General features: G+C 40.1%; 1 protein-coding gene across 1 annotated transcript; it reads right to left on the bottom strand.

Annotated features, from left to right (window-relative positions):
* Positions 1–13557: 13557 nt before the first annotated feature.
* Positions 13558–59008, bottom strand: GARS1 (glycyl-tRNA synthetase 1). The gene is made up of 17 exons (XM_041727903.1): positions 58732–59008; positions 47914–48015; positions 47063–47165; positions 45930–46071; positions 44129–44217; positions 43197–43273; positions 39400–39545; positions 36926–37075; positions 32773–32935; positions 30933–31097; positions 26687–26794; positions 25720–25865; positions 20915–21000; positions 18533–18642; positions 16079–16172; positions 15188–15378; positions 13558–13833 (listed from the first exon to the last, which is right to left on the bottom strand). The coding sequence occupies exons 1-17, from the start codon at positions 58957–58959 to the stop codon at positions 13684–13686; spliced, it is 2250 nt and encodes a 749-aa protein (XP_041583837.1). The 5' UTR covers positions 58960–59008; the 3' UTR covers positions 13558–13683.
* Positions 59009–62688: the final 3680 nt, after the last annotated feature.

Here is a 62688-nt window from a genome sequence, read left to right as displayed (position 1 = left end):
CAGGCAGGCGCTCGTGCCATCTTTCACTGCGGGCAGCTGGGTGCCACTCGGCAGGGCTGAGCGGTGCACCTGAGGGTCACGCTGCCCGGCCCCCCACTTTTCTTCTGTGGGCAGGAAGGCAGTGGGGCTCCCTGACTTTGTGCTTTCTTGAGACACGGAACTGACTCTCGTGTGTCTTGTAAAGCCTCCCTGTGCACTCAGAGGCGGCATTCTGGCTGCTTCCATTGGCATCATGGGGGATCTTGCAGAGCAAGGAGCTCAGGGCTCACCAGAGCAGGTCTGGGGCTTCGGCACCAGTCCCCCCCACCGGTCACTGCTCCTCGCATGCGGCTCCTCACCCCACGGCCCTGTTTCCCGCCCTGCAGAGCTTCAGAGTCCCTAACCTTTGCTCAGCAGGCACTTTGGCCCGGTCCCTCTCTAGTGCAGAGAAGGCCCCCCTTGGTCCTGTGCAGACTGACCATACACACCCCCCCCCCCAATCCTAGGGCCCTCGGTCATGCCTCCACCCCAGGCTCGGGCTCTGAAATGCCGCCAGAGCCATTAGGCCCTCTCGGGGGGCCGCACTGGTTAACCTCATTAGGCACCTGCTCCTCCCGGCCGCGCCAGCCCTGGCGAGCATCTGCTTCGGCGTGGGCAGTCCCTCGCTGAGCTGGCTGTCCTGGAAGGTGGCCTCATTGGCAGACGCTCCTCCTTAGTAGGCAAGCTCTGGCACCCAGACCCCTTGGGGGTGGGGGAGAGCCCTGGACCCTCCTGTTTAACCCTTTCACGGCCCAGATTTACAAAGCTGAGGAAGGCCTGAGACCACAAGAGGATTCCTCGCCCCAGCCTTCTTTTTTCTTTTCTTTCTTTTTTTTTAAAGATCTTATTTATTTATTCATGAGAGACAGAGAGAGAAGCAGAGACACAGGCAGAGGGAGAAGCAGGCTCCACGCAGGGAGCCCGATGCGGGACCTTTGGCACTGGGCCGAAGGCAGGCGCTAAACCCCTGAGCCACCCGCGGATCCCCTCGCCCCAGCCTTCTGGCCCCACTCCCAGCAGGGCCCGGACGCCCTGACCTGTCAGCCCAGTGCGCAGGGGATGAGCCGCGGCAGGTGCCGAGCATCTGTGGGGTGGGAAGTGGAAGGTGAGAAGGACGCGCGGCCCTGCTGGAGGGTCTGTGGTGCAGGCGCCACCCGAGGCCTGACGCCACGGGACCCCCGGTTTCCTGAGGAGGAGGCGGGCTAGCAGCAGAGAGGAACGTGGACGGAGAGAGGAATCCGGGGCTCCCGGACCCCGAGCACCGTGTGAGGACGTAGGTAGCAGAGACCCGCTCGGAGGCTCACAGACACGCAGGCAAGGGCTCCAAGGGCCGCAGCGGAGGCCCAGGGGACCGAGAGCCTGCTGGGCCCTGCAGAGGTGCCCCGTTCACCAGGGCCCATCGTGGGTGGAGGGGGCGCACAGGCAGGGAGGCAACTGGATGGGAAGGGGGGCTGTCCCACACCAGGTTGGCCCCGTCACAGGCCTAGGGCTGACGCGGGGCGTCCCGGAGTGGGGGGGCTGTGAGGCACACGGTTAAGGGGGGGCCTTTCCTAGAAGGACACTTCCGCCAGGGTCAGGGAGACGTCTGTGGAAAGGATGGTGTCTGCAGCCAGGGAGCCTGGCCAGGGGCCTGCTGCCCTGAGAACACGCCTGCGGGGCTGCTCTGCAAGAGCAGATTTGGGGACCTTCATCTCCAGACTGGGTGGGATCTAGGGATCTGCATGTTAACAAGCCCCTCAGTTGCTTCCGTTGCTGTCTGGTGTGGGAGCCACTGAACAAGGGGACATCTCGTCTCTTCTTTCCAACACACACGTACTACTCTAGGAAGGGAAGGGGAGTGACCTGACCTGCCTTTCTGGAAACCTGTAATGGAAGGCCTCAAGGCGGTGGCCTCGGGTTTGAGTTTCCCCCAGATTTTGTTAGTAGGGATTTCTTCTTCTTCTCCTTCTTCTTCTTCTTCTTCTTCTTCTTCTTCTTCTTCTTCTTCTTCTTCTTCTTCTTCTTCTTCCTTCTTCTTCTTCTTCTTCCTTCTTTCTTCTTCTTCTTCTTCTTCCTTCTTCTTCTTCTTCTTCTTCTTCTTCTTCTTCCTTCTTCTTCTTCTTCTTCTTCTTCCTTCTTCTTCTTCTTCTTCTTCTTCTTCTTCTTCTTCTTCTTCTTCTTCTTCTTCTTCTTCTTCTTCTTCTTCTTCTTCTTCTTCTTCTTCTTCTTCTTCTTCTTCTTCTTCTTCTTCTTCTTCTTCTTCTTCTTCCTTCTTCTTCTTCTTCTTCTTTTTCCTTCTTCTTCCTCTTCTTCTTCCTTCTTCTTCTTCTTCCTTCTTCTTCCTCTTCTTCTTTCTTCTCCTTCTCTTCCTTCCTTCCTTCCTTCCTTCTTCCTTCCTTCCTTCCTTCCTTCCTTCCTTCCTTCCTTCCTTCCTTCCTTCCTCCTTCCTTCCTTCCTTCCTTCCTTCCTTCCTTCCTTCCTTCTTCCTTTCTTCTTCGATTTTATATATTTATTTGAGAGAGAGAGCAAGAGAGATGGAGTACACAAGCAGGCGAAGGGCAGAGGCCCAGCCTGAGGGCATCTCTCCACATGTAAGCAGAAAATTGGAAGATGAGGGCCTTTACATCCTTCTAAGGCTCCCCTGCAGGTGTCCACCTGTTAATCTCACACCGCCATGGGGCCCATGCCTTGATGGGCCCTGACTTCCTACCGGGTGGAGCTAAGGAACCAGACCCGTGGCCTGGCTCTCCAGGGTTGTGCCCACGGTCCTGTCCCCAGGGGAGTGGAAGCACTCTCCCAACCGCATGTCCTGGCTTAGACAATTGACTTTAGGATCACCCTACTTAAACCTCACATTTGCCTAAGGACGAAGCAAGAGCCAAAAATGCTGCTTGGGTAAATGACTGATGAAAGCCAGGGCCACAGAAACTCCAGAATGTTAACTACTGCACTTTGCAAAGAGAGCCCAAGCAGGGGGACCTTCCGAGGCAAAGTTTCTCATCCAGTCTTGATAACTGCTGCTTGGACAAATGAGTGAGCAGGAAGGGGCATCCATCCCTCTGCTTCTGCTGTGAAAACAAGAAAGTAATTAACTGTGCTTCCTAATTAGTTCTGCGGGGCACCAAGCGAAGCCTCCTCTGGCTCCCGAGGCCCAACCCCACTCACTAAACAATCCAGCATCACAGATCCCCATGGAGGCACCTCTGCCCAAGAAGATAGAGAAATTCAAAGACTCTTGTCCTTTCTTCTTTCCTCCCCCAGTTCTGGTCTCCAGGTCCTCTGGAAAAGGCTGGTGGTGGACCCGTGAGCAACCCTGCAGCTGCCCCCTCTCTTTATTCTTCCAGCTTGGCCCAAATACCTTGTCCTTCTGGGGCTTTCCAAAGTGTGCATGATGGAGTCGGTGCCTCTAGTCCCTGTGCTGATGAACCCCCTCAGCCCTGTGTCTCCAAATCCATGTCAGTTCTCGATTTGAACCAGATTCCAGGCTAACCTACACCCCACACCCTCAATGTGCCACACCTAAATGTTAAGGTCTTTATGACATGGGATCATTGCGCATGAAGGTCAAGAAAGAATTCTTTTTTTTTTTTTTTTTTTAAGAAAGAATTCTTGAGATGTTTCCAAAAGGTGCTTTTATTAAAGCATGGGGACAAGGTGGTGGGCAGGAAGAGCTACATTTGTGAGTATGAGGAGTGATGGATTCTGTTCTCTGTAGTTAGTGGGGGTTAGGGATAAGTCTCTAAGGAATTTGTGCACATTGAAAGTGAGGTTTAGGGCATCTTGGAGATCCTGCTCTTGTCAAGAGAAGGTTACCCTGTCTCTTCTAGTAAAACACCTGTCACAAGAGCCTTTAAGAATGTCATGTTCTACATGTCTCAGTGGTGCATCCGTGGGCCGCATGTTGTATATGATTTATTCTTAGTTGTACTTTTCCTGCCTTTGTTTCCCTCAATGTTTACCATTGAAGGAATGAGGGGAAAAAAGGGTCCTTCCTTGGAAATGTGATGCATTCTTTCCCCTACCTAGAAAAATACAAATATATAAAACATACTATGCATTAAATAGTGCAGAAGATTTCTATGGAAATACTCAAAAGAACCACAGACCCAAATTTAAAAGCACATGACCTCAAGATAAAATAAAAGTGCTCTGAGGTAGCTGATGAGTTTCCTCCATTGGTGGTGCTCAGGCCTGCCTGTGTGTTAGAGGCGCTGGGGCATCGTGCGTCACACGGGTTTGTGAGCCCTCTCCAGACCTCCTGAAACACAATCCCGGGGTGTGTGAGTTCGCACTTTTAACAAGCACTCCAGGAGTGCTTCTCACATAGAAGGGCCCCGGGAGCCACCAGTACCCTCCTTCCTTTCCTGGCACACAAGGCCCTTGGCTCCCCGTGTCTCCTGCAGTGTGCATCCCTCCCCCGCAGAGCACAGCTCTCTACCATTCCCCACACCACCTATCGTCCATAGGCTGGGTCTCCAGCCAGAGCCTTGCCAGCCCCAGCCCTGAATTGCCAGTATCCAGGAAATGTCAGGGTGCCCAGAGAGGTTTCATGTGAACAAAGGGTTCCAAAAACACGAATCTGAAAACCACTGAATTTACACAATCTTAGTCTCTTGGGCTCTCTCCTCTTGGCAGTACCCAGGATAGGAAGGAGCTTTCTAAGTGAGATTGCTAGAGGCAGCTTCTACCCAAGCACGATGGAATGAATCAAAGACAGTACACAAATGAGTGCAAACAGTAGGGCCAGATGTGCCAGGGCACTGAATTTGGAATTAGGGGGTAGACATTCCAGAATAAGCCAACTTTTACACCAAAATACTAAAGGAGAAAGGAAAGAAGTGAACACTACCATGTGCCTCTGCATGGCAGACAGGACTAAATGTTTTTTCATGTACTTTCTCATTTAATCCTCTTAAAAATCTTGCAATGTAGGGATGCCTGGGTGGCTCAGTGGTTGAGCATCTGCCTTCAGCCCAGGGCATGATCCTGGAGTCCTGGAATCGAGTCCTGCATGGGGCTCCCTGTGAGGAGCCTGCTTCTCCCTCTGCCTGTGTCTCTGCCTCTCTCTCTGTGTCTCTCATGAATGAATAAATAAAATCTTAAAAACAAAAATCTTGCAATATAGAAAAACTCAGCTTATAAAGAAAAAAAAATGCTAGCTACTCTGAGATACCAGTTCTTTTCAGGACGTCTAACCCAGACCCGGGAACTCTTGTCTCTAAAGGGCCTTGAAGTCTCAGAGTTTCTCTGCCTCGAACCTCTTCTCAGAGTCTACGCATTTTATAAGAAATTTAAAATTTACTGCTTTCATTTTAGTTATAAAATGCTAGTGATACTCTTAAAAATTTAGTAATTGTCTTAAAAATATTTCACCTTAAAACACCCTTTTCATAGTGTCAATGGAAAGATAGTTTGATAATACAAAGCATTAGCTGAAGTTCCTCTAACATATCCCACGGGGTTTTGAGATTGGGGTTTTGAGATTGGGGTTTTGAGATTTTGTGTCCACTACCGGTTAATACGATATACTACATTTGTTAACCTGCCTTCGTACTATCTACTCGATGACTGCCGGACTTTTAGACTTGGGGACCTGCATGTTGAGCCAAGAGTTGAGTTATGGATGTGCCTTAGGGGGTAGACATTCCAAAACAAGCCAGCTTTTACACTAAAATACTAAATGTGGGAACTACCCTAGAGAACATTTTTTTTTTAACTTCAATTAGCCAACATATAGTGCATCATTAGTTTCAGATGTACAAGTCAATAATCCATCAGTTGTGTGAGAATATTCATTCTTAAGTCAAATATTTATTGAACACCTACTGAGTGCTAGGCACTCCTCCGGGCATAATGGGCATATAGCCGTGAATAAAACAGACCCAAATCCCAGACCTCATGGAACCTACATTCTGACAGGGAGGGTGAAAATTAGACAAGATAAAGAAGGAAAACATGTTTTCATTACAAAATGTTAACCATGGGTGCCTGGGTGGTTTAGTTGGTTAAGTGTCTGCCTTCATCTCAGGCCCAGGGTCCTAGGATCGAGCCCCGTTTGGGGATCCCTGCTCAGTGGGAAATCTGTTTCTCTTTCATCCCTGCCCCTCCCTCCCTGCTTGTGCTCTCTCTTGCTATGTCTGTCAAATAAATAAATAAAATCTTAAAAAAAAAAAAGTGTTAACCTTTAAAGAGGACAAAATAAACGAGGAATGGGATATAAAGTGCATATGTGTCTGAAAGCGAGGGGAGGAGGGTTTGGCTGGAGGTTGAAACTGGGTTTGGCTGGGGAGGCCCCATTAGGGTGAGAGCGGAGGGAGTACCTGTGAGCATCTGGGGCGTGGCAGGAAGTGTTACAGATGGAAAAGCCAGTGCCAAGGTCCTGCTTCTGTGTGTGCATGCATGCGTGTGTATGTGTGTGTAGGAGGTTGGGGGGAAACCACTGAATCTGGATTTGAAGGACGAATGCGATCACTTCAGCCCCGATGTCAAAAATAGACTATGAGACCGAGTTCAGTTAAGAGTCTTGCAATAAACCAGCAGGGAGATGATGGCCACACCAGGGTGATGGACCAATTCTGAATACCCAGTGAGGATGGATTTGATGGCCTGGATGTGGCATATAAGAGAAAGAGCAGTCATGATGGGCATCGAGGAGCTGTTACTAACTGACAGGTCAGGTTTGCAAGCTTGTTTCAGAATTCCTTTCAGAAAAATGAAAGGTCTGGTCTCGATTTTTAAAAGAATGTTAATAATTTTTTTTTAAGCTTGTCGGTTTCTTTTTCCTTTCCCACAATTTCACTGTGCTTAATCTCACTATCAATTAACTTGCACTCAGATGCAGAACAGTAGGTTTTGATGAACTAAAAAAGGTTTTAATTAGCCTAAGTTGTTTTAGTTAGCATAATCGCTTTTGCGTTGATTGTTGGTGATTGAGTCTTAAGACTTAAAAAATGCAGACATTGTCTGGAAAAATTCTACACAGGCTCACTTCTGTACCAAGTCCAGAACATTACATGAGGGGGCAGAGAGCTTTGGCTCCCAAAGAGAGAAGGGCTCTCTCTTTTTAGCCTCATGTTCATGAAACTTCCATTAGGTTCAGGCTCAGGCTCTGGCTTGGGACAGACATGGAGGGTTACAGCAGGGCCATCACAGCTAGATTCTGGAAGGGTTGGGACTGGAATGCACATTATATCTAGTACGGCCCTACCCACCCATATCCTGAAAGCTCTTGGCTCCATGAGATCACCCACGGACACTGAAATCCCACTGCATACTTACTTGCCCCTCTTCCCCGCCCCACTTAAATAATTGTCTCACTGGTATGGGTTCTTTTTTTTTTTTTTTTTAAAGATTTTATTTATTTATTCATGAGAGACACAGAGAGAAAGAGAGGCAGAGACACAGGCAGAGGGAGAAGCAGGCTCCATGCAGGGAGCTCGACATGGGACTCGATCCCAGGTCTCCAGGATCATACCTCAGGCTGCAGGCAGTGCTAAGCTGCTGCGCCACCAGGGCCGCCCCTGTATGGGTTCTTAATAAATTCGTATTTTCAAGGGGAAGTGCTTTTGGGGGAGTAATGGATCCAGCATTTCATAGTAAGAAAGTTCACAACAGTAGGATAGTAGTGAAAACACCAAAAGGAACCACAATCTCTGCTGAGGGATACCCCCCCAGCTCATCTTGACTACATTGCCCTGCCCCAACACATACATTACAGAGTCTGGGCTCCCACAGAGTAGATGGATTTGCTAATTCAAACAGACTCCTTTCTCTTTGAAATCCAATTGCACATGATGAGGACTGATGCCTCTCAAGTCAGTGTCCAGGGCTATAGGTCTGCAATCTCCTCTCTCTCTGCCTAGTTTGGATTGGCCTTAGATTTAAAAATCAAGGCAGAAATGGCTCACTCGTTAGCTTTTTCTCACTTAACACAAGTGCCAGCCACCCCACTGGGCTCTATCTGCCTAGAGCTCTGCTGACAGAGAGCTTCTTTCTTTTTGAATGAGGATGTTGAGTTTCTCTAATAGTCAAGGCTTATTGGCTTTAGGTTATACAAATTGCTCAAGGTGACACTACCTGTATGTAGTATCAGAGCTCAATTCACATGTGGACACAAGAATTCAGGCCAAGGACAGAAACTTTCCTCTCAATCAGCTCGCATGGCAAACTTCAAGGAGTGAGGGAAATAGACATATACTCAGCTATTTCATGGGCACATTTGCTAAAATGGAACCCATTCTGTTCAACCAGCTTTCAGAAAAGGAAATAAGCCTCAAGGACGGGAGCGAAAGGACCAACTGACAACTCAGCTCTCCCCTCTCCAAGCAAAGGCCCTCCCTCATCGTTCCCCTTATCATACTTCCCTTAGCACCCATCATAGCACCATACACCATAGAGCTGTGTACAGGTTTGTGCCCTAACTGCCTGGGCCGCTGACTTGGTTCTTGGACACAAGCCCTAACCTGGGCAAAAGAATCTGAAATGGTTTCACAAATGATACCTAAATGGTTTTGGTAAATCTAGGTATCAAGGCAAACATGCTCTGAAAGAACCTCCCCATGCTGAGTAGAAACTGTGTGTCCTTCATGGTACATACTCCCAAATGGGCTAATTTCAAACAGCGGACGAGATAAAAGCAGGAAGATGAGCAAGTGCCGAAGTGCCAGAGCAGAGAGAACAAAGCGGGGAGTGGAAACGGGAGTGGAGAGGAAAGGGGGAGGACAGAAGAGGAAGATTAGCTAGCTAGGGAACTAAGCAGTCAGTGGTTGAGGACAGAAACTGAGGTGGAGACAGAACGTAGTTCCGTAGCACACAGGGAGCGTACTAATAGTCTTCTTACCCCTTCTCTCCTCTGTCAGCAATATCTTCCTTAAGGAGAGATCTACAGTTTTTCTTGAGTTAAGTCATGACTGATAAAACTAGACTTCTTAACCGGGCTGAGAATCAGCTCTTACAAACGCCAAAAGATTGGACAAGGAGGAAAGGTCTTGAGTTGTAGGGCAAAGTTATATACAAATAAGCGTTTCCAATAGCAAGAAACTATTTACACCTTGTAATATGGGGCTGAGTCCAACTCTGGTTTAGTTAGGATAGTGACCAGCATGGGAAGTAAGTTAGTAGGCTTCTCCAGGAGCTCCATCCCTTACAGACCTACGAACAGATCCAGTTAGCCACAAAACCAACTTCTCGATTCCAAGACAGTGATCAAGCTGGCTCTAGGTCGAGCTCAGCCATGTTGATTCCAAGAGCTCAAGCTTTTCCGACCCTCGAGAAGGGAAGTTCCCACTGCTGTCAGAGAGCATGCAGATATCCCCATCCAGTGAGGCTGAATATCCTGAGACACTTTTCTAAAGGTAAGATTTTCTCAGACACTTCAAGACACTCTTTCTCAAGTTCTCTTCATCTCTAGTCACAAAAGGTAGAAACTAGCAAAACACAGATGGCAGCATAATGTGTTTGACTTTGAACGTGGTTCAAAACTGGTTCTGCCCTCTACTACCTGAGTGAACCTGAAAACGTTTAGCTTTCTTTTACTTTTATGGAAAAGGACAATAATAATACTTAAGTTACTGGAAGGGTTAAAAGACATAACCCATAGGAACCCTCTTTGGACATGGCTTGTCACATGGTAGGCACCCTACAAACGTGCCCTTCCCTCTGTAAACACTGTTACAATTTCACTTAAGTCTCTGGACAGAACCAGAGCTGGCCGGGCAAATGGGTCAGTTGAGAGGAATTCATCCCCCAACACAAGGTAAGAGAAACAGAAATAAGTTGTAGAGATGCTCAGGGTTTGTGAGAGCACATTTAGAGATCTCTCAGTGGAGTACCACAAAATCAATGCCTGCTAAATTCACCTTTTTCTGGAAACTTTGAGATTGGCTTTACCCCTATTGTCAGAAGAAACCCTTTATTCAGGAGGCCCTTCCCCAATTTGGGCGGAAGTGGGGAGCAGTCCTCAGTCTCTTTATGGCTTGGGCTAAAGCATCCGTTACAGTAGTGGTTCTCCTAGCGTGCTTTCAAAATAATACCGATGCACAGGGCCCATCTTGGAGAAACTCATTAAACTGGTTTGAAGGGGACATAGACATGGGTATTTTTTTTTAAAGCTCAAGTGATTCTAATGTGCAGCCAGGGTTAGTATCATTTACTGTGGCAACAGGTTTCCAAAGATGTGTCCTTGGGGCACCTAGGTGGCTCAGTGGTTGAGCATCTGCCTTTGGCTCAGGTTGTGATCCCAGGGTCGAGTCCCACATTGGACTCCCCGCGGGGAGCCTGCTTCTCCCTCTGCCTATGTCTCTGCCTTTCTCTCTGTGTCTCTCATGAATAAATAAATAAAATCTTAAAAAAAAAAAAAAAGATATGTCCTTTAACATGCTAAGAAGATACACCATCTCGCTGGGAGAATAGCATGTCACCAACACAGGAGAGCTCCTGGACAAGAGGACAGGGTCATGGGCTGCTTCCTTCCAGCAACTCCTGTCAAAGCTCCCAAATTCTATCCCAATTTCCAAAAAAGACTTTAATTCCATCTGCAAGATTTTAACACAATTACTGCTTAGAGGCAGCCTGATAACCAAGAATTACTGAAGAGGCAACAAGAGTTGAATTCTGAAGCACAGCAAAATTGTTCATTCATTCACTTATTGAATCAACTAAATTTCTTTGTGGTGTTGGCCAAATGCCAAAATAAAACCTGCCTTAAACAGACTATCAGCAAAGATGCTGGTGCAAATTTCTTGAACATGAGCAATGCTATCAAAAACCTCTCCATCCTAGCCTCAGCCCAAATATACAGATTAATAGTTCTCTTTGGTGACAAAGGGTTAAATGCAACTATATCCAGAGATAATTTGTATTTATTTCCAGGGCACCTAGTTCTCTTATGAAAGATTCCATTAGCTGAAACAGTTGCTACCATTACCCTATGTTTATATTGATTAAGGAAAAAGCAAAGGAAGGTCTAAAATGAGTGCATTTCAAGTGATTTATTGAACAAAATAATTTTGCAAGCTGTTGTCACAGAGATCATCTAACATCTCTAGTACCATCTCATGCAATTAGTAAGATCATTTCTATATTTATATGACTTGGCAATGAATTCCATTTCTGGAACATTCACCTATGTTCAGGATTTTACTGTTATGAGCTGTTAGGCAGTATTAAGTATTTTTCTGGACTCCTGCAGAAGTCAGGCACAGACCACTTCTCTGGACATACCTCCTTACTGTATTTGAATGCCCTGAATTCCAACCTAAGTTTTAAAGAAACTACTGTGTTCCTATGCACATTCCACAGAAACCAGTTTGAATCTGACCCTTCACCATCACTATTTTTGGAGAGTGATAAACAGGGGTAACATCTCGGAGACAGTGCTATTTATCTAGCTCTTATAGAACTAGCCCACAGTCTGATACATACAAATACATAAATACTATAAAGGCCTCATAGAGCATCAAGCCAGAAAGACCTTGGCTTCAAATATATATTGAGCTTGAACAGAAGAGAGGTGTATGTGTGAGCATGCACACACATGCACAAAACTCTTCATTCATAAGATAGTTCTTCAACTGCTTATGCTCAGCATCAAGCACATGTGGCACAAACAGAACCAGTGAGCTCTGCTTCTGGCCCCCATTCCCCACTCAGGTAATCAATCACTCTAGGAACAGCAGGTGTTCTCTCAGGAGAAATCATGCACTGGTCCTAGGGGAAGAATAGAGAAGAGGAAGGGAGGGCTCCCAGAATTAATATGTAGCACTGAACTCATGACAGATGTATTTGCCAATGAAAAGTGAAGACAGCTTTAGTTATAATCCCTTTATGATCCAAAGTAGGCAGTCACACTATGTATTAAATGTGTATCTTTACCGGTGCCTGGGTGGCTCAGATGATTAAGCCTTTGGCCCAGGTCATGATCCCAGGATCCTAGGATCAAGTCCTGCATCAGACTTCCTGTTCAGTAGGAAGCCTGCTTCTCCCTCGCCTGCTTGTCATTCCCCCTGTTTGTACTCTCTCTCTCTCATGCTATCTCAAATAAATTAAGTTTTAAAAAATGTATCTTTACTATTAATGAGCTCATAACAATGTGAGGTGGTGGTGACTGATTGGCTATGGAGGTACTGGCTGTAAAACGAAGTAAATGAGAATAAGCAAAGCCCAGCCCCAATGTGAGAATGCTAGACTATGCAAGTCAGGAGCTTTAAGAAATCTGAGGTGAGGGCACCTGGGTGGCTCAGTCAGTTAAGCATCTGCCTTCAACTCAGGTCGTGATCGGGCATCTTAGGATCAGCAGGGAGTCTGCTTGTCTCTCTTCCCTGCTGCTCTTGCTCTCTCTCTCTCTCTCTCAAATAAAATCTTAAAAAAAAAAAAAAAAAAAAAAGAACGAGGTGAAAGGAATCCCTAGAAAATGAACACTCAGTGTACTCAAAATCTAGTTCCTTATCAGTAAAAGGACCAGACAGAAGAGAAATAAGCTTCAGTAAAAAGCTTTCTTCCCCCAGAGATTCATTAAAAAATTCAAGACTCATCCAAAGTCTATGTATTGAATAACTACTATGTTAAGTACTGTGGCAGACACTATCAGAGAGGAGATAAAAATGAAGGGAATTCCTGGGAGATCCACTATTTCAATTGTTCTTCATTCCCAAGACAAAAGAAACATTCTGGAGACTACCCTGCCCCTACCCTACGCTGTCTGAGAGGAGGCTGAGACACTAGACAAAGTCTTAACTCTAGAGAGTTGTTCAAATTTGCACATCCCTGAATGTTTTCCTAACAAGTAAATATATGTGTTTGAGTGTTCTATACAAAAACATAATAGAAGTAAAGTCCCTCAAATCTGAGCCCAAAACTTCTAGGCTAGAATCATGACACTGTGATGGTTGAGAATTACTAAGTCAGACAAGATGGGTGGCAAGTTCAACAACTGCCAGAGCTACTTGCAACGCCAAGACAAGCATGCCCTAGGATAGCAGGCTTCTGCCAATGCGCTCCCCCTCTTGGAGACTCAGAAGAGCAAAGTCCTCTGTTCACATAACATCACGGCTGCCAGCCCTAAGCCCCCACTGCAGCATGCTTCCTCCTCTTCCTCCTCCACTGTTCCTGCACCTCCCATCCCTACCTCAGCTTTTCCTAGAAGTGGTTCCAGCTGCTGAGAGAATGCTGTCTCTTTAACACAATGCATCACTTTCTCAGAAAAAGAGAAAGAATAGAAAAGGCAAATCTAGAGAGACAGAGAGTAGGTAAGTGGTTGTTTGGGGCTGGGGTTGGAATGGACAGTGATGCTAAGTGCACATGTGACTTCTTTCTGGAGTAATGGAAATGTTCTAAAATTGGATTGCAGTGATGGCTACACAATTCTGTAAATACATTAACCATCACTGAATCAGACACTTAAAACTATTGAGTTTTATGGTATGTAAATTTTACCCCAATTACAGCTGTTGATGAAAAAAATGTATTAACTGCGTTTAACATTAAGCCATGAGTATGTCTACCCAAAGGTGGAAAAATACAGCTTTGCTGAAAATGCAGAAACATGAGCAAATGAATTACAAGTTTTTCAGAATTCCTTCAACTTTAATTATGGGGGTCAAATTAGGCAACCACTGAGGATAAAATGCAGTCCTCAGGAGTAATTGCAATGCTGTTTGTAAAGTGGACATGATAAGAGCTACTTTGTCATCAGGGCAAGTGGTCTTCAGATGTCGTCAAATTCGTTATTCCTCGATTGCCAGTCTCTTGCCCTTCAAAGACAGGATACCTGGCCTCTACATCGGCCCATGTGATGCTGCCATTGGCCAGATCACAGACCACACTGGGCAGTTCAGAGACCTGGGGGAAAGGAAAGAGAATTGCAAGAATCAACAAACTTAATTAGACTGCCAAAAAGAAGAGTCACTCTGAACTCAGGAGACCTTCTAGAGAGCCAAATCAGTGTGTAAATGATGACAAGATCCCTCTGTAAACTGGTCCCCACAGAATGTTTCCCATCATTCCTACTGAAGCCTCCTTACTTACTTATACTCACCTCTTTCCCAGTCCTGCGGTCATGCTTTACCTCCAGCCCAAAATATCTACCAGCTGCCCTGGATAACTTAATTCTCCCGCAAAGCCCCTCCTAGTTATTCTAAATCTCTGTCACCTGAAGCTACTTCATGTGTGTTAAACTTTAACTCTTAGAAGAGGAGCTGGTCAAGTAACATGAGTGAGGGAAAGCTGGCAAACTGGAGAGCCCTGAGCAAGGGGGCCAGCTGTTCCTTAGCCATAACCAAATACTGGTTACTACACAGCAGCAATTCTTAAACTTGTATCATAATCATCCAGAGGTCTTGCTGAAACAGTCATGTCATGCCCACCCTCATGGGTCTCTAACCTCCCACCCACCTCTGTTTCTCATTCAGTAGGTGAAGATTTTGCTTGTTGACAAAACCCCAGGTGATATGAATGCTGCTGGTTCAGGGACCACACTCTGAGAATCACTATCAAGTGGGTATGTAGGTTCAGAGTAGCCAGATCTGGGTTTGTAAAAAGAAAAACCAGAAATCTTTGACTTCCAAATTAGAATATAGACTCCTTTGGGAAAAAAAGCATTCTTTCACTTCTGTTTTCCTATTATTAACTCTCTGTAGAAAGCTGAGCACATAACAGGCACTCTAAAACCTCTGCTCAAAATTAATAAATTAGTCAGGCAGTTGTCAATTAAAGTGGGTGTTCTTTCCTTTCCCATCTCCATTAACCCTTCCCATTAAGTAAAATTACTGAAACATTATTGGCTATTTTGAATGGATTAATAGGAAAAGCTTATACATACATATGTATACATTTGTATAGAAATATAAAGATAAATATGTCTAAGCCCACCAAAGCCTGCCAATAAAACTATGGCAGCAACCACTCGGGATTGTATTTCTCTTACCCAAGTAAACAAACAGCTATATAAAAGCAAACTGCTGGAGAATGAGCCCAGAGTGAGCCAAATGGTTATAAAACATTAGATAACTGTTAACGGGTATTTTCGTAATTAAACCAAGGGGATTTGGGAATCTGTGCTCTGATATCAGCCTATGATTAAAATTCAAAAGGGGAAAAAAAGGGAGGGTGCATACAAACAACAAAATCCGGGTCAAGTCAGAAGGAACCAGTAGACATTTCTAAGACTAAAAATGCTAAAGAAAACGCCAACCACCTCTGCTCTAATTTGCCGCATAGAGTCTCGGTCCCGCAGGGTTGCTGTGTGAGGGGTCTTGTTCACTGTATCGAAGTCAATGGTGATGCCAAAAGCCACGCCAATCTCATCAGTCCTGGCATAGCGTCTTCCAATAGACCCAGAGGAGTCGTCTACTTTATGAGAGACGCCGTTCCTGGTCAGGGCTTCCGCTATCCAAAACAAATTAAGTAAATTTAAAATAAAAAATGGAGAAAGTCCCAATGTCATTTAAATATTGTCACACAAGCTCAGGAAATTTGTAAAAGGGACTGAGACAAGAGAGCAATAAGTAACAACTGCAAAAGAAAGAAATACCCCCAAAGTTTACTAAGTGCCTTGCTGGAGTCCAACCCTTCACTCCTACTACCATCTCACATAGGAGAATGAGTATCACACCAAGAGTCAAGGCCGGAAGGCCCTGTCCAGACTCCCTCGCCTCTACTTGCATGACTCCAAGCAACTCAATGAACATCTCCCATTTCCCGATTCTGAAATAAGTGGGCCCCACCACACGACCACTAGGAGCCTGTTCAGTGCTGTGGGAACAGTGGATGTAGATCTACCAGGGTTGTTAACACTCTACTAGGATTCCCCCAATGAGGGGAGCAGTGCCAAGGTCAAGAGGAGAAGTGAGGATACTTCAAATCTGACCCTTGGTTCCTATCTTTGACTAATTCAAATGCCAGGAGAAAACATTCTGAACAAGCATACTCTCTCTTTTAGAAGTAAGAGCAGAGGCTAAAATCACTTAGATTTATTCTTTATTTAATATGTATTTCTATTGAAAAAAAAGATACATTTCCTAAAATTCAGATTCAGTCTACTTGACAGTGTTCCCCTGGAGATTATTACCCAATTGGATTTGCTTACATAATTCCTTGACAAATGGCATGAACTCCTGGTTTTGACTCAGTGGCAGGACCGAACACTTGAATGGAGCTACTACAGCAGGGAAACTGAAGAACTGCATGTTTTTAAAAAGAAAGAAATCCAAAGGTGTTAGTTTATAAACATCTAAACATTATGTCCAAACTGTATTATCAAAATACCAAAACACATGATATGAAAAGCAGAGTAACAAAAGAGAAGAAACAAGATAATCAGGACCAGAAGGATCTGGTTTTCAGCTCTAAATTCAAACTGCCTTAGTGAACTCTGGATCTTAGTCTCTCCATCTAAAAGCAGGTACCTACCATCTGCTCTTACTTCACACGTCTGCTGTAAAAAGCTGAATGATGTGAAAGCATTCAGAAAGCTACCATATAAGATGGTCATTTTCTGGTACCACTTTAAGCCTTACGTCTTTCTATGGAGACTGCTAAAGACCCTCTCTCCAAATCACCAAATAATAGGTGGCAATGCCAAAAAACAAAATCCCATTCTGTCCTTTAAGAAATTCAGCATAGCTGAAGGATCTGTGAGTCTTAGTGACCAGGTAAAATAGAAAAACTTAAATAATTTGCAAATGCATATCCAAATAGTATGAAACAAAAAGAGATGCTTTATATACCTGCATTGAAAAGTACAACCCATCTAAACTGCTCCTGAAATAGGTTTCAGAGTTACTCAGAAATAAAAAATCAAAGGTACTCTGTGGAAGGCAAACTAGTCTTCCACTTGGAGTTAGAAATAAAAGTTGAAGCCAGTTTTTAAATAATATTTGTATAAAAGGTCCACAGGAAGGCAAGAATATAGAACTCAGAATGACAAAGTCCCATAAAAATCACTGACATGGGTTCTAGCTGAGTCCCTCAAAAGCCTCATTAGCCTTAAATGCCAAGCAATGGTGACTACCCACTGTGAGTAAGCCCTAGAGTCCATGGCTTCCTGAATCATACAACATTCAGAATTCCACTCCTCTCTTCTATTTGGTGAGAGAGAAGCGAGGACCTACCTTTATAGAAAAATAAATTTTTTTAAATCTCACTGACAATGTTTTTATACCAAATTTATAGGAAAATGGATTAAGGGACTAGGTAATAAAAATTTAGAAGCATTTTTTGGCTTCCAAGAGCCTAATCAAATTTCTCTTCATGAGGGTAATCTCTATACGATTCATAAAACACTGTCACTAATTTATTCTTGATTAGGCCTTATAAAATCTCTATTAACATTCCAGTTATATCAATATTGTTAGATTCAAAGAAACAGCTAAAAGATTTTTAAAAGACCTTTTTATTAGAAAAATAAATAGAAAAGGCTCGAAGCAAACTTGGTATCTAAAAAGAATACTTTCAGTATGCTGCCATTCCTCAGGAATAACCATGCCTATATTTATTTACATGTTTGGTGTCTAGACCAGGTTCTTACTGTCTGTTGAATGAATGAGGAGCTTATTCCTTAAATGTCAGGAAATAAAGATGCAATTAGGGTAGAGAATAAAACAGTAAGTTTATTAGCTACATTATTACCAAGAGTATATCAGATTTTTTAAAATACTGGCACCAAGAACGTATCAGTCTATTCTTCAAGGTTAAATGTCCTAGAAAGATCTACAGAGTTGATGTCTCACATCATATACACTCATCTGTAGAATGGTTGTGCAGATAAGAATGTTTCATTCACTTAATTTGGCGTATACAACCTCTCCACTCTAGCCAGTCTTCTGATTTTCCTGGAAATCTGTGCCTATAAATTAAAGGAGTATAATTTCTGCAGGCAGTGGCAAAGTGTGAAAGGTAGAATAAGGCACAGTGAAGAGATAAAGTGGAAGGCAAGGAGCAGTGAGTCAGACGCATCAGAGCCAAAAAAAAAACAGCTTGTGGGAGTTAATGAAGACTTCTTAGAAACATTTATCTTTAGCAGTGCTTGAATGCTAGGAAAGGCTATACTCCAAGTACTACTGCCCAATTTACTATCTGTCGATCTCTCACTTGGAATTCTTATAAGAAAAAAATATAGATCCTTGGGCTCAGTCCTGTGAATCAGTATCTTTGGACCAAAACGTTTACCCCTAAAGTCCTCGAATTTTATGTAGTCTGAGAAAGTTCCCTTTAATGCTTCCTCTTCCTCCCAATTTTCTGAAAACATGAGTATATCCAGAAAGTGCCAGTATCTTTCATTGAGGCAATACAGATAGTAGTATGTTCTGTCTCAGATAAAGAGCACCAGGCAACTGCATCTAGAATAATCTACATATCCCAAAGCTCAAATGAGCTAACATAAGAATGTAAACAGCAAAGGAGAGAGGAGTGTTCACACCAGTAGCGCGTAGTAACTAACCAATCACTAACCAATCATTTCAGAGCCTTACTAATAATGTACTTCAGTAAATTTCATTCCCTGACACTATGAGAGAATAGCACAATATCCAAGACAACTTACTGTTCTCTGCTCATCTCCCTCACGCACATGGAATGTATGTTCAAATACCGTATACATGATCCTGCCCAGTCCAAAGGAGGGTTCAATTACATTCGGAACAACCTCTTCCACTGAAAAAAAGATAGAAATCCAATTAACACGTTCTCTCAAACTCTACATAATGCATTGTGGGTCCTCTTTCAACAACTTATTAACACTAAAAATATTTCTACTCTTTTTTTTTTTTTAAGATTTTATTTATTTATTCATGAGAGAGAGAGGCAGAGACACAGCCAGAGGGAGAAGCAGGCTCCATGCAGGGAGCCCAACGTGGGACTCAATCCCGGGTCTCCAGGGTCAGGCCCTGGGCTGAAGGTAGCGCTAAACTGCTGAGCCACCCAGGCTGCCCCAAAGATCTCTGCTCTGCATGGACTTGATTGATCCTGTACATCAGGACAAAGAAGTGAGAACATTCCTTAAAACTATCTGATAGGAAACATGATGCCTTTAAAGAGAAAGTTGGAGTGAAAAGATTTTTCATCAAATGTTTGTTTATACAACATAAAAATGAAACAAGGTAGCAGAGCATTCCTTCCATAGTAGACCACATAATGTTATGTATACCAAGTATACCACAGTAGGTAAGCTGTGAGCAGCAACAGCCAGTCCATCATCTGCCTTGCCTTGCAGAAAGCATTAAACCTCTCAAGATTTTATAACACTTTGCTAGAACCAAAAATCTACCACCACAGCTGGCCAAATTAACAAAAACAATTCCTATACACAATAAATATCACATGCTTTGTGTTTAACTTTTTATCTTGCTATCCTGATGAGAACTCTTTAAGAGAGCCAAATTACTGCCATTGTACTTCCAAGGTTCTGGGGTCAAGAGGCCCTCAGAGAGGAGTTTGCTCGGGGATCTGCACTCAATCAAAGAAATTTACCAGAGGCCTCACAGAGGAGAGGCTCCACCTCTGGTACACACAGGAAATGTATTAATTATTACTTATTATTTGGAAAGGAAGGAGTGCTAAGCACTAGGTCTAAGGTAACTAAAATGATTTAACTTTGGACAGTTTGTTTCAAGGGAAATGAGATAAGTAGAATAAAAAATTCACATATGTGGAAGAAAAGAGCGGCCGTTTCCTTTGTCTGTGATATAGAGTAAGAATAACATCTTAAAAATAGGGATCCCTGGGTGGCTCAGCGGTTTAGAGCCTGCCTTTGGCCCAGGGCGCGATCCTGGAGACCCAGGGTTGAGTCCCACGTCAGGCTCCCTGCATGGAGCCTGCTTCTCCCTCTGCCTGTGTCTCTCTCTGCCTCTCTCTCTCTATCATGAATAAATAAATAAAATCTTTTAAAAAAGGAAAAAAAAAATCTTTTTTTTTTTTTTGGAAAAAAAAAATCTTAAAAAATACAACCAAGGCATCCTCTGCCCATCCTTTTGGGTCACCCAAGCAACGGTGAAGTACAGTTCTGAACCAGCTGTCAGGATGGTGGTTAAAAGCCCCAGAGAGGGGCATTGGAGTGGCTCAGTGGTTGAGCGTCTACCTTTGGCTCAGGTCATGATCCCAGGGTCCTGGGATTGAGTCCTGCATCAGGATCCCTGCAGGGAGCCTGCTTCTCCCTCTGCATATGTCTCTGCATCTCTTTCTGTGTCTCTCATGAATAAATAAATAAAATCTTAAAAAAAAAAAAAAGCCCCAGAGCAAGAAGGATCCCCTTGCTTACTCTGATCACTGCTCAAATTGTTTTTTACAGCTCCCTGAAGCCTGGCTATAGGGCAGACCAAAAACAAACAGAAAAGTAGGCATGGTCTCTCCATGAGCAGTAGCTTCTCAAATACCCACCTACTACCCCCAGTTTCCAGAAGCTTCCAGCCAGTCACAGTTAACCATAAGCATCCTCTGTATATTCCCTGAAACACTCATGTTCCAATTCATGTAATTTGTTCTTCAAAAAATAATCACCTCCTTATCTTTTAAAAAAAGCATGAAAGATCACTAATCTAAATGACTTTTTAACAGATTAATTTGCCACAAAAGACAGAAGGGGTGAGTTCTCTCCTTTGCTTAAAAAACAAAAGGACATTTCCTTAAAATGGAAAGAAAAAAAAAAAAGATGGTTTTAATTACAGAGATATTCTTCATATGTACTTAGGGCCACAGGAAATATAAAGATGGCATTATGAACTGTCTTTCAGTATTAAATACAATTAAGTTTTTAAAAAGGCAGAAGATAATGCCTTAAACATATTCATAAAATTTAGAGTTGTGGCACTGAAGATTTATTTTTCTTCTTCAAATTTTCTGTAAAATGGTTATGTCATTAAAAAAAAAAAAAAACTTTAAGGAGTAATGACCTTTTGTGTTAGTTTCTTAATTATTTTTACAAACTTACCATGTAGTGTTTTCTGGAATCTCTTCACGCTGACCATGTCTTTTGTTAACTGAAATGTTTTCCCCTCAGTTTCAACAGTGAATTCCCTACAAAGAAAAACACATATCAGTGAAACATGCATCCCTATGCCTTAATTTATTTATTTATTTTTTTAAAATAGTTTGTTTTTATTTTTTTTTTTTATTTATGATAGTCACAGAGAAAGAGAGAGAGAGAGAGAGAGGCAGAGACATAGGCAGAGGGAGAAGCAGGCTCCATGCACTGGAAGCCCGACGTGGGATTCGATCCCGCGTCTCCAGGATCGCGCCCTGGGCCAAAGGCAGGCGCCAAACCGCTGCGCCACCCAGGGATCCCCCTATGCCTTAATTTAAAGGATTTTTTTTACCAAATGCTAAACTGTTTTCATTTTAAGTGTAATACAGCTTGGTCAATATTTTTATCCGGATAAAAATAGCTGAAGTCAAATTTAAATTATTTGGAACACCAAATTAAGTATTATAAGGAACACTAAATTAAATATTATTTTAACAATGACATCAAACAGTATTCTGGGAAGCACCCAAAAATGTGACTAGTTTTATAAAGTTCCACAAGTGTCTCAATGATTAATTCCTTTGGTTTTGAGATCAAAGTACAGTCGAAACCACTTTTTAAAAAAATTCAGTTTTAGAATAATTAACATAAATTTGTCAGAAACCGGTCTGCTGGCAAAAGGATCACCGTTTTCATTACTGTTCTAACAAATGTAAAAATGACCAGCTTGTCATCTTATAGAAAGTAATCTTAAAATCCCCAGACTAATTCAATGTAATTTGACACCTACATTGATAAAGAGCAGCTTGCAGAAGTTTAATGATTTGGGTTGATATGTCAATATAAAACATTATCCCTCTGAAAATCACGGACTATATTATGCTCATACCCTGAGATATGCCCATTTCATTTGTAAGATTCACTTTTATCAAGTGCTTCATGTAATACCTGTATTTCAGTTTAGGAAGTATTTCCTTACGTTTTGATCTGTTTGGATTTGTCTTGGCTCACAAGCAGCTCAGTACCAGGAAAAGAGAGCCCTCGTGTGGTTGTCTTTAAGCTGTGTAGCTGGTACACTGCACTGCATTTTGCTAGTTTCTAGCACTGATAAGCTTGTGCATCATGAATGGTTCTCACTGATTCTGTCTATTTTTACTATTTTGTCTGAGGTTGTAAAGGCATTAAAATTTACATAAACATTTTCATATATATTCTGTGAGTACAGTTTTAGAGTAGGTAATAGTCATAAAAAAGCTAAAATCAGTGAAGAGACGTTATTTGAGAATAAAGGTTTTTGACAGATAATGATATCTAACTAGTGCTCTAACTTGCCCATTTTAATGAGATTTGATGTTGTTTTTAGCATAAATAGATGTTAATTCTGGGAGACCAGAATGCTTTAAAATTTTCCTACTTAAATGGTTGATTGTATCTTCAACTTGTTACAAACTTTCATATCACAGAAGTTCTTCTGACAAATGTATGTGCACATGCAACCATCACGCTCCATTTCAATCTTCTTCATTCCCAAACAGACGTGCTTTCTTCCACTATAACCGAAACTCATCTTTCCTAGTTTTACATATAATCTTTTCTGTCAGACTTCTTTCATTTTGGCCAGATATGAAGTACTTCATGGTTAGCAGGCCATATGCAGTCTCTCCCATGTTGTCTTTTTAAATAACACTTTGAAAACGCAAACCTCAGTTAGAGGGCTATTCAAAAATACAACATAAAAGACTTTATACGTGCACTTAAAAAACTATACTCTTCGGCTATTAGATATTTTTTAAATAGCAATTAAGTTGGTTATAAATTTATACCTTCAAACTCCTATCATTTTGTTTTGTCGGCTTACTCTACCAATTACTGAGAAGGGTGTAGACATCTCTGACTACAATTGTGGATTTGTTTATATTTCCTTCCAGTTCTGTCAAGTTTGCTTTATAGACTGAGGCTGTTTTTAGTTGCATAGTTAGAATATGCCTTCTTGATGAACTGATTTTTTTAAAAGACTTTTATTTGAGAGAGAGAGCGAGCAAACGAGCAAGCACACAAGAGGGGCAGAGGGAGAGGTAGAAGCAGACTTCCCACGGAGCAAGGAAGCTGAGCCAATGTGGGGCTCAATCCCAGGACTCCGGGATCATGACCCAAGCAGAAGGCAGATGCTTAACTGAGCCACCCGGGTGCTCCTGAGCTGATCCCTTTAACATTAGGAAATGCAACCCTTGTCCCTAGCAATTTCCCTTGTTCTGAAGTTGACTTTGATATTAATACAGCCACTCCTATTAATTAATGTAACACTCATCACTCATTTGTATGGGAAATATTTTTTGATTCTTTTACACTTAAACCTCTTTGTGTATTACAATTACAGTCAATTTCCTGTAAACAGCACTTAATTTGGTCTTGATTTTTTTAACTAGTCTGACAATTGATGGCTATTAATTCAAGTGTTTAAATAATTGTATTTAGGGCAGCCCCAGCGGCACCGCCTGCAGCCCAGGGTGTGATCCTGGAGACCCTGGATCCAGTCCCACATCAGGCTCTCTGTATGATGCCTGCTTCTCCCTCTGCCTATGTCTCTGCCTCTCTCTCTCTCTCTCTCTGTCTCTATGAATAAATAAATAAAATCTTTAAAATAAATAAATAAATTAAATAAATAAATAAATAAATAAATGCATTTAATATAATTATTGACACTACTGAGTTTAAATCTCCATCTCAGGAGTTACTTTCTATTTGTCTCATCTTTTCTTTGTGTTTTCCTTTCTCCTGTCTTCGTCTGCAGTTATTTTTTTATTATTCTATTTTATCTTCCTTATTGGTTTACTAGTTATAGCCCTTTGGTTTCCTTGTTTTTTCCAGGTAATTGCTCTGGAGTTTACTGTATGTACTTTTTCAAACTTATCATAGTTTATCCCCCCCCCCCCCCCCCCCGCAAAGAGTATCATGCCACTTCACATATAACGTATGCACCTTAGAACAGTATGCTCTCTCAATTCTTTGCTCTCATTCTCTGAGCTGCTGATGGTGTATGTTTTACTTCTAGAAGTTTCACAATACATTGTTAGTTGTTTTTGCTTTCGACAGTCTACCATCTCTTAAAGAAATTAAGAGATGTCATTTTAAAGAAATTAAAGAATATGTTATTTATATTCACCCACATATTTATCATTTCTTTGAGTAGCTAGATTTCCACATTTCTGCCTGAAGAACTTCTAACAATTCACCTAGTATAGGTCTGCTGGCAATGTATTCTCTCAGCTTTTATTTTATGAAAGTATTTTGCATGGTAGAGTTATTTTTGGTTGCTATGCACTTTAAAAGATCTCAATCTATTGTACCATGGCTTGCACGTTTTTTGACAAGAACTCTAATCATTATTCTTATCTTTGCTCCTTTTTATGTAATGAGTCCTTGTTCCCCTGGCTACTTTAAAAACTTTTCATTATTGGTTTTCAGCAATTCTTTTTAAAGATTTTATTTATTTATTCATTAGAGACAGAGAGAGAGAGAGAGACAGAGACAGAGACACAGGCAGAGACACAGGCAGAGGGAGAAGCAGGCTCCAAGCAAGGAGCCCAACGTGGGAGTTGATTCCAGGACTCCAGGATGAGGCCCAGGATTGAAGGCAGGTGCTAAACCGCTGAGCTACCCAGGGATCCTGGTTTTCAGCAATCTGATTCTAATGTACCTTTCAGGTGGTTTTCTTTGTGTTTATTCTGTTTGAGGTTGAACTTCTTGAATTGGCTTACAGGTGTTATTACATTCAGAAAATTTTGACCTATTCTATGTATCTTTGGATATTTTCTCCATATGTCCTCTGTGACTCCCAATTACACATGTTAGATTGCCTTATATTGATCCAAAGGACATTTTTTTCCCACTCCCTTTTTTTCTATGCTTCCCTTTGGATAGTTTCTATTGCTATGTCTTCAAATTCAATGATCTTCCTTCTGCAATGTTTAATCTGCTGTTATCCCAGTTGGTGCATTTTCATTTGCAATACTGCCTCTAAATTTCTGCTGGTTCTTTTTTTTTTTATATGTTTTAATTTGTTACTTCATATGTTCATGTTTTCCCTTACATCCTTAACCATATGAAGTACATTTATTACTGTTTTAACATGCTTGTGTGTTTATTCCATCACGTTCGTCACTTCCTGTTTCTTTTAACTGACCTCCTCAATACGGGTCAAATTTTTGTGCTTTTTCATATGTTTAGATTTTTTTAAGTAGGCTCCATGCCCAGCATGGAATCCAACATGGGGCTTGAACTCATGACCCTGAGATCAAGAGTCAGACACTTAACTGAGACACCCAGGCACCCCTGTTGAGAATTTTACTGTTTGTCAGACAGTAAATTTTACACTGTTTAGTGCTGGATTTTGTCATATTCTTTTATAAGAATACAATATATCTCTATTGTTTTTATAGTCACGCTTAAAATAATTAGAGACTACTCCAAAGCTCAAAAGAAGAACAACGACTGAAGAGACATGTCATTTTTAATTATTCTTCAGTCACTTCCTTAGACAAGTACTCTCCTCTAAGAAAGTTATCACAGAAAAAAAAATATTATGGTTCATTTCAAATCTATTTCCAGGCTGTAATGCCAAAATTTCAGCAAACTGCTGAGATTTAAATATAGCCAAGAGATAATACTTACCTGGAAAAAATTTCTAAAGAAACTGATCTCACCCTTTCCAAACCCGCACAGAGGATGTATCTAAGTGGAGCCCACATAAAAGCACAAATTTTAAATCTTACCCTTTTTCATTCAGTAGTTTCTCCATTTCTGTAATGTAACACTCATCACAAACAGCCAGGTACTCCAGCACCAGCTTTGCATCCTTCTTATACGCCTTACCAATTGCTCCCTTACTGGGTTCAAACTGAACAACATTGACAGTTTTGTATGAAGTAGTCAAGGAACCCAAAAATAGAGAATTGTCATGGTATTTTAGGAAACGATCTTGAGAACAATCCATCATCGAGTTAAAATGACTAGTTCTCTACTGGCATCCTAGATACTGTTTATAATGACTTCAAATGTAAGATTAAATAACTACTGACAAAATCATTCAGACAAACCTCACTCAAAATAAGTAAATGCTGTCAACAAAGACTTCTACAAAGTTACAGTGAGATAAAAGGGATATTATATCTAATCAGCAACATAACCCGAGACACAGCATAATTACCTCTGCTAACTATTGCTGATTTCTGAAATGTCCCAAACACAACAGGATCTACTTTCTGTCACTGGCCTAACCCTAAGATGAGCCTACAACATCACTGCCTGGTAAAGAATGGAAACTTCTACTTTGCTGATTTACAGATCAAGTGAGCTAAATTATTATGTCATCTACCATAGAATGGCACTTATCTTTTAGTAGAGAAAGGATTCACCAGGTGCCCTTTATTTAAAGAACATGTATGTAGGTAGGTACAGGTGTGGAGAAATGCATTGTGGAAATAGTTAAGAATAACTGGCCAACACTCAGAAAGATGTTCAGGGCACTCTTCTGAACATGCTTCTTTTAAAAACTGAATATTGAGTGAGTGTGCCAGATTACAAAAAAAGAGACTCAGAAAGGAGCAATAAGATGGGTAGAATAATAGGTTTAAATAAGTATTACTACAATATTCCAAACATCTCAATAGACTTGGACTTAACCACTTTCAGGATGTTTATACTTTAGTCCTAAGTTGCTGAAGTGACCAGAAAGGATATGGGCTCTTTCAGAGGTTTCTCAGCGACAAGTGGGACTTTGGTGGCTCGAGCATGACAAGAAAGGTCATAACAGGAACGATCAGCACATCCAACAATTTCAATCCAGCCCTAGGAAGACATAATACATAAAAGCACTTATTACTTATGATGGGTTCATTCATAGATGCATGCAGATTATAATTCAATTATAGTATCTCCACTCAACTTTTGTAAATGTTTAAAATGGGAATAGTTCTATACATTAGGCAGCTAATACCCTATAAAATATTATTCACACATGTACACAAAGTTGTCTTATTTTCTAGACTTATTTTGCCATATTGTGAATATGGGGGTAAGCTAATATATTCTAAGATTCAATTAAGGAAATAAAATGTGAACCTAGACAAAAACTAGTAGATGGCGTTTCAAATCTGTGACCATGATTCAAAATTAACCTGGCAAAAACCACCACTCCCTTTGGATGAAGCATCTATTGCATTCACAACTTGGCATCACCTGGTTGCGCTAAATACACACCTCAGTTGGCCATGAATAATGTGGGCTTTTGTGTTCAATTCTATTTCCTTCCCAACAAAAGAAATCTCAATAAAGAGCAGGTAACATTTAAGTCAGAATAAAACTTAACAGCATTACCACCACATAGATGTCAGGTTCCATTTCTCGTATGATACTTTTCAAAAGCACAATCTAAACTTTTTTCTCTCTTTTTTAAAGATTTTACTTATTTATTCATGAGAGACACACAGAGAGGTTGAGACACAGGCAGAGGGAGAAGCAGACTCCTCACAGGGAGCCCGATGTGGGACTTGATTTCCAGACGCCGGGATCATGCCCTGAGCCAAAGGCAGATGCTCAACCTCTGAGCCACCCAAGTGCCCCTAAATTGTTTTCAAAGACCTGTAAGAACCTGTTATTTGAGTAAGAATGAAAGAAATAAAAGGCTTATTTTAGTAGATATCTAGTTAGTCCTTCCCATGATTATTTGGATTTTGCCTTTGACCCAAAGAGTATGAAAAATTACAACTGTCACAACTACTAAGCTTTCCAAGCATGGTACCACATAGGGTGCATCGATGAAAGAGGGCAAATAAAAACCTCACAAGCTCAGAAACCCCAACACATAACAACAAAACAAGAATTAAAATTCAAGGCTAAAATCATGTACCTTGATCATCTAACATTCACTGAAGATGTTAGCATACTTATAAATTAAAAGGAAAAATTATAAAAACACGTCCAAGAATGGCAAACAACAACTCTGGAAGAGTGGTTACCCCTAAGGAAGAAGAGAAGGGTGGAACATTACCTAACTTTTTTTCCATTAAAAGAATAACATTATGGGGCAGCCCAGGTGGCTCAGCAGTTTAGCGCCACCTTCAGTCCAGGGCAGGATCCTGGAGACCCAGGCCTGAGTCCCATGTCAGGCTTCCTGCATGGAGCCTGCTTCTCCCTCTGCCTGTGTCTCTGCGTCTCTCATGAATAAATAAAGTCTTTTAAAAACAAACAAAAAGAATAACATATGAAGCACAGAGAAGTGTTCAAGTCCTTTTTCGAATGCATACACTGTCCAGTTTTATTCACCAGACACTGTTCTCTTGATGGAGTGCTTCAGATGGGGGAAGGAAGCTCTTTACCTGTTTCATTTCCCTGATTTAAATGAGTAAGAAACAATTCTCCTTTGTTCCCTTAGGCTGCGATGGAACAACTTTAACAGGGTTTTGGCATTTCATTTACTTCATAAAACATGCTCAGCAAACTGCACCAGTTGTTCACAGTTTGGTAAACTGTTAACAATTACAACATTTTATAAAGCAACTAGTTAAACTCACTATTGTGAGGACTTAAAATAATAAAAAGTCTTTAAAGGGACTTCTCCCCTCTCCTCAAAAATTCCTGCTATTTTTGAGCTTCTGGTTTTGTGTAGTTTTCTAGTGACCTTACATAAAATGCTGTAGCATAATCTCAATGCTGGGCCCACATTTTCTTTTTTATCAATTTTTTCTTTAATTAAAAAAAAAATTTACAACTGACATGAAACATCGTTAGTTTCAAGTATGCAATATAATGATTCAGTATTTGTATATATTGCAAAATGAGCACCATAAGTCCACTTAACATCCAGCACCATATGTGGTTACGGAACTTACGGCATTTACTCTCTTAGTAGCTTTCAAATATATAATACAGCATTATTAACTATAGTCATTGGGCTGTTCATCTCATCTCCAGGACTGAGGCATGGACTGGAGTCATTTCTGACTCCCATTACAGGACGATTTAGCCACAGCTCACCATGACACTCAGAAAGGATGAGCAGGAATGTAGTAGGTTCTATTAAAGCAACGTAGCACAATGGTTAGAAGCAAAAGCCTGGACGGAGACAGTCCTGGTTCATATCCCAGCTCTACCACTCACTGTGAGACTCAAGCAAATGTCTTACCTTCTCAGCACTTGTCTCCTCAGAAATAGGATCTAGGTTGAGGATTACATAAGATACTACATATGAAGCAATTTAAATGGTAAGCAGAACCCCTACCAATTATACAGGCTGAACGAACAAACAAATGAAATAAATAAAATGTAATCCAGGCCACATTCAGAATCTCAAATGAGATAGTAAGAATCTACACCTGCTTTAACCAAATTAGTGTCAAAGCAAACTAAGAAAGGGAACTGGTATGAAACAAAGAGAAAATAAATAATCTTTTCTCATACAACACAGAGTATTTTATTGGTTTGACTTGCAAATATGAAGAAATCCCAGAAAATCTAAAACAAGTGAAAAAATTAATAGTCATCTGTAATTAAAAAACTACTACTACTATCATTTTGGCATATATATATATATACATCAAGCCAGCCTGTGAGGAAAAGAAAGTAACAAGAAAAACTTAACAGACTATAGAAATTCCTTCCTAAATCCACAAAAGAAAAAGAATACATTTAAAGCAACATCAATAAGAGCCACTACAGATATTTGCATACCATTATGCATGTATACATGAGTGCATGTTTATAATGCATGTAAAGCCATCTAGAACAGGGGCTGAAAAGCCCATGGGGCTACATTTTAAAGAGTTGTAAAAAAGAACTGACAAAAATCTGCAAAGCCTAAAATATTTTTACTATATTTACTATAGAAAACAGTTGCTGATCTAAAAGAGACATGAACCACTTTTGGGAAGATGTATATAACTGAAGTTTCACTTTCTACATAATCTTCAGAATTACTTTTTGTTTTTATTTACAAAAATGAGTCCCTTTCTAAATGGCTGATTTTTAATTTTTAAAAGTGAATCTGTTAAAAGAAAGTCATTTTGAAAAGTAAAGAGTGAAACCAAGGGCATATAGGAATGAATGATTATTTTAAGTCATTGGGAAGCCTCTCTAGCATCAAATAAGGGAAATGCCAGAAGGCTCTCAGGCCCTTTGTTCCGATGCTACCTTATTCCTACTGCCACCAGGGCAGAAAGCATTTTCTACATCCAAATGTCTTTGTTTTTTTTTTCTTCTTTTTACTTTTAAAAAAAAAAAATGTTTATTTTTAGTAATCTCTATACCCAATATGGGACTCAAATTCAGGACTCTGAGATCAAGAGTCACACACTTTTCTGACTGAGCCAGCCAGGTGCCCCTCCTATGCCCAAATATCTGTCAATCTTAAGGTCCGGTATGAATGTTCATGTTTGGGAGGTGGGGGGTGGTAAGGTATTGCGAAGTGGTAGCCTGGAGGTCTTCTCTGAATTATTATTAAATACACAGAATTTGAGAAAAGGTAACTCCTAAACAAGAGATCATAATCTACTAGTCTATCGATAAAACCTAATAAAGAAGCTCTCTAAACGAAGAGTACCATGTCTGTCTTTACTCATCCCTACCACCATTTCCAACATTTGCTAGTGTCCTTGTCAGGAAGGAGGCTACCCCATCTTAGCTGCACCTGGGGATACTACCCAAAACACTGCCTATCCCAGGAATGTACACACCAGCACTGCCCCATCACTGACCATCCCCCCACCTTCGTCCTCTGTTTGTAAGTCTATAAAGGACTCTTGGGATGCAAAAATAACCCCTTCCTTCTTAGAAGGCAGGCAGCAACTGCTTTTTCTATTTTGCTTGGGAAAAGACCTCTTTTCTCTTTGTTCCACTCTGACATAAAGCACACAAAAAGCAATTTTGATATCCATGCTCCTAAGTTAACAGTGTGAAGATCATATGCTCAAAACCCTTCCATTCTCCTTACATAGGATGTTTTAGATTCGGCATCCCAACAGTCACAGGCATAGTGGGCCATCTCATTCTCCATGTGCTGGCGGAAGCGGAGCTTATCTGGAGATACTCCAACCTTCGTGAGGTAGAGGTAGATGCGGCCAATGAAGTAGCCTAATACTGAGTTGTTAATCACACCCTAAAAATCAATGAATAGACAAGTAAATAAGCAAGGAAACATGCAAGGACATAAAAAGGAAACAACACATTCTCTCAAAGGTCAATGTACCATTTTCAATTTACCCCTAATCTATTGAAAAACACAAGGTAAGCTAATTTATCCAGCTTTCAGAACAATCTCAAATACCCAGAATGTGATTGTGGCTATTTTTAAAGAAGTTACTCTCAAGTAAACTAACTGATAAGAAGTTATTCAACATCTTTCTGCCACACTCACTGGGTCAGCAAAATTTCAGCCCAATACTTCTTATCTTCTGAATATATAGTACTAAAACTGACATTCATAATAATGACCCTACAAAGAGAGAGAGGCAGATTTCTTTCTTCTGAACTAACAAAAAGTAGTAATACATGTTGAGAGGAGTTCAATGTATCCTCATCCACTGAAGTTTGTGCACCTCATACTGTATATGTCATTTTATGATTCCAGGACCAGAAGGATCTTAGAAATCATCGAGCCTCATCTCCAACCTGCTACAGGGCTCTCTTCTGCAAAATGGCTGGCAAGTCATAATCCAGCCTCCAGTGGAATATTTTCAGGAGCAGGAAGTTCATTGTTCCCTGGGGCAATTCATTCCATTCTCAGACAGCAGCTACTATTAGAAAGTTTCACTCACTCATTTCTCTAGACAAATGATTAGAGAAATTCTATTCTACGCAAGACTTAATCCCAACTGCTATGCGGAATACAGGAAAGATTAAAACCCAGAGGCCTTGCTTTCTAGGAGTCAAAATGTTTCCCCAAAAGTAATACATGTTGATAAAAGTTGGATTGACAGGGCACAGTTCAGACCAAGATCTTTTTTCCAAGTGATCTGCTAAATATTTTTTTCATGTTAGCTCCCTGGACTGCAAATTGGCATGTTTGGGTAATTTCTTCCCACTATATTAAAAAAAGCGGGGGGAGAGGGGCGCCTGGGTGGCCCAGCGGTTGAGTGTCTACCTTTGGCTCAGGGTTATGATCCTGGAGTCCTGGGATCAAGTCCTGCATCGGGCTCCCTGCAGGGACCCTGCTTCTCCCTCTGCCTATCTCTGTCTCTCATGAATAAATAAATAAAATATTTTTTAAAAATCTCCTCCCCCTATAATAATAGTGTAGGATAAATATGGTCTAAAAACAAATACTAGGGGATCACTGGGTGGCTCAGCAGTTCAGCGCCCGTCTTCGGCTCAGGGCCTGATCCTGGAGACCTGGGATCGAGTCCCACATTGGGCTCCTGGCATGGAGCCTGCTTCTCCCTCTGCCTGTGTCTCTGTCTCTCTGTCTCTGTCTCTCCTGAATAAAAAGAATAAAATCTTAAAATAAATAAATATAAAAACAAATAGGGATCCCTGGGTGGCACAGTGGTTTAGCGCCTGCCTTTGGCCCAGGGCGCGATCCTGGAGACCCGGGATCGAGTCCCACGTTGGGCTCCCGGTGCATGGAGCCTGCTTCTCCCTCTGCCTGTGTCTCTGCCTCTCTCTCTCTCTCTCTCTCTGTGACTATCATAAATAAAAAAACAAAAAAACAAATACTATATAAAAAATAAAATGATCACTAAAATAAATATTTTGTCATCCAGTACACAGAATTTGCTAAGAGCTGTAGGCCCTAATTAAGAATAATCTAAATGAAGTCACTGGTGGAATCTTACCTGATCAACAGCGTCTCCTAAGCGCATTTTTCGAGCAGATTGTCCGCTGACTTGGGCTTTTGCTGAATACAAATAAAGGTGGAGGTCTGCCACATTCTGAAACTTAGGATGTTCCTTCTCACTGGGATCTACAAAGTGCTCAATTTCTGCCATTGTGAATTCCCTGGAAGCAAAAACATAAGGGATAAAAAATAAACAAGACCCTTATTTTCAACTTTACTCTACAATGATATAGGCCCTCATACTACAGGAATCTCTTATCACCAAACAAGAAAATTGTTTCCTAAGGGAATGGTAAAAAAAAAAAAAAAAAAAAAAAAAAAAAGTTGGATTAAGTTTGTCTGGGTGGCTATCATTTTAAACATATTAATGAAAACTTTACAACTCACTTGAATAGTATTTTAAATAAATATAATACAATCAAGCATCCCTCAAATATTAACTCTTGTCTAATGACAAAGATTCTTTACTTGCCCAAATGTTAGTCTCCTGAACCTTTCCTTCTAGGCCCATCTATATACTTCCTTGTAAAATTCAGTTTTAGCAAGAACCCTAATAAGTTATTTTATTTTTAGATTTTATTTTTTATTTATTCATGATAGAGAGAGAGAGAGGCAGAGACACAGGCAGAGGGAGAAGCAGGCTCCACACTGGGAGCCTGACACAGGACTCGATCCCAGGACTCCAGGATCACGCCCTGAACCAAAGGCAGGGACTAAATCGCTGAGCCACCCAGAGATCCCGATAAGTTAGTTTAACTAGAAATCCCCTCCCACCCCCCCAACCCCACCAACCCCAGCTATGTGATCACCTCTGATATCTTTTTTGGGTCCGTCATCCTCCACCATCCCCTAGGTGGTATCTGATCACTCTGGCCTGTGTCCAGCAAGATCCTATTAGGTTGGTTTAGCCAGAAGCCCCCTTACCTTGGCCCTGATATTCCCTTTTAGTAATTTTCTAACCACTGACTCCACTCACCCTGAGCCTTGGCTATGAATCCTCTCTTGTCTATACTATATTCAAAATTGAGCCCTGTTCTATACCGATCTCTTTTCCCCTACTGCAATAGTGTTGAATAAAATCTGTTTCTACCACCTTAACTATTGTCCATCTGTTTTTCCTTCCATACTAGTCACAACAACAAAAGATTATTACTTTCAATGGAAAATAATTTTTATGGGCACCTGGGTGGCTTAGTTGGTTAAGAATCTGCCTTCAGTTCAGGTCATGATCCCAGGGTCCTGGGATCGAGCCCCAACATCAGGCTCTCTGCTCAGTGGAGAGCCTGCTTCTCCCTCTCCCTCTGTCCCTTCCTCATCCCTCCTGTGTTCTTTCTCTCGCTCGCTCTATCTCAAATAAATTTTTTTTAAATAAAGAAAATAATTTTTAAAGAAAAGCTTGATACAGTTTTTAAATATTAGGGAAACTTAAATGTTAGACACAAAAAAGAAATGACATACTGGATAGTGACTTCCAAATAAAATGATTTTCTTTTGTAGCACTAGCAAGTCTTTATAAATACATACTAAGTGAAGTTCCTGATATTTCCTTTTCAAAGAATGGGAAATTAAAAGTGAAGTGAAATTGTTCTTTAGAGCTTTTATAGTAGTTTGGTTTCTTACTTTTTATTGCTCTGAACAAGTAAATGACTGATAATGGCATCATACAGCTGGCTTCTTTAGAGTAACAGCTTTTTGAATAAAATGTTATTCAAGGCAGAGGACATAAGACATGAATTGAACAGGCTTGCATCAAGCTAACTGCATAATGATGAAATAAATATGCATATAGTAATGGTTTCCCAAAGAGATTTCTCTGAATGGCAATTAAGTAGCTATTGGGGGAAAAGTATTTTAAGTTAATTTTATGAGTCAAAATCAAATCTCTCTTCTTTTAACGCACTCCTCCACACACATTTACTAGTGCACTTTCATGATTATCTCAGATGTTTTAGAAGTAATGAAAAATTGCTTAAATGGATTCTAAAAATACATGAAATGCATTGCAAAAGAACTCTGATTTTTAAAATTTTTAATAGTATTTCTTCTTTGGTCCTATAGCACCTATATCTTGTCTTTCAACCACTACCAAACATCATCTGTGTGCAGAGAAATACGATAGAGACAAAGAAGCACAATGTCTATCCTCACATACCTTATAGCCTGGCTGATAGCAAAAGAACATCTAAAATGCAAGATATCAAAATAAGGGCCCTGCCCAGAATCCCCAGATAATCTGCTGCCAAAGCCTTTCCATCTGTTCTGTCAAATAATCCCAGCTCACAGACAGGAGATGGAAATCAACACCAATGGTGATTTTACCAGCGGTCTCTTGTCTTTGAGTTCAGAGACTATACCTGAGCTGTGGAGAACTACAATACATATAGTCTACAAGACAGAAACAGCCAATCAAAATAAAAATAGATTTTTAAAAATTTCACATGAACAGTCTAATACTCCCAACCTAAATAAAAGAAATCATAGCCATGCAAAGACTAATCACTGGACAACTCTAGAAATCAAGAAAGAAATCACAACACTAAACAAATCCTAGCCTTATCTGTGGAACAAAAACCATGGGCATACTAGCTCATGGAAATGAGTGGACTTCTAGTCAGGATCTTACAGATGTATGTAACAAAAAACCAGCCAGAATCCAGGCCAGGATGCTTTAAAGTGAAAATGGCCAAGGAATAAAATATCAAGAAGCTCCACAGACCTTTTACCAGTTACCTCCTAGGATCACTCCTCAGTTCTGAGCTGCTTTGTCAATTTACCACTTTCTAATCCTCAGGCCCCAGGTTTTGCCTTACTTCATGGTCCTTCCGTAACTTCCAAGAGCTGCTCTATATTATATAAATCCTCTCCAAAACACTGGCTTTAGACAAAGTCAGCCTTACCGGGCTTCCTTGGTATTTTGAAAGCATGCTTGCAGACACTACTGGAACAGATGGAAAGCAAAAAACAAAAGGAAAAAGAGTGACAGAAAAACCCAGATGCCAGGAAGTAGAGTAAGACTCAATCCTGACAAGTTTTTCTTTTTTTTTTTTTTTTTCCTGACAAGTTTTTCATTGTTATTATAGCTGATTCAAGTTTCTGAATACCTCTTCTTTCCGCATGAAGGCAGAATCACTCCCACCCCATTTCTCTAAGTCGTGTAAGGTCCTTCCTTCTCTGTGCAGTCTCCCCTTTCTTGACCAGAAAGCTGACCAATCACAGGCCTGAAGAAATAGTTTGGTCAATACATAGGGGTGTTTCCTCAGCAGGTGTCATGGGGATTAAAAGATGAAGCAGATGCTTTGGGTGCTTTGATGTAGAGTCAGTGGCTGGGATGTACTATGACAAGTCTGTGATTATACTGAGTAAGAAAAGAGAGGAGATGGGTGGAGTGATGGAGCTGTAGAAAATCCTTCTGGAGTCTAAGACAGTTAAATTTACCTATGTATCTTATTTTTTTTATATGGAATTTATTACATCAAGAGATGTTATCAGTAAGAAAATACAAAGAAATCACAAAAAGCTTAAGTCATAAGCAGCTAAATCACAGTAAATTTCTAAAGAAAACTATAACTTATTGCTAATATGCCCTCCCACACATTCCTGGATACATCTGGCAAAGAGAGGTTATTAGAATAGAGACAGGTTTCTCGAGAAGCAAGCCTGCTAGCTGGCCTGCCATACAGGCACCTCAAGTATCTGGAGGAATGTCAACTGGTTATGGAAACACCCTTGGCCCAACTCCAACAGTACTGTTTGCCCTGGACACCCAGCTTGACTCTCCCCTCATGACCATCACCCTGTCCTCACCTCACCCTAGAGTTACATACATCACCACTGCCAGAAAATGCCTTGGTTTAGACAATCAAGATCTTGCCATCCTCTAAACATATGATGAACAAGGGTGAAAGATCATTTTGAAGCAGGTGAGAAACGTGATCTATTCTTTACCTTCCTTCCTTTCCCTCCAAGTTCTCATTAGTTACTCACAACTACCTGATGTCCCAGAGATTACAAACAAAACATAATTTTTTGGACCAAATAAATACATGGTCATGCAAAAATGAAGGAGAATTGTTTCAACACAGAAAGCTTCCCTTTTCCACTCAATGCCAAGCTCATTCATGAATTTTACTGGAGAATTATATGGGCAGTACCTGACTCTGATCAGTCCAGATCGAGGGGAAATCTCATTTCTAAAAGAATTTCCAATCTGAGCAGCAGCAAAAGGCAACTTTCCTTGGTTGAATTCCAAAAGTCTCTTGAAATTCAGGAAAATCCCCTGTGCAGTTTCTGGTCTCAAGTACCTATAAATTTAAATAAATCAGACTGTTAGAAGGAAAGAAATTATGTTTTCCAAAAATCAGAAACTCTAGATACAAATCCTAAGAGTCCTAAATATACTAATTTCACACAAAACAGTACCTATACTTTCTAAAGAAAAGTTTTAAGAGTATTTTCCTTGGTAGCAAACATTCTCAAGCAAGTGTCAGAGCATGAATCAATCAACTGGTATGACAATACTACTATTTACTATTAGAAATGTCTTTTATTTCATCAGTCCAGTGAGTCAAAAGTCAAATACCACATCTCTCTTAATGTCGCTAAAACCTAATTTATCATTTACATGGAGGCAGACAATAATTCAGATTCTTCTGAAAATAAGACTCTAAATATATGCCTGTTAACCCACATATTAGAGAATAGGTGGGTGGCTACAAAGAAGCCAGTATAGGCTCACACTTAACATTAGAGCTCACTCATCACAATCATCACAACAGGCAAATTTCAACGTTTTCCTTATCATTTTCTCCTTTGGTAATTCTACATTTCCAGCCAGAGGCTTCTTCTTTTCTTCTCCATGTTTTTTTTTTTTTTTTTTTTTTTTTTTTTTATGATAGTCACAGAGAGAGAGAGAGAGAGGCAGAGACACAGGCGGAGGGAGAAGCAGGCTCCATGCACCAGGAGCCCAATGTGGGATTCAATCCCGGGTCTCCAGGATCGCGCCCTGGGCCAAAGGCAGGCGCCAAACCGCTGCGCCACCCAGGGATCCCTCTTCTCCATGTTTTAAAGATACAACCAAGCAAATAAAACATGATAACCATTGCCCTCTTCTCAATTTTACAGGAAATATTCTGTGCAAAAATATCAATTAGGAAAGCTTTCCCAATAGCCTACTTCAAAATATAGTTGTACCCTCTTCTCACTCTAACACACCAACTCCTCATTCTGGTGGCCCTTTCCAGATTTCATCCAAAAGAAGTATAACTACAGTTTATATACATTTTTTTTAAAAAAAAGCTGTGAGATTTTCAATTTTTATTTATTTATAAGTAGACTCTACACCCAACATGGGATTTGAACTCATGACCCTGAGATCAAGAGTCGTATGTGCTATCAATTAGCCAGGTACCCCTATGTGCATGATTTATAAGAAGAATGTATAAAATTATGTATTCTTTATTTTTCCATTTTTGAAATAATCACAAAAATTTCTCATATTTAACAGTTGCAGAGTATTCTACTAAAATGATCCACTTTACTATAACTTATTTACTCATCTCAAGTTTTTGGACAGATAGGTTATTTCTACTTTGAATCTATATAGTCTTGATAAACATAGCTTCCTTTCCTTTTGAATTATTTCCTTAGATAAATTTCCAGGAGTGGGATGATAGGTCAGAGGGTCTGGCCCACTTAATGACCTTCTGTATGTACTGCCAAAATGAAAGGCTTATCTTTGGACTCTTTCTATAAAATATCCCAAGTCAACACAGTGTGTGACTAAAATAATTCCAGTAATACATTCTGTCAAAATTTTTACCATTCTTTCATTTCTACTCCAGAAAACATGATCTATCTAGATTCATCTAACAAAAGCCTACCCCTACCCTCTATTACCCTACAATGAGACTGTAAGAAAAAGATCTCAAGTTATAAAGTGAAATACTTTGGCTAAGTTTGTTAACATGGAGAAGGAATCTGTAAATACACATTCTAGTTCTGGATCATACTGTAAACAGTTTAACAGCTTTCTTTACTGTTAAAACCACATCTTTTAAATAACAAGCTAAATCTAAGTTGTTCAAATATGGTAGACCACTAGTGAAATGCCTGTTTAAATTTAAATTTAATACATTTCAAAGTTGAGGTCCTCAGAAGTACTAACGCCATTTCAATGGCTCAACAGCCATATATGGCTAGTGGCTACCATACTGGACAGTACAGATCACAGAACATTTAAACCATTGCAGAAAATTCTATTGGACAGTGTTGATCTGTACTAAATGGTTTCTAAGTCTCCTTCAGCAATAAGTTCAATGACTTTCAAATCATTCTTCAACTATCTCTCCTGCCCTATACAGCTATCACAAGACATAATTATCACAGACCTGTTTATTTTGTGGCAAAAAAAAAAAAAATCACACACACACACACAAAAATTTCATTCAGAAATAATTAGAAGGAATGCATTTAAGAATATATGTCATTATTTCTCCTTACTATACTTATCTATACTTTCTATATATATATATAATTTTTCAAAAAATTTCCTTCACTGATTTGATGTTTACTTTTTATTACAAGCAATTTTAGTAATTTCATTACATAAAGAATAAGTGATACATACCCAGGCATGTTTCCTCCAGGCCCAATGAAGGTCTTGAACATTAAGTTAAAAGATACTGGAGGGGAGAGATCATTTCCAGTATTGGGGGATTTTACATTATAGTTCACAAAAAGATCCCCAAGTTCTTGCTGTCCATAGTTATCAAGCTAAAGGATAGGCAGAGAAAATAATGTAAAAGACAGGAAAAAACAGAGCATAAAAGTATTGTATATATAAAACCCATCCATCATTAAGTCACCCAAAGTAAGAACATCCAAGTTAATCTAACCTTCAAAAAACTCAAATTAAAACCATAAGCAGCTCACACACACTTTTCACTTATCAGTTTTACCATTTACCACTCTAGAGAAATGGAGTATCTTTCTGGGACTGACCTAAAACTCACATATTCATCATTTCACAAGAGAAGATAAAGAAAAATATCTTTGGTTCAATTATAATAGTTACTCATTGGCAGGAATCTGAAATCATATAAGTTTTCAAAGTTAAATTTTATGACTGTATATTTAAGAGTCAGGTACATACCTCTGTCTATTAATTAAATGTGCATGTACCTTTTCTTTCCCACTAAATATTAAGCTCTTAGAGGTAAAAATTATTTCCTATTCGTGTCTACTTATTCCAGTGTATTTCAATTTTTATACAATGGTAATCATCGTGAAACCCTCTAAAATGGTGCATGACCTCCAAGTCAAAAATTTCAAATGATTATGACAAACCATTTAATACTGAACAATATTTAAAAGTTAAAAAAAAAATCTCCTAATAGAAACAAAATCGATAAATCAACTCAAGACCATAAGAACTGAGGCTCTGGAGTCAGAAAAATGTGGATAAACTGCCCAACTCTACCATTTACAGATTGCGTGACTCAAGAGTAAATTCTTACCTAACTACTCTGAGCCTCAATTTGCGTATCTGTGAAATAGGGAAATAGAATCTACTTTACTATGAAGATTAACTACATAAAGTACTTAGCATAGGGCCTGGCACACAGCACATGCTATACCACTTACTAAGTGTTTTGCCAAAATATCTGATTGGGTCTCTAGGCCTGACTACCAAATTATAAGTAATGTAGACATAAAGCAAAATTTAGTGATGTAGAAACATCACTAAAATAATGCAGTCAGCTAAATCCAGATAGTAGAAAACATTAAAGAACAAATGTCTCAAAAAAAAAAAAAGAACAAATGTCTCAACTTCAAAAAATAATTTTTTAAATGAAAATGAAGGAAAATTAGAGATGAAGAACCTACAGATTGCAAGAGATTTAAGAATTATACCAACCACTCATAAAGTATGGACTTAATGTGGATCCCAAGTCAAACAGAAAAAAACTGGTTAACATTTGAGAAAATGTAATACAATGATGTTATAGATGTACTTCAAAATAATCCTGGAGAAGATGACAGGAAAGCAGGGAAGGATTCAACAAAATCTGATAAAACTGTAACAGGTTCATGAGTATGTAAGTATTTAATAAACTATTTTCTATTTGTATATGTTTTGAATTTGTCATAACAAAAAGTTTAAAAAATGACTTAATAACTGGTACATGCAGAGATGGGTCAGCACAAATGGACAGAGAAGAAAAACAGTTCTGAGCTGCTGAATCCACTTACAGGAATAAAGCTCTTCCTACCAGAGGGTGAATCAGTGCCTTTTAAGGAAACCATCATGCTGCATAAAGCTGAAAAGGAATCACAGGCACTAACAGGTGGAGAAAACACTATCATTTGATCAAGCAAACAGATGGGCCTTTGGCCATAAATCCACCAGGGCCATTACTGAGTACTAGACCACAGTCTCCAAATTTTCAATAAAAGTTAGTTACATTGACAGCTTGTACGTACATCTGATATGGCAAATCAAGAAACAGATTGCTCTCTCGGGCACCTGGGTGTCTCAGTTGGTTAAGCATCTGACTCTTGATTTCAGATCAGGTCATGATCTCAGGGTCATGAGATTGAGCCCTACTTTGGGCTCCTACATTGGGCTACACACTGGGTGTGGAGCCTACTTAAGAGTCTCTCTCCCTTTCCTTTTGCACCTTTCCACACCAGCACATGTGCATTTTCTCTAAAAAAAATCAAAACCAAAAAACAGATTGTTCTCCTAAGACCATGGATGTGTGAATGAGACAGTGTTCAAACTATAAATGGCTTAATAAACCAGCTAATTACTTCCTGCTCTGACAACTGACTCAAAAATAAATGAAACTGTTAAGATCAAAAACACATATGCACAAAATCTTAGTAAGTCTAACATTCTAAATGGGAAACAGTAATTTAGGGGTAATTAGCAGGGCTTTTCATTTCTTCTTTCTAATAAAGGTCATGCCTTTGGGAAAGAAAGGAAATGAGAAATGAATGTTCAGCTATAATGGTGTCAAAATCCAAGAATTAATTTACTAAACTATGAGCAACAATACTAAAGCAATGAGCTTCAAGCAAAAGAAAAATATACCTCACAAGACGAAGATAAATTGGGAGATGAGTCAACAGCCAAATTAAGAGTTTCTTTCAATTTAAATGAGGAAGGAGAAAATTTCTTAGCTACTGTTAGAAAGCCAGATATCACAGGGAGAAAAAAAATCAGCGTATTTTTAGAAAATAAGGCAGCAGTTGAAAAATACCCAATAAACTGTCATGAGAAAAAAAGCAGAGATAAGGATTCCTATATATAGCCTCACCTATTTATATACCAATATAAAGAAAATATTTATAAATACAGCACGGGTTTCTGTGTGTATGCATGTACATTTTTGCCCAAGTAAATAATATTTAAGAGGTGAGCCTTGGTGGACATGATCAAACATGGTGTTGAAGAAATGTACTTTGCCTTAAACGGATACATGAGGTGACAATATATATACATGGACCTGTGCATCTTCCTGGGGAAAAGAGGTGCAGTTTTCATAACATTCTTTTTTTTTTTAATTCATGAGAGACACAGAGAGAAAGAAAGAGAAAGAAAAAGAAAGAGAAAGAGAAAGAGAAAGAGAGAGAGAGAGAGAGAGAGAGAAAGAGAGAGAGAGAGAGAGACAGAGACAGAGACAGAGACAGAGACACAGGCAGTGGGAGAAGCAGGCTTCCTGCTAGGAGCCTGATGTAGACTCGATCCCGGATCCCAGGATCACGCCCTGAGCTGAAGGCAGGCGCTCAACTGCTGAGCCACCCAGGCATTCCTCATGATATTCTTAAAATGATATGTGACCCCAAAAAAGGATAAGAACTACTTCTGATATAGAGGGTATTCCTGCTCTTGGTAAAAATCAGAACATTATTTCTATGGTCTCTTTTAAGTCTTCCCTAAACTTTGCCAACTTAAACAGAAGTTAAAAAATTTTTAGTCTATAGGAAAAGCAGGGGGCCTGCTCATCATGTTCTAAGAATAATACCATGTAGCCAGGCTCAGTGCAACCAGAAGCAGACAAAGTGGCTGATGAGACAGTGCTCAAAAGAGATCTGCCCCAAAATCTCCACATCAAGACTGAACACTATTCATCACTAGTCATGCCTCTGGTTTTTACTATTAAATCCAGAAAATTGGTTTCCAAGGAGACAGAACAAATTTCATGCCTATTTACACTGAATTGCTAGTTTGGGGTAAAATAAAGTGTTAGTCACAAAAAGTAGAGAGAAAAGAAAACAAAAATTCAGAGAGAGACAGAAGGTAATTCCCCTTCCTTACAATCGTGGCCTGGGTCAGCACAATGTGGAATTCAACAGTCACTAAACACTGAAAGACAACACCTACCTGAGTTGCTATGATAACATCTCTAAAGTACTCACCTGAGCCAAGACACTTTCCATCTCTGATTTCTTCTCAGCAGAACACTTCTTATCAGACATCAATTTCTGTAAATGAGCTATAAGAACAGTGTTGGTACATGTCAATTTCAATCAATGGATAAAAGGACAATGTACTTTGAGTTTCAGTGCTGGAAAGGTAAGAAAATGAATACAAGGATAATGTTCTTACTTTATATAAATTCCATGGCTGATTTTACAGGGAGAATCGTGATGCTACCTTGATTCTTTTGCTAACTTAGAATTTCTAATTATCATATACTACTTTTTGTTAAATAAGGGACTTGGGTTGTATAGGCATACCTTGGAGATAGTGTGGGTTCAGTTCTAAACCACCACAATACAGCAAATATTTCAATAAAGCAAATCAAATGAACATTTTGGTTTCCCAGTGCATATAAAAGTTGTTTGCACCATACTGTACTCTGTTAAACATGCAATAGCATTATATCTTTAAAAAAGTATACTTTTATTAAAATATATATTACTAAAAAAAAAATGCTAACCATCACCTGAGCTTTCAATGAGTCCTAATCACTGAACACCATAACAAATATAATAATAAAGTTTGAAATATTGCAAGAATTACCGAAACATGAGAGAGACAAAGTGAGCAAAAGCTGTTGGAAAAATAGCACTGATAGACTTGCTTCACAAATTGACCTTTGATTTGTAAAACACATAGTATTGTAAAGCACAGTAAGTGGAGTGCAATATGAGGTCTGCTTGTATGTTTAATTACAATCTATGCACTTTACTCTGTGTTATGCCCAAAAAAAATTTTAATAGAAAAAATGAGTATACACGCTGCCAAAGCAAGCTCATAGAAAAAAATGAGAAAAGTTTAATCTAAACCCTTTGTTTTGATCATTTTTACTTGGAAGAACATTTATCTGAAGTGAAAAAAACCATACCTTTTAAAAGATGGTCAGCACGAAAACACTCTCCATTTTTTACGTCTTTCACCATGAAGTCTGCAAATTTGTCTACATGGCCAGAGGTCCTAAGTTAAATGCCAAGCCAATTGGTTATTTTCATACAAATTAATACATAGACTTTACCTCCTAAGACAATAGTATATCATGCTTAAATAGTATATCATGCATCTGTGTATATCAAAGATGGAAACTCCCATATATATATATATAGTGATACATCCATGGTAGATAATAATTTAGGCCAGAGAAAATTCTTCCTCAAATCTATCCCCACCCTTTCCCCAAGCTCTTCCTTTCCACAGGAAAAAGACTTCAACTGGATTACACTCTTTTACAAGCTGTCATAAAGTACGTGCTATCTTACAAAATCAATTAATTCAAGAGTTAAATCAATTAATTCATTACATAATGAATTAATTACTAATGCTTAGATCCCATTACTAGTGATCTAAGCAAAGGTCAAAATCATGGGGAACTTGACTAGGAAAGAATTCATGATAAATCTTAAGGAAAGCGTCTTCTGCCACTGAACACTATAGGGACACTGGCATTATCTCTTACACAGTTCCTATTAGTGGAGCAAGTAGCTAAGGAAAAGATTGTCTTGATCTTTTAGATCCATCATCAGGAATTCATCTTGTTTTTATTGGCTGAAATTACTGAGAGAGCCCAAAGGATCTAAACAGTGAAAATGGGCTCTTTACCAGGCAGCATTAAATGAAATGATGAGGAGCACCTGGGTGGCTCAATCAGTTAAGCGTCAGCCTTCAGCTCAGGCCATAATCTCAGGGTCCTGGGATCGAGCCAAGCATCAAGGTCCCTGCTCAGCAGGGAGTCTGCTTGTCCCTCTCCCTCTACCCTTCCTCCCCACTCATGAGCACACTTGTGGGCTCTGCCTGTCAAATAAATAAATAAAATCTTTTTAAAAATACAATGAAGTGATGAGAGATACAAAATGTAAGAATTCTTCTTCTTTCGTTTTATATTCTACAAATCCTGCCCTGATTTCAATGTTAGTAGGAATGACCTAAATTTCTGCACTAACACTTCAGCACAAATAGTAATTATAAGTGTATACACACCTTTGCCCAGAACTTCTAAAAACTTAGAGTAAGGAAATAATCACATATACACAAAATCCATCAGGATGTTCAATGGACTCAAACATCAGAAACAAATTTTTTTTTTTAAGATTTGAGAGTGAGCACACACATACATGAAAATGAGGGCGGGGCGGGGGTGGGGGGAGAGAGACACACCTCACACAGGCTCCCTGCTGAGCACAGAGCCTGCCGTGGGGCTCAATCCCAGGATCTTGAGATCATAACCTGAGCTGAAACTAAAGAGTTGGCCGCTTAACCAACTAAGCCACCCAGGTACCCAAGGAACAATTTAAATGCCTACAATATGGCACTAGCTAAAGAAACTATGGTATATCTATAAGAAAATATTATGCTGTCATTAAAAATGCTTTAGGAGAATATTAATATTTAATGATATAAGTAAATGTTCACCTATATTACATTAAAAAAGCAGTGTGCTAACACTGATGTATATACAAGGACTTACAAAGAAACACTGATGTATATACAAGGATTTACAAAGAAAGAAGACAATAAGGATAAACACAATAATTTTGACATGGCTGTCTATAAACATTAGGTGTATATTTTGTTTTTCTTTATGTTCTACATTTTTACAATGAATATGTTTGGTAATCAGAAGTTACTTAAATACACATATTAATGAATTTCAGCCGCCAAAGTAGAAATCTTACTTTAAAACTGGCTCAGGAGTGAGCATGGTACAATCAATCTCCAGGATCTGTTCCTCTTGGATAAAGTGCTGCCTCCAAGTCTGAATAATATTGTTCTTCAAAGCACATCCAACTGGCCCAAAATCATACAGACCACTAACACCTATAAAATATGAACAAGGAACTTTACCTTGTCACTGTCAGCAAATGAAAGCGAGGAGACATGAGAAACTGTAAAACTTCACATATTCCCTAAAAAGGTATTAAAGTCAATAATTCAAGCCCCTCAATATAGAAAAGCCTTACTTCCAGCTAGCTACAGAAGTAAAATTAAAAACTCTTGCTTCATTTACTATCTCCATATCAAGAATTTCAAGTAGGATTAGTAAAAAACTAAAGGGAAAAGATGTTCCTCCATATATGAGAAACAATGAAAAACAGACTACAGTTTTCTGCCATAGAACTAACTTGTTGCATCAGCTGATAACAATGATGAATTTTAGCACCCAATTCTCTAATTTATTCTTGGATATATGAGCCACTATATTTAAACCTCAAAAAGTTAAACATTTAGAGATCTGCTTAACCAGACTCGAATCAAGTTTCAATGGTAAAGTACTGAAAGTCTAACACCGGTATAGTGATCTCCACTGACTATGAAAGATACTATTGCACATTTAATCAGTGAATTATCTTTGCCTATACCTTCATACAGTGTTCAGAAGGATGCAGATTTACCTATATATCCATGAAGAATGTTTTCTCCTGACAGTTGTCATGAAGAATAACCTAGGGACCCTGGCTTATCACTGCCCTTGTGTGGAGAGGCACAGTACAGTAGTTCAGTGTTACAACGGCCCCTGACTGCTCCTAAGAAGAGTCTATCTGATAGGCACAGGGACATATTAAATGCTTACTACTTGGCCTCCTAACAATTCCCTACATCCTAATGGAAAAAAGCAGTCTTTGAGAATAAGTAGAGTAGAAAGAAATAAACAGATTTTACACCAAGTGGCCAATTTTAAACAAACAAGGGCAAAATACTCTGTTTTATGTGACCTGATACAATTAGGTATCAATTGAAAAGCCAAGTTTTTTTATTTAAGAATATTAAACCAACCAACAACACAACTGCTCTATCATTAATCCCCTACCTCCATAAATAGCAAAAGCTTGATCGTAGAAAAACCTCCTTTTCAGGGTATCTTCCATTTTTGCTCTGTCTACAATGTCATCTTTGGGTTGTAATGCTAGCTCCTGTAAGGGATTTTTAAATAGAAAACGTGTGATTAGGGATGAGAAGAAACATAAATTTATATATGTGAATTCCATTGATTCCGTAGCCAAATTCAATATAAAATTTAACAGACAAAATTTTGATAACTTTAAAAAATAAAATCCTTAGGGTTTTTTCCCCTTTTAATTGCAGAAAAGATACCATTAATTATTTAGGAATAGGAAGACTAAGCTTACTTAGATGCAGATACTGATAAGCAATATCTGAATTTTTAATGGATCACTGTAGTGAGACTTGGAACTCCAAACTATTTCAGTTTGGTGATGGGAGATTTATCGTTTGAAAGATTTGAGAAGAGGTATCAGATAGATACACCCTTTCCTTAAAAGAAAAAATATTTAATACATAACCATTATTTCCAAGCATAGAATTCATAAGGAAGGGCAAGAACAAAACAAAACGAAACAAAACGAAGAGCAAACACAATGCCTTCCAGGGAAATTCATGAAGTGTATCAAATCCAGGATTCTGGGGAGGGGTAGGTCAGAAGTCATAGAGGCTTCACAGACAACGTGATGTTGTAAGAGACGGTGTGAAAGCATGAGAAATCTGCCAGGTAGAGGAGGAGAAGCCATGCTGGATAAATAGAGATAAAGCAAATGATACTTGCTCAGAAACTTTTTTAGGTCTTTCCCACCTAAAGAGATTAAATAAAGATGAACAATCCTGTACCTATTTACATTCTCCTTTTAGGATCCCAAGACTCACCTTTGCTTCCAGAACCCTCTTCCGGGCTTTGAGCTCAGCTACAGCTCTGTCTACATCTACTTGGGGTGCTTTATCTTCTTTCAGTTTTCGTACAAGATCTCCCTAAGTCAACAAAGACAGTTTATATTCAGGATTGGTTTCAAAAGTCAAAAAAGTAATGAATGTGTTTTTAAGCATGTCTTTTTAAAAAGTATCTGTGTAAGAATGTTTATTATGTGAGATGTCATTATAAATAACTGAAGGTCTTTGCCCTTAGCATTTATAATCCAGCAAAATACACAAAGTATACAAATAACTATGTTCTAAGGGTGATTAGTACTAGTGTGCTTTTTTCTTTTTTCCTTTTGAGAGAGGAGACAGGTGGAAAAGGAGGAGAGGAAAGCATTGATAAAAACTATGAAACAAGGTTAGTACTGAGAACGCAACCAATAAATAAACGACTCTCCCAGGCGGCCCGGGTGGCTCAGCGGTTTAGCACTGCCTTCAGTCCAAGGCATGATCCTGGAAACCCCGGGATCGAGTCCCACTTCGGGCTCCCTGCATGGAGCCTGCTTCTGCCTCTGCCTGTGTCTCTGCCTCTCTCTCTCTCTGTCTCTCAGGAATAAATAAATAAAACCTTAAATAAATAAATCAATAAACAAACAAACAAACGACTCTCCCCTCTCCTGAATCTCTCTCTTACCTACAAAAACAACCCTTTTGGTTTCCCACCTACTTTGACCATTTCTTCTTAGTCACAACTGACTCAATTCCTCTGCTCTGTTCTTGGTAGAATTTTTCCTTGCTAATTACTCTAGAATACCGCATTCACTTCCAACAACCTACCACCTATATACTGATTCCCATACTCATGGTAATGTGGTGAAATAAGTAATCTGAAAAAGCAAACAAACAGAACATTACCTACATGACCTAGAAAACTTCAAGTCGAGAAATTAAAGTTGTCAAATTGATAGAGCCTTTGAGTTCCCAAAGGAAGTAACTGCCCTCTAGAGAAGCAGACCTTCCACACAGGCCTTTTAGGATTCCACAGATCAAGGTAACCAAAATAATAAGCATTCAATTCAAAATTTAAAAACCCATTGCAGAAAAAAGCCACTATAGGGGAGACTCACTGGAAATGACAACAGAATTAGACCCTCAAAAGTATTAAAATGATCAAATACAATTGTTAAATGCTCAGGACATTAAAAAAAAAAAAGTCAAAAACAGGAGCAAAGAACAGACTATAAGAAACAATCAGGAAACTTGCAAAAGAACTGCACAGGTTCAGGTCTAAAAGAGACAACAAAAGGGTGAGGAAGGGGCAAAATGGGTGAAAGGGAGTGGGAGACAGAGGCTTCTAGTTATGGAATGAATATGTCACAAGAAAAAAGAGCATAGAGAATACAATCAATTGTATTACAACAGCATTATATGGTGACAGATGGTAACTACACTTGCATAACGTATAAACTTGTCAAATTACTACTTTGTACACCTATATAACATGTGTGTCACCTACACGTCAAAATAAGTAAATAAATAAATAAGCAAAGAAAACGAATCACGTAGATCATCTAGAAATAAATCACTGAAATTAAGAACTCACTGGACAGGTTAAATAGGAGATCAAAGTTTAAGAGAGAATTAGTGATTTACAGTACAGATCTAAAGAAATTATCCATGCGTAATCCATTTAATGGAGCAGAGAGACAAAGATTTAAAAATACAAACAGGGCAATGAGACACAGAAAAAAGACAGTCTGACACTCATCCAACCAGAATTCTCAAAGAAAATAAAGAAAATCCATAAGAGGTTCTATTTGAAAAGATAATGAGGGATGCCTGGGTGGCTCAGCAGTTGAGCATCTGCCTTCAGCTCAGGGCGTGATCCTGGCATGATCCTGGAGTCCCGGGGATCAAGTCCCACATCAGGCCCCCTGCATGGAGCCTGCTTCTCCTCCCTCTGCCTAGGTCTCTGCCCCTCACTCTGTTGTCTCTCATGAACAAATAAAATCTTAAAAAAAAAAAAAAGAAAGATAATGACTATGAATTTTTCTATAATTGCTCAAACACTTGAATTCTCAGATTTAGGAAGCACCATAAAATCCAAACAATATACAAAACAAAAACCTACATCTAGACAAGTCTGTAAAACATTGTATTTATGAGGAATTAAAGACTTTTTAGAGGTTTTATGCCCTCTAGCTAATTGTGAAATCCTGAGCAAGCTGATACCTTTTTGAGCTTCTTTCCTCAACTGTTCAATACTCCCTGAACTGATGACAATACTCACTGAACTGTTATAAAGAGTGAATAAAACAATTTAAGTACGATATTTTTTTTAATTTTTTTAAATTTATTTATTTATGATAGTCACAGAGTGAGAGAGAGAGAGAGGCAGAGACATAGGCAGAGGGAGAAGCAGGCTCCATGCACCGGGAGCCCGACATGGGATTCGATCCCCGGTCTCCAGGATCGCGCCCTGGGCCAAAGGCAGGCGCTAAACCACTGCGCCACCCAGGGATCCCAAGTACGATATTTTTAATAGCACCTATCACTGAACTGTTATAAAGAGTGAATAAAACAATTTAAGTACGATATTTTAATAGCACCTAACCTTTATTAGACACAAAAAATTATAGTTATCGTGCTATAAAACACCCCAACTTTGAAGTGGCTGAGTTACTTTTCAAATACTTCAAATCCAACTAGTTTATAACTAAATTATTTTTCTCTGCCCTACACTTGTTCCTTCTTTTCCTTCTTTTAAGTATTGCCTTCCATTTGTTAACAACAACCAAATCTACCATTTCCCAAACAAGAAACATCAAGTTATCCTTCTTTATCTCCAATATCTGGTCATTTTCAAATTTCAATCTACTCTCTCCCTTTTATACCCCAAAATGAGATTGCTAAAACATTATAAGGTTCTCATCCAAAAGTGTCTATGCTAAGATACACCGCAACCTACTCTAATTCATGTCATTTCTCTCCCACCTTTGTAAATCTTTTCACAAGCACAAAACATTTCTAATTTTGTGACTGTTCCTACTCCCAAGCCTTCAATAATGTTTACTTTCAGGGTAGATATTTTGTATGAATTTCATTGTTGGAGAATAATGGGGAATTTCAAAATATCTGATGTAAAAGGGGACACTGCGTGTGTGAAATATTTGTTGACTGATATCACAACCTAAACCTAGCAAAGTACAAAGCACTTATGATGCAGTAAATATCTACTGACTTATTTCTTTACTCACTCAGTGGTTCTTTTCCTTTCCTCTACCTATCAGAACACCTATCTTACAAATGTTCACTAACAGAGCTTTTGATGAGGATAAGAACTCTGTGAGAGCCTTTGTTTTGAAAAGCAGCAAATGGTAGTTCTTTTTGAATGTCTGAAACAAGCAAGTAGTTCTGAATGTCTATCCTCCATGTGTCAAAGGTTAGCACTCCCACACACTTAATCTACCTTTTCTTTTGAAACTTCTAAGAGAACACTAGCAAGCAAAGCCACAAATAAAGGAAGGAAAATTTTTAAATAAATTCCCCTAAAACAATTTTTTGGGGGTCTTTTAAGGTTCCAGCACAGAATACATGCAACAAAGAAAGTGTAACTATTAAAAAAAAAAGAAAAAAGTACGAGTGAGGACTCCTACACTGAGTTAATCCTTTGTAAAACGCAGTAAAGAAAGGAAATAATAAAAAAAAGAAAAAAGAAAAAAAGAAAGGAAATAATCATGCTTATCCTAAATAATAGAATAATTAAACCATGATTTATAATGATCCAATCCTGAAAACAGAAGAATTGGAGGTGATCTAAACATGGAATACAGATAGAGTCCTATTTTCTAATTCTTTTTCTCCCTTCTCTGTTCACCACTCAATTATATTTTGGGTTGTGCTTGCATGCATGCATTGGGTGTGCTGAATGAAGGTGACATGAAATATCATGACTATCTCTAAACCACCCTTAAGATAAAGTTTAGTTCCTGGATAAATTCCTACCATAAAGACATATATTAGAACTAAGAGCCTGCAATCATTAAACAGAGTAGCTATTACATAAATCATTCCAAGGGATCTTTTTCACAGATCCTTCATATATATCATGGTACATATTCAGCCAGCCAAAAAAAACCAACAAGAAAACATTTCCTCACCTAGCTTTACTTACACATATGTAGGTAGAAAACTCTTGTTAAGATTGAGTTCATCTCAGATTCCCAAATGTTTTATAATCATTGGCAGAAACGTCATAAACTTTTCATTTTCCCTTTGTGGATTAAGCAAGAGCTTTAGTGGGCACTCTTAGTCTAGAAAATCAAAGCAGAGAAAAATCCAGGGCTCTTCACCCTAAGTCTTATTACTACTACAACGATGTGAGTTTCATCTGTCTTCCCAATCACAGCAAAAGAAAATTTGACACCCACCTACCACTATTCCTACCATTAGCGTGGAAGACAGTAAATCATTACAAAAGACCTCCCAAGAAAGCACCAAAAAGGCTTTTCTAGTATCCTATCTCACCAAATTCAGACATCAATCCTCCCCTACAGGTGCAGAATGTTATCAAACTGGCAATCACAAGAAAATGTGAGCTCCATGCCAGCAATGGTTTGGTAAAACTAGCATCCCAATAAACTACAATCATCTCAGAGCAATACCTAAGTTAGCAAGAACTTACTCACTATATGTACTGTTGGCAACATTCTCAGCACTTCACATGAACTATCTCATTTTAATGTTTTCCTGAACAGCTGAACATCAGCTAATAGATCCAAACTCTAGAAATACAACTACATTTTTTAAAAAGATTTATTTACTTATTTGAGAGAGAGAAAGAGAGAGCTGGGGAAGTGGGGCAGAGACAGAAGAGGGAAGGAGATAATCTTAAGCAGACTCCCCACTGAGCACGGAGCCTGACACAGGGCTTGATCCCAGGACCCTGAGATCATGAGCTGAAATCAAGAGTCAGACACTTAACCAACTGAGCCACCCTATAGCCTACACTTTTATAACTAGACACAGCAACACAAAAATATACAAAGGTATAAAGAGACCCAACCAGCAATTCTGCAAAAACGTTGATCTTGACAGTTTAAAAGAAAAAAAAAAAAAGGTTTACAACAGGTTAAAAAAAAACAAAAAGGTCCTTCTTGGCTGCTTTTCTCCATATTAATTACTATGGTAGAGCATCAAGCAATATCCACCAAAATCATTTGAGTGACCTCTTAATTCCAAGCAATGAAACTGAAACTATATCACCAAATCTCTACACCAGTTCCTCCCTAAATCTCCAGATCAAATGAAAGTCATCTCAATAGATCCTGTTTGTATTGAGACTTGAGATACATATTTCTTCAGCTACAGAATCTCACTTCCTGTTTAGACAAAGCTCAGGGTGGGGAAGCAATCTTGACAGGAAAGTGTGATCAACACAATTAAATGCTGAAGATAGGTAAAATGATGATCATTGAAAAGTACCTGTTAGGGTTCCAGACAAGGGCAGTAGTAGAGCCAAAGGCAGAGAGCAGTGGAAAAAATGAATGAATGAGAAATGAGAAAGTGGAGACAATGAGAGAATAGGAGAAAACACTGAGCTGTAAAGGGAAAAAACAGGCTGAGGGGAATGGGAGCTTGTGGGGGGCTGCATTCCAGACAAGGGCCCAAATCTGTCTTCATATAAATCAGATACTTCCATTCCTCTAAAACATCAGTTCCACAATTTCTTGGTCTTAGAACCTCTTTATACAGTTAAAAATTACTGAGGATCCCAAAAAGTTTTTGTTGTTGTGGGCTATTTTTACCAATTTTTACTATATTAGAAATTAAAATGCAAATTTAAAATATTAATTCATTTAAATAATAAAAGCTCAATATGTGCCAATGTGCTAACAGTAACATTTCTGTGAAAATAATTGTATTTTCCAAAACGAAATAAAAAGTGAGAGTGGGTTTTATAATTTTGCAAATCTCTTTATTTCTAGCTTAACAGAAGATAGCTAGATTTGCATATCTGCCTCTCTTGCAATATACCATTTTAATGGTGAAGTATACAAAGAATGTCGTAAGTTAGAAAAGGGAGAGTTTTAAAAGCTTTTTGAAATAACTGTGGATATTCTTCTTTTAGACTATACCAAAATTCTGACAAGTGGTAGTTTCTTAAAGGTTATTTCTAAAAGGTTACTAGCAATGTGAAATTGGAAGCTATACCAATGAACTTTTTATACTCTGTTACATTAAATCCATTAATGTATCTTAGACTCTGAAAAAATCTTTTACCAATACTTGATTCTATAACATCATGCATTGATCATTTGGAAAATATTAGATAACTGAGTAATGTAGATCTTCTAGATACTGACCATTTATTACACTATATCAAAAAAAGTACATTTGTTAATAACACTACTCATCCCATCAGAAAAGTCTGTTAAGTACTGTGAAGCTGCCAAGCTCATGCAGCAGGTAAGGTTTCCAAAATTCTAAAATTAACCAAAAACCTGATTCAAGTATTGCCTACAAATACTATCAGTTGTTTTCTTGAAATCACAGGCACACTTCACTCATTTTTCAGAAAATGAATGCTTAGTATCCAAAGTGAATTAGACAAATAGTGTTCCATGAAAATAAGACAGTTCAGCTTGCAACTCAATCATACAAGTGTTTTTCCTCAATCATATTTCTGTATGCTTTATGCATATTTCCATTTTGTCACACAGAACACCAAAAAGGTGTATGAACAAAGGTCTGGATTTAACAAAATTAATAATTTTTGCTGCTCCATCAAAGACATTCTAAAGCAAAACTTTTTTTTCTTTTTTACCTGTTAGGTTGTAACAGAGAATATGACTTAGGGTCCTCATTTGTTTAATGCTAAGGCAGTTTTATCCACTACTGCTTTTACATCTTCTGTACAAATAACGCTACAGTAAAAAATGAAAATAACATTTCAATTTTATTATGAAAATGGCTTTGACTTTGAGGACCTCCAAAGGTTTGCAGATCAGAGAACCACTGCCCTGGAGCAACTGTTCCCAAGCGAAGACACTCCAAATGGAGTTTTTTCCAAAATATGGTAAATGGGGAAAAAAAGACAATGTATTAGATCTTTTTTCAAACCTAGAGCTATTAAATATTAAAACCTAAATAAAGATTTAAACAATTTAATTAAAAATAAAATAGGGGATGCCTGAGTGGCTTAGTGGTTAAGTACCTGCCTTCAGCCCAGGGTGTGATCCTGGGGTCCAGGATCGAGTCCCACATTGGGCTCCCTGCATGGAGCCTGCTTCTCCCTCTGCCTATGTCTCTGCCTCTCTCTCTCTGTGTGTGTCTCTCATGAATAAATAAATAAAATCTTTAAAAATAAAATAAAATAATAAAAGCTAAATATAAAAGACTGCTCTTAAAAAAAATTGAGGCATTTGGATTGATCAGTTGGTAAAGCATGCAACTCTTGATTTCAGGATTGTACTTTCAAGCCCCACCTTGAGAGTAGAGATTACTTAAAAATAAAATCTTAGGGGATCCCTGAGTGGTTCAGCGGTTTAGTGCCTGCCTTTGGTCCATGGCGTGATCCTGGAGTCCCAGGATCGAGTCCCACATCAGGCTCCTGCATGGAGCCTGCTTCTCCCTCTGCCTGTGTCCCTGCCTCTCTCTCTGTCTCTCATGAATAAATAAATAAAATCTTAAAATAAATAAATAAATAAAACCTTAAAAAAAGACTGCTCCTTTTTTGAGTTATAATCTTTTTTGTATTAAAATATAATTTCTTTATAAAAAAAAGGGGAAAGTAGATGGTAGTCTGAGGATTATACTAGTTTTTTTAAAAAATTTTATTTGGTTAAAAAAATCTTATTTGGCAAAATGAAGGCTGGCCACACTGTGCTAATTCCCAAATTTTTTTAAAATAACATTTTATTTTATTATTTAAAGATGTATTTATTTTAGAGCGAGAGTGAGAGCACAAGCCAAGAGAGGGGCAGAAGGAAAGGAAGAGGACCTTAAGCAGACTCCCCACTGAGCATCAAGGAGCCTGACAGAGGGCTTGATTCCAAGACCTGAGCAGAAACCGACAGTCAGATGCTTAACCAACTGAGCCACCCAGGTGCCCTAATTCCCAACTTTTTTTATAAATTCAATTGCCCTGGGTGACTGGCTGGCTCAGTTGGTGGACCATGCAACTCCTGATCTCAAGGTCCTAAGTTCCAGCCCTAAGTGGGAGATGGAGATTATATATAAATATATATAAATTATATATACCTTAAGTCCCCAGGGTGCCCTTGATCAAACAACGAATGTGTTTTCTAGATGCTCTGAAGCCCTCCTACAAGTTCCACAACGAATTCTCCATGAAATAACTAAGAAAATGCCATGGGAAAATACATTTCGATCAATCAACAAGCCAAACCTTTAAAAAGCAACAGCATCCATGTAGTCAAGCAAATTTACATAAAACACATGTCACTAAGAAGACCGGTTAAGTGCCTTAAAAATCCCACTCCAAGAACATCTTCAACGGTGCAAACTTCACAAAGAATAGATGTCAAATGGAGAGATGTGGCAATGTCTCATTTCCTCAAAAGCAACACAAGGAAAGAAAGGAGGAAGGAAGGAAAGAAAGGAAGGAAAGGAAGAAAGGAAGGAAAGAAAGGAAGGAAAGAAAGGAAAGGAAAGAAAGGAAAGGAAAGGAAAGGAAGAAAGAAAAGAAAGAAAAGAAAGAAAGAAAAGAAAGAAAAGAAAGAAAAGAAAAAGAAAGAAGAAAGAAAGAAAGAAAGAAAGAAAAGAAAGAAAAGAAAGAAAAAAGAAAGAAAGAAAGAAAGAAAGAAAGAAAGCAAGCTTTAATTAGATGATCTTTAAATTCTCTTCCAGGGCAGCCCTGTGGCTCAGCGGTTTAGTGCCGCCTTCAGCCCAGGGCCTGGTCCTGGAGACCTGGGATGGAGTCTGACGTTGGGCTCCCTGCATGGAGCCTGCTTCTCCCTCTGCCTGTGTCTCTGCCTCTCTCTGTGTGTGTGTCTCTCATGAATGAATAAATGAAATCTTAAAAAAAAAAAAAAAGAAAGAAAGAAAGAAAGAAAGAAAGAAAGAAAGAAAGAAAGAAAGAAAGAAAGAAAGAAAGAAAGAAAAAGTTAAATTATCTTCCAGCTGACACTGGAATCTGTGCAATTCAAAGTTCCAGGTAGCTAACTGATACACGTGTGGTCCTGGAGAAATAGAAAAAGAACTCTAACTTACAAGAACTAACTTACATCTTCAGGAAAAAAAATCTGAAAAGTTCTCAAAACAAAACAAAAAACCGGAGCCAACATAAACAACACACTAAATAGTAAGCACATCAGAAGGTCGTTGCAGGATCAAAGTTTACTTCAGTGAACTAGCTCCACAGTCTTACTACAACATGGTAAGGACACTTTTGCGCTGCAGTTTCAGGCTAACGTGGCAGAGGGAGGGGTTTGGGTGTGTGTTTTTCCAAATTAGATGTAGTCTCCCTCCTCAAGTAAAGGATATGGGGGGGGGGGGGGGAGGACGGGACTGAGAGTTACAGAAAGGACAAAGGAACCACACCTCATTTTATTTGGGTAGGGTGCCGTGGAGGGAAACAGAAAACAAGCATACACGGTAGTCTGATACCAACAACAAGGAAAAATTAAGCTTATAGTGAAATTTCAAGAGAAATACTTATTGGATCACAGGCTCTAAGTGGAGAGAAGTCGACATCACAAAGTGGCAGAAATCTGCTTAATTTTTGGCAACTCTGCTCAAAAAAAGAAAAAAAAAAATCATTTCCGAGGCAGGGTTCCACCCTCCAGAGCTAAGGCAAGTTATTGCATCAGGCACTCGCGCGGAAGAAACCCCTTTTGATATTCCACTACTAGGTCACCGACACCCGAGTCCTGTGCCGAGTTTTTGGCTTTTTTTGTGTGAGCATCCACTCGAGCTGATCTTTTCCCTCGTCCTCCCTACATTCCAATATTCACGCCGCGCCCTGGGAAAAGGAGGCCTGAATTCAATCATCAAGCCCTCCAGCTCACGAAACTTCCCCCCACCCCACCCCACCCCCAAAAAATCAAAACATTTCAAAATGTTCCATAAGGAGGATGGATGGCTGACTTCACCCAGGTAACTCAGCCACATTTTAGTCCTCCCAGGTTTGCGATGCGTAAAGCTCACTCAATCCCAAACCGTCTGTCCCTTGGGAACCCGGAGATGACAGGAGCGAGCGAAGGGCGACCAACAACCATCACGATCAGAAAGAGAAGCTGGGACACCTCCTCTCCACGTTTCAAGTTATTTTCTCAGCCTCCTATGTGGCTGAGAACTAAGCACCGAGGGAAGGGAGATGTCAAGGAGGAAACGCTTGATCCAAAGCATCCTGACGATTTAAAAAAAAAAAAAAAGGGGGGGGGGGTGTCCAGCAATAAGAAGGCAGAACCGACAGCTCCGCCTGTGACCCGGCATGAATTAGGACCTCGCCCCCCGGGTGGCACAAGGGGTACCGCAGAGGCCGGAACCCTGGAGCGGGGGATACTGAGCTAGGCCGGGGGGGGGGGGGGGGGCGCACGGGCTGCGGCCCCGCCCGAGGCCGGAGGGGCGCACACGCGGCCGAGGGCCGGAAGGAGAGCAGAGGGCGAGCGGAGGGCCGCGGGGTGGAGGGCACCCCGAGGGGGCCCCGCGAGGAGGGACCGAGCACACGGGGACCCGAGTCCAGGGCGGCGGGGGCGAGGAAGACCCCAGGGGACCAAGGGCTACCAGCGGATGAAGGAGAGAGGTAGGGAGCGGGGGCGGGGGGAGCAGGGCCCCGGGCCCCGGGGAGCGGCGGAATGCGCGTACCTGCTGGCGCACCGCAAGCCTGAGAGGGGCCAGCACCTCCTCAGCCCCGGCGCCGTCCATGCTGCTGCTCCGGGCGGCGGCGGCGGGGAAGGAGGCCGCGGCGCGGGCGGGCGCGCTGAGCGGCCGGCAGGGCGGGAGAGGAGCGGGTCGGGCCGGCAGCCGGGACGGCAGGGACAGCAGCAGCGCGGCGCGGGCGGCTCGGAGCAGCGCCGAACGCGGAGAGGGCATGAGCCGGCGAGCCTGGGCGGTCCGCGGCGGGCGGGCGGGCGGGCGGAAGCGGTGCGCAGGCGCGCAGGCGCGCACGCGCGCAGGGCCCGCCCCCTCCCACGAGCATGATGAAATCGCCGCGTAAACGCCGCGGCGCGCGCGCAGCCGCACATTCCGCACCCCACGACGCGGCGCCGGCTCGGCCGCCCGCAGATTCGACACGCGATGCGCGACCCTCTCTACCTTGGGCGCGCTGGAGGGCGGCGGGACCTCAGGGGACACCCGGCCGGCAGATCTGCACGAAGATGGGCCGGGCCCCTCGCCAGCCACTCCGGTAGAGCGGACCGAGACGCGCGAGGACCTTCGCAGCACACAGGCTTTGGGCGCGGATGCTGGGGCTCGCCCGCGGGAATACGCACATCTGTATACAAGCCTCGTAACACATCAGGGACGGGGAGTCCTTGTTGCTCAAGCCCTCACGCTCCTCGTATGGAGGCACAAAAGAGGTTAATGATTTGCCCATTTTAACACACACCCCACCCCTGCCTCGACCTCATGGAAATAGCTGGGGAAAGGCGGAGGAGATGGGAAGGGCGTTTTGGAGGTGAGCCCTGAGCAACCTTTGTAGGGTGAGCAGGATTTGAACCAGCAGAGATGAGGAAAGACTAAGAAACAAGATAATGCAGGGAGGGGAGTGGAGCTGAGCATCCAGGTGCCTGCGATTCCCTCCGCCCCCCTCCACCAGGCCTTGCCTCCGCACACCTGCCGCAAGCCGTCCTGTGCTGGGGGCCCCAGCGGATGACTTGCCAGACATGGCTTTCTTCCCTGGCTTCTGCCCCCAAACGCGGGTCGGCAGGCAAAGCTGGAGTCCCTTTCCAGAGAGGGAATAGGAAATTAAAGAAAGGGTTGGTTTATGGAAATAGCATTGTGCACAACCACTAGGATGTCTAAAATGAAAGTGATAGAAAAATGCCAAGTGAGGCTCTGGGACTGTCCCACGCTGCTGAGAGGACTGTGGACTGATACAGCCGCGCTAAGGAACTGTTTGGCGTCTACTAAAGCCAACCATGCACACATTGCCTGTGACCAACAGTTTCCAAATTCCCAGGAGTTTGGGAGAGAGTAGACAGGGTCACCAGAATGGGGTTGCCTTTCCCAGTACTATCGAAGTCCATATTCTCTTCCTGTTCCCATTCGTGGTTCTGGAAAAGTACTGACAGTTTAGCATAAGCAGGGCAGGTGCAAGAGAACCTTCTGTAATATTAAGCAATTTGTGCTTTTAAAACTTTTATGTCAAGATTTGATATTTATCACAATTATTGGGGTTTGTTTTATTTTATTTTATTCTATTTTACTTTAAGACTTCATATTTATTTATTCACGAGAGAGGCAGAGACATAAGTAGGCTCCCTGTGCAGAGCCTGATGCAGGACTTGATCCCAGGACTACGGGATCAGGACCTGAGCCAAAGGCAGACGCTCAACCACTGAGCCACCCAGGCCAGGCGCCCCATATTTGGCTTCATTTTAATAGATAATTTTGAATTTAATGTTTTTAAAGTTGGAAGACAACTTTAACTTGTACATATACTCTTATTTACATTTTTATTAAAACGTATTCAAATTCTGTGTATTTTAAATACAATTCCATATGTATTTGTAGTTCTTTAGATCAATAATGTCTCATGGGTTTTCTCGTGAGGACAGTCCTAGCTCTAGTCTCCAAATCTGTTTTCCCCCCTCCAGTGCATCTCCCTACTGCTGCCTCAGTGATTATTTCTAAAACGCAAAGCTGTGCATCTTGCTCATCTGCTCAGGACGCTTCAGTAGGTCCACATGGCCCTTAGCAGAATTCCCTAAGTGGTTTCCCATAGGAAACTACATCTACAAGACAATAAAAATAGGTTATATTCACTGAAGGTGTACTATGTACAAATTAACATTCTAATTCACCTCTTGTAAATTTATTCACAATCTAATGAAATAGACTCCGTAATAATTCCTATTTTCATAGGTTCAGGATTCAGAGCACTAAGATATAAATAACTTGGCCATGGTCATATAACTACTGAGTGGAGGACCAGAATGTGAGCTGGGAGCAGAGGCTGTTTTAACATATAACTTAATGAAGTTCAGTTTGTCTTTCTTTTCCTTTGCTCATTTATTTTGTTTCTTAAATTCCAAATATGAGTGAGACCATGTGGTATTTTCTTTCTCTGACTTATTTTACTTACCGTTATACTTTCTAGCTCTGTCCTTGTTGCAAATGACAAGATTTCATTCTTTTCTTTTTATAGCTGAATAATATTTCATTGTATATATATCCACCACATCTTCTTTATCCATTCACTTATTAAGGAACACTTAGGCTGTTTCCCTAATTTGGTTATTATTAATAATGCTGTGATAAACATAGGAGTGCACATATCCCTTCGTATTAGTATTTTTATATTTTAGGGATAAATACCCAATAGTGTGATTATTGGATCATAGGGTAGTTCTATTTTTAATTTTTTTGAAGAAACTCCATACTGTTTTCCACAGTGGCTACACCAGTTTGCATTCCCAACAGCAGTGCAAGAAGGTTCCTTTTTCTCCACATCCTCACCAACACTTGTTTCTTGTATTTTTTATTTTAATCATTCGTCTGTTGGCCATCTGTATGTCTTCTTTGGAGAAGTGTCTATTCATGTCTTCTGCCCTTTTTTTTTTTTTTTTTTTTTTTAGAGGGAAATTTTTTTTTTTTTCCAATCTTTTATTTATTTATGATAGTCACAGAGAGAGAGAGAGAGAGAGGCAGAGACACAGGCAGAGGGAGAAGCAGGCTCCATGCACCGGGAGCCCGACGTGGGATTCGATCCCGGGTCTCCAGGATCGCGCCCCGGGCCAAAGGCAGGCGCCAAACCGCTGCGCCACCCAGGGATCCCCTTCTGCCCTTTTTTTAATTGGATTATTTGGTTTTGGGGTATTGAGTTGTATCAGTTCTTTTTTTTTTTTTTTTTGTATTTTATGCTTTAGGGAGAAAGACTTTTTTTTTTTTTTATTGTAGTTCAATTTGCCAACATATAGCATAACACCCAGTGCTCATCCCATCAAGTGCCCCCCTCAGTGCCCGTTACCCCCGCCCACCTCCCTTTCCACCACCCCTTGTTCGTTTCTCAGAGTTAGGAGTCTCTCATGTTCTGTCTCCCTCTCTGATATTTCCCACTCATTTTCTCTCCTTTCCCCTTTATTCCCTTTCACTGTTTTTTATATTCCCCAAATGAATGAGACCATATAATGTTTGTCCTTCTCTGATTGACTTATTTCACTCAGCATAATACCCTCCAGTTCTATCCACCTCTGGAAGCAAATGGTAGATAGTATGAGTTCTTTATATATTTTGGATACTAACCCTTCATTTGCGAATATCTTCTCCCATTCTGTAGGTTGCCTTTTAGGTTTGTTGATTGTTTCCTTCACCGTGCAGAAGCTTTTTATTTTGATGTAGTCCCAATAGTTTATTTTTTCATTTATTTCCCTTGCCTCAGGAGGCATACCTAGAAAAATGTTGCTACAGCCAATTTCAGAGATTACTGCCTGTGCTGTCTTCTAGGATTTTTATGGTTTCCGGTCTCACATTTAGGTCTTTAATCCATTTTAATTTTTTTTAAGATTTTATTTATTTATTAGAGACAGAGAGAGAGAGAGAGACAGAGGGACTTGATCCCGGGTCTCCAGGATCAGGCCCTGGGCTGAAGATGGCGCTAAA

This window comes from Vulpes lagopus, chromosome 13 (assembly GCF_018345385.1).
Source record: "Vulpes lagopus strain Blue_001 chromosome 13, ASM1834538v1, whole genome shotgun sequence".
NCBI classification, from domain to species: Eukaryota; Metazoa; Chordata; class Mammalia; order Carnivora; family Canidae; genus Vulpes; species Vulpes lagopus.
The sequence above is the reverse complement of the archived record's forward strand: the minus strand, read 5'-3'. Positions and strand labels throughout refer to the sequence as shown.

Bases quoted from the DNA above. Each gene is read 5' to 3' on its own strand.
- GARS1 (XM_041727903.1), bottom strand. From the start codon at position 58,959: ATGCCCTCTCCGCGTTCGGCGCTGCTCCGAGCCGCCCGCGCCGCGCTG. The intron at 31,098-32,772 runs GTAAGATTCCAC...ATTGATTTTTAG, and splicing joins TAGGAGACGCTGTTGATCAG to GGTGTGATTAACAACTCAGT. The intron at 13,834-15,187 runs GTGGTTGGCGTT...CCTTTCCCCCAG, and splicing joins TGCGGCAAATTAGAGCAGAG to GTCTCTGAACTGCCCAGTGT.